This window comes from Pelobates fuscus, chromosome 12, assembly GCF_036172605.1.
Source record: "Pelobates fuscus isolate aPelFus1 chromosome 12, aPelFus1.pri, whole genome shotgun sequence".
In the NCBI taxonomy this organism is placed as follows: domain Eukaryota; kingdom Metazoa; phylum Chordata; class Amphibia; order Anura; family Pelobatidae; genus Pelobates; species Pelobates fuscus.
The window spans coordinates 100725162-100797250 of record NC_086328.1 but is presented as its reverse complement, the minus strand read 5'-3'; the positions used below and the strand labels follow the sequence as shown (position 1 = coordinate 100797250).

Sequence of the window (72089 nt, the reverse complement as noted above, 5' to 3'; positions counted from 1 at the left end):
GATGACTAATTTTTGCGCTCCAGACGGGTTTCAGCAAACCTGTTAAATGCGAACCGGCTGAATCCCACCACTGTACTTACTGTATGTAAAGCAAGCTTATTCCCACATAATGACATTATTTTATATTTGGGTGATATATTTAGGGATCTAAATATATAAGACATGCCAACAGGTTAATTACAATTAACCTACAAAGTAAAGATAGCGCTCCACAGGTGTGGATTAATACATGCAGCATGCAGCCATGAAAGTGCAGGGTTCTTAATGAGTAAAAAATAACCCGTGCCCCTCCGGGTCTATTCTTTTTATGTATTTTTTTTAGTATTTCTCCAATGGCTATTTAAGTGTAAGGTCTCCTGCCACGTCAAGGCAAAACCTCTTTGGTGAGTCTAACAATTCTAACAATTCACCTTAGTGTCTTCAGCTATAAGGTAAAATTCATAATGAGACATAAAGGGGTATTTTTCTAAACTCCTACACACTAGTTAACCCATATTAGGGAACACACGGGGTGGGCAGCAGGACCGTAACATGACTGTGCAATACAAAAGCAAATGCAAACATACAAAATTAAGCCCTGCGCTCAAATTCACACTACTCCTGGGCGGTAGCAATGACTATAGTACACACAAGCCCTGAACCAAAGAAAAAAAAAGTTACTTGCGCACTCTCACTTCCCTATGTACATTTAAATAACTGGAGTTTTTTTTTAGTATCACTCCAATGGCCATTTAAGCCTCACCTAAGAGGTTTTACCTTGAAGTGGCAGGTGAGCTCACACTCAAATGGCTATTGGAGTGATACTAAAATCCAGTTATTTAAATAAGCATTGGGATTTGGGATAGTGCACAAGAAACTTTTATCTTTGTTTTTTATCGTATGTATTGGGGCTGTTTGTATTATAGTTATTGCTGTCACCCAGGAATAGTCGGAGTTTGAACGCAGGTACTTAATTTTGTATACCGATATAGCTCCCCTACTGCAGACAAGAGGCATATGGGAGCTCAATGGTAATATTTGTGTGATATTTACAGATCATGTATACTTTTAAATGTGAACAAATGAAATTTGTATAATTGTTGCTTAAGAGTTTTACGCTGTTACACAGTGACGGTAGCATGCATGCTTCTGGGAAATAATCTAAACCCTAACAACGTTTACAAGGAAATGTTTGCTTCTGTATAGGGTGTGGTATGTGCACACAAAACCCTGTGGAACATATATGATTGCTAGTGATGGGAGAAAAGGCTTGCTTGATCTATGCAAACGGAAAATTCTGACCACAATTTCACAGGACGAAGTCTGACTTTAAGAAAATGATAGTCTATTGCCCAATTCTTCTTATATTTGAGTTATCCAAGCTGGTAAACCATCTATCCCTAAATCCGGAACAACATGTAAAAAGAAAAAACAATTCAAATATGTTATGAGCTAATGACCCGTATGTCTAATCAATCTCTAAAAATAACACTTCTTTAGCATTCTGTAAACGACTGTGTAATTTAAAAGAGAAGACTATATATATATATTGTGTTTTTTTTTTCTTTTTTTAAAGATTTGTACGCAGAATAAATATTTGGTTCTTTTGAATTGTTCTTTCTGAATTTTCCTTTTTTTTACTTGAAATTTTCCTTTTTTTTAACTTATCCTAAACTATTTGAAATTTCATTGGCTGGCCATGCTTGTTATTTTGATTTGTTTCATGAGAAAAAAATGAAAAATATTAATCTATCTGAGACTCAAGATTAATTAGGAGGGAGCTGCTACCAGTTTGTGGCATGGAAGTGAGTGAAATATGGGGTCTACCTTATACTCCTGCTTGCCTGCTCTATACTGCCAATGTCTGGGCTTTGATTTGTGGATATATAGGATAAAATATCTGCTCACTAGAAATGTTACATAACTGCTTGGGTTATTTACTTCTCACCATACACATTTTGGCTCCGGGTTATAGGAGTGAGTTTTAAATAGAAGGGATATGATTGTCCAAGTCTAGTTTTGGTCCATAGTAAGGGTGACCAAAATGCAGATACCCAGATTTAGAACTACTGTAAGTGATGCTTTGTTAACCTTAAGGCTGGCGAAGCATCATGTGTGGTACAGTTCTACAAAAGCTGGGGATCTATCTCTTGGATATTGCTGTTTTAGCCGATACTATTGATCAGTGATTGAAAAAAAAAAAAAGTGATTTGAAAACATTCTATGCACAAATCTATACTTCAGTTCACTTTGTTGGACTTTAGCCTTTATTCACATAAGTATGCTTTGTGAAACGTTATCATCCTGTTATTTGTCGAGGTCAACCAGTAATATATTAGATATATTTACTCAATCTAATTTATATAAGGTAAGTTAAGTTGCTAAAATATAAATTGCACAGAATTGGCCAGGTAATTGTAAATGATATGCCAAAATAGCTAAAATGGAAACTCGACTATTTTGGCCTACAAGGATATTTTATCACTTATCTGCCAGTTTAAAAAAAAAAAAAAAAAAGCAAATTTAATTACACGCTTCCACTGTTTTCTGGTGACATCGCAAGCCGAGTTCCCTAAATGAGCAACCATACAAAGGTCGTCCAAAAAATGTGTAGAAGTTACTTGTGGGATTGCATGTGTGGGATGCTGTTTGTGATGTTGTGTCCCTTTATATCAACGTTTTGTGTTAGAATGAACTGTTTGTCTTGATTTATCTTTGCACAGCACTGCAGAATATGTTGGTGCGATATATGCGCTTGTAATAATTGTGTGCATGTTTGTATGGAGGCTGTAGGCAGTATGATGATGCTGATTGTGGGATTGTGTTCATGCAGGGAGGCTCCTTGTGGGTTTGTGTGTGTGTGGATAGGGCTGTTTGCAGTGTAGTATGTAAGTGAAGATGGCTGGTTGCTTTGCAGTGTGTGAGAGAGGCTGTAGTAGGCATCTGGGGGATACTGGAACTAGTGTGTGTATACTTCTATGGATAATAGAGGCTCTACTACGTGTGAAGGATATAGAGGCTACACTATGTGTAGGTGCAGGGGCGGCATAGGGGATGCGGTGAGCACAGGGGGACATAGGGGCTGTAGTGAACGTAGGGGACATAGGGGCTGTAGCGGGTGCAAGGATGGGTTGTGGCTATAGTAGGTTAGGTGTTACAGGGAGAGATAGAGGCTGAGGTGGGTGCAGGGGCTAGGATGGGTACAGGGAGGGATGGGGACTGTAGTAGGTGCAGGAAGGTATAGGAACTGGTGTGGGTGCTTGGGAGGGGATGAGGGGTGAGGTTGGTACAGGAAAGGATAGAGTCTGAGGTGGGTGTTGGCAGGGCCAGATTAAGAGCCCAGCGCGCCTGGTGCTGACAATTATGATGGGCCTATTTACAGAATCTTATCGACCAAAAACACTAAAACAATCATACCTCCCAAGCATCATGTATCTGATGGAGATGGTGTTGGAGGGAAACTCAAAGGATGCAGCTATACGAAAACACATACTCTATGCTAATCTCTCTCTAATTTATGCTTTCATCTTTCAAGTAAATCCATAACCCCTAACAGCAGTGTCCAGTGAAGCAGGCAGTCAATGGGCGGGGTAAAAGGGTGGTCCACTGGTGCGAATCATGTGACCAGACCTACCAAAAGGGGTGAACATGCCCAAAAAGGGGGTATTGTTTGTCCAAAGAATTGGAAGGCCAGCCTGGCATGAATGCATGCCAAACTGCCTGCCAATCATGCAGGCTGTCCAGCTAAGGGCATACTATGCAGGCAGCACCCTGAGCTTGACATAAATGCATCAAATGATGCTCCTACACCACGCTTTCTAAGGACTGTCCCCTAGCACTCACATGTCCACTTGTCTCCTTATCATCTTACTAGCAGGCAGACGTCCCTGGTATATAGTCTGAGACAGAGAAAAGTTGTATGTAGTGAGTGTAGAAGAAAGGGGACATGCCACAGTGTTAGAGAGACCAAAGTCTGCATTATCTAAACTTATTTTATTGTCAGCCAGTCCACACAGATTTTGTTCTCATGCATCCCTCTTAAGCTTCCAAACTTAAAGGGACACTATAGTCACCAGAAAAACTACAGCTTATTGTATTTGTTCTGGTAAGTAGAATCATTCCCTCCAGGCTTTTTGCAGTAAACACTGTCTTTTCAGAGAAAATAACTCTGATGGCCACTCCTTAGATGGCTGCTAGAGGTGCCTCCTGGGGCAGTACTGCCTAGTGTGCATCACCGCCATTCAGTGTCTCCACCCTCTGCATGCAGACACTGAACTTTCCTCATAGAGATGCATTGAATCAGTTTATCTTCATGAGGAGATGCTGATTGGCCAGGGCTATGTTTGACTTGTGCTGGCTCTGCCCCTATGGGGGAGCAGTGTAATTTGCGCAGACCACCACTTCTGATGATGTCAGCAGACAGAGTCAGTTCAGAGGCAGACAGGGACAGAGCCAGCAGCTGCATACTTGAATACAAGTAAGAGTTTAATATATTTAGGAAGGCAAGAGGGGGTCAGGGGGGCTAAATTGTGGTTTTAACAAAATAAGGTCAGAAATACATGATTGTGTTCCTGACCCTCTAGTGTTCCTTTAAGCAAGAGTATGTGAAAAGTAGTTAGGGTTGCCACCTTTCTTGGAAAAAAATACCAGCCTTATACATTTGAATAATTAATTAGTTATGCGTGACATCACATGATGTAAATCACAAGGAGTGACATAAGAGAAAATTCTGTAAAATCACCAACAAACTACTCACAGTTTGATTCTGCTGTATAGATGGATTGCTCCCAGTGTCTCCCTGTGTCTCAGACTCGCAAGTCACCCCGTCTCTCAGTGTCCCTATGTATCACAGTGTCAGTGTCCCCATGTCGCCCAGTCTCCCAGTTTCTCAGTGTCCCCATGTCTCACTGTGTCCCCATGTCTCACTGTGTCCCCATGTCTCACTGTGTCCCCATGTCACTGAGAGACTCGGGGACACTGAGACACTTGGGGACACTGGGAGACATGGGGCACTGAGACAGTTGGGGACACTGGGAGACATGGAGACACTGAGTCACTAGGGACACTGGGAGACATGGGGGCAAAGACACTGGGAGACTAGGGGACACTGAGACACTAGGGACACTGAGACATGGGGACACAGACACTGGGAGACTAGGGGACATTGGGAGACATGGGAACACTGTGTCCCTAGTGTTTCCGTGTCCCAATGTCTCAGTGTATTACAGTGTCCCCATGTGTCTCAGTGTCCCCATGTGTCTCAGTGTCCCCATGTGTCTCAGTGTCCCCATTTCTCTCAGTGTCTCCAGGTCTTCCAGTATCCCCTAGTGTCTGTTTCCCCATTTGTTCCCTAGTTTCTCAGTGTCCCCTAGTGTCTCAGTGTCCCCTAGTGTCTCAGTGTCCCCATGTCTCCCTGCTGCCTTTCCCTCCATCCCTCACTTACCTGAGCTGTAGAGCTCCTGTCTGGACTCTGTGCTGTGTAGCTGCTCCCCCACGGATCAGTGAGTAGTAGAGAAAGGCAGGGGGGATATGCTGTAACTTCCTATCCCTGCCTCTCTCCACACACAGTGACCCCTACTGGCCGGTGCTGGTATTGCAGAGTAATTTCCGTTTATACTGAGAAAAATACCTGCATTTGTATTGCCTGTATAACTGCAATACTGGCACTGGCCAGGCAGCCTCAAATACCAGCTGTGCCAGTAAAATACCAGTCAGGTGGCAAACCTAAGAGTAGTGTGTAAAAAAAATATATATATTTAAAAAAAATATATAGATATTTTTTAAATGGGCCTATTCCATGGGCCTGGGCCTGGAGCTGCAGCTCCATCAGCCCCTATGTTAATCCAGCCCTGGGTGTTGGGGCACAAGGGCTTTGTTGGGTACATATGCCTGTGGTTGGTACAGGGGTTCATGAGGTAGTTACAGGGAGGGACAGGGAGGTGGGTACATGGGGGCTTTGGTGGGTGAAGGGGGCAGAGGTGGGTATAGGGAGGGATTTTTTTAGGTGGGTACGGGGAGGGATGGGGCTGAGGTGGGAACAGGGGGAGTGTGAACATGGGGTGTGTATATGGGCAGTAGACAATATCTACACGGAACACATCTGTACTGTCTTTGCCAGGCTGCTGCTTCTTATGTTCAAAGTGCTCACAGGCCTGGAGCATTCTGCAGGAGAGGACAGGAAGTGATGTCACTTCCCATGTCCTGGGTTCCTCATCTTCCCATCAGAGAGCATCTCATAGGAGAGTATGGAGGAGATCTGGCAAGAACTGAAGATAGGTTGCTGCCAGGTGTCACTGAGAAGGGAGGATTCCCTTAGAGTGCAATATGTTGCAGGGGTAACCTATCACTGTAATATGTGAGGAATTATGAGTTTTTGGAGATCTCCCCAGTCAGAGCACTGCTGTTCATCTGGGCACCGGACTTCCTCAAAGCCCTCGGTCCATGGCCAGTCTGCCCTAGTGGACAGTCCGCCCCTGGCTGTCTAGTTTTATATTTAATAGTTTTATCATTATTAATGATAGTTTTATTCTACCAATGGAAATACGCTGGTTCTGAACAGGAGCTTTGTCAAGGCTGGATTCCCTTTACAAAACACCACATGTGAATATATATTTCATTAAAGCATTATTTCATGTTTCATTGCGAAGAACTTTGCCCAAAAACATTAGCATAAATTGCAAATAACATTAAAGGCTTACTCCAACTAAAAAAATATGTTTTTATAAAACAATGTTTTTAGATAGAGTAATTCTTCTTATCTGGTACCTCCCATAAACGTTAATAAACAAAATAATAATTTACTCTTGTGCTAACGCTGAAGCCAAGCTCTCCCCTCAGCTCGATTATCCACTGCTGACATCACTCGCCCATGCTGGAGGGGTATGGATGTCAGGAATCATGGACTGAGGGGAGGACGTGGGCAGCATGAAGCAAGGGGAGGGAATGCTGTCAGAGAGTCTTCTCGCCAGCATGCTGTATATGCTGACTTCAGAAGTACAATATGCACAGAACTGATATGAAACTCTTGTTTTCGGCTGCTAATGACGCTCCAATAAAGTGCCAGGTGGTGGAGTTACAACTCCAGCATCAAAAAAGGTTTAAACTCACTACGTGCAGCAATTATCAAAATGCTGCACATACAGACTCCAAGCACCAGGATCACTGAAGTGGTTATGGTGCTTGTTGGAATATTTTAACCTGTTAATGTTTGCAAGTCTTGTACATATTTGCAAACACATGCATCGTAGGGCATTATGCTTATTTACAGACTTATAGGCTACGTAAAAAGTGTTAAAGACATAAAGGAAAGATAAAAACAAAACACAACTATTCCATTGCCTTTTAGAATATAATATATATTTTCATATTTTTAAGAATCATGTAGGTTGCTAATACTCTCAATGGAGTATCAGCAGGGGAAACATGTCTGTCTTTCTTTTTCTGTCTATCTTGCTTTCTGTCTGTGTATATACCGAAAGTGCTTCTCAGCTGAGTTGCAAGCGAGTACTATTAGCATTAACAAACACTGAGTCATTGTTATAAAAAATAAACTTTTTCGTATGTCAGAATGGATTTTCATATTATCCTGTGACTTTAGTTAATGATCAAAAAGTAAACGTGCATCTAGTTATATTGATAAATGTACTCTGAACATTGTATCCTCTCTTTCACTGAACAAATACTCATCTTGACAATGCCCTGACCATTTTATTTATCTATTTATTTTACCTTTTTTAAGGCAACAGAGAGAGGGGAATGTTTTTTGTTCTGTTATATAAGCGCTGCTTATCTGAGTAATAGGATTATTTGCTAAACTCTGAAAGATAGAGATTTAAAATCTGAATGCTGAGGCTGACTAATTGTCAATACAGAAAATCACTTAGACAGCAAGTAAAGAAGGCCCTGCTCAAATGAGCCTACAATCTATGAAATAGACATAGAGACACACTTTATTTTTAGTAGATTGACCTTTGGTGAGTTTGTTCTGTTCCTCCTAAATAATGACAGTTGATAGGTATAAAATTGCCATGACTGGTGTATCGTCACCATATGAGCATCCGGAACCTTGAACAAGCCCCCCACATACCTTTCCCAACAAGACACGGACACTAGGGTATATGGGTAAAGTTGTCCACAGCTTTATTAAATATATAAAAATATTAATAACTTAACATAGAAACTTTTAGGTCATTGCCCTATGCCCCGTCTTTGCTTCCGTATCCTTCCGTTAGGTATAAAAGGCAATGACCCCACTATAAATAACATGTATATAACATTATACCAACATAAACATCACTTAAAGTGCAAACAATTTTATTATAAATTAATTATGGATACCCCTACCCCACCAGGTTCTGAGCCAAAACCTACCAAACATACCAATAACCATATGCATAACCTTCCCAATGGGGAGCCTATTTCCTCTCCTTGAGCTCCCTATCCCGCCATGAGATCAGACCTCGAACCCTTAAGCCGTCTGAGCTCCCCCACCCCGAAGAAACAGTGCTTTTTGCAGCCCTTCCTGCCAACCCAGGTTCAGGAGGTCCCACCCCACTGCAGAGAGGTGAACTCCATCCAAGTGATAGTAACCGGGCAACCCCACCTCCAATTCCCGATGTCTTACTACCACACCCCCCACTTTCCTAACAAAACTAGCCATCAGGCTATTAACCTTCCCCCGGCAGCAATCGATAGCTGCAGTGTGATCAGCAAAGTGTGAGAACGTAGTGCAACATCCTACTCACCGTCCAAGCCCCCACTGCCGCGGATGGCCCAGGGGCTGCTCCGCCGACTCCAATCGGTCTAGGATGCGGCGCATCTGTAGCATGACCACCTGTCCACCTGATGACGAGACGGACCAGAAAAAAAACGACTCTGAAACCTGCAATGATAAGGAGAAGTCCTGGGCAGGGTGCACCGTTGCCGAGCAACTCCCCGCTCCGCCCCTGGGAGCGTCTACCTGACACCAAGGCCTCCCGCTGGGAATCGTCACCTCTCCTCCCCCTGGAGCTGCGGCTCCTGCCATCCCCCTTAGGAAATCTGCCCCTTCCCCCCCCAGCGGGTCACCGAACGGTCCCCCGCCAAACTACCGGAAGCTGACCAGTGTTGCTGTGCAGAACTGGGGGAGGAACTGGCACTCCTCGACCCCCTATGGGACCCAACCTTGAGGGACCTACCACGCGACCGGCACCTCCTGTGGCGCCGAGACCTGGGGGATGAACCCCTACCCGCCAAAGTACGACCCACATGATATACCTGCCCTCATCCTGGCTTCCTGCTCCCCCGTCCGAGACGTGGTCCTACCCTGGGCCGCCAGATGCCTAACCTCTAACCCTTATCCCCCCTGGTGGTGTTTTACCCCCTGTGGGCACCCCCGCCCTATCCCCCTCCTTCAGCTCAGAGAGGGGGCCCACAATGCACCCCCCCAGCCTCACTAACTAATCCAGCCGCCCCCCACCTACTGGAGGGGATTCTGAGAGCTGCCCCCTGGCTACTTGCCCCAGGCACCCCCCTGCTACCTCCCGACTCACCAAGGGGGCCCTGGAGGGACCTCCCGCCCCAGCACTCATCTGCCTTGTTGTAGGTCGTCCCCGGTCTTCCTGGTGCCGGAATCACCGCCATACTGGTCTTTACCACCAGGGACCACCCTCCCAGTCAATGGCCCTGTGCTGCGAGATGATCCAGGGGGCCCTCCGGCACCCACAGATGCCCCCACTCTGAGTGCCGGGAGATGGAGCCTTGACCATGTGGCCGCCTCGCCGGTGCCCATGTTCGCGGCCCACTCCCGCCGCCTCCTCACTGCTCTGGTCCATCACACCGGGGCCCGACCCCGGGCTCAAGTGGCGTGGGGGCCTCCTAGCCCTGGTAGGCTGACCGCTGCCGCCGTCCTGCCCCTCCGCTGCCACCAGCACCAATCCCAGCTGGGCCTGGATCCATTCAGCTCCACGGTTCCTCGCCGCTGTCCTGAGACCCTCCAGCATCTTCTCCATGACATCCATCCTGCAGGGGAAAGAAAAACCGACCAGGCCGAATGAGTGACAACACGAGGTGCACACAAACTCAGCCAGGTAGGAAAGTTAAAAGTGACTTTTCCAAGATGTCTGCCTATTTATATAGCCTAGCCCTTTACCCACCAGCAACCAATCCCAACTAGCTTCCTCCTATGCCCGCCTCCTAACCATGTCAAGGCCCCTTTCCACTAAGCTGCGCTTTTGCTACATGGGGCTTCAATTCTTGCAAATGAGCCATTTTAGAGTCAATTTTGCCAGGCAGTTTTTAATTTAGTGCCATAGTTCATAGTTTTCATCAGAAGCACCCATTAGAGATATACCTGTAGCTATAGGATGACTCCTCTGTAACCAGGAAGAAACATGTATCCCTTAAGCCCTTATCTAGAAGAAGTTTATATCCAATAAACTATTCTGCTCGATAAACAGTTCTACTCATTATTTATGTTCTGTAAGCTTACAGCCATACTGCAACTGCGATTAGTCTCACCATTTAGTGAACCAGGTTATATGTGCCAATTGGCAAATTCCCTGCCTTTGATGGTCAATGGTCCATCTCTTAGGGTGCCCACACTGCAAGCATAAAAGAAAGGGTGCAAGACAGTCCAAATATGGGCCATGTCAGCCTGGTGGGAATACTTGTTAGATTAACTGGAAGTGTCTCTGGCAGGACAAACGCAGGGTAGATCCTTCACAGAGTTCTGCTGGATCACTCTACAAATGGTCCTAGTGCCCGGACATCATTCAGCACGGGATGAGTGCTTCTGTCTCCAGGATGTAACCTTACTTAACGGGCAACTGTCTGTCACTTCCCAGTATTTTTAATATTATGTTTACTTATCACTATATTTAAGTGTGAAAAAAAGAATTAAACGTAGAATCTAGTTATCCTGCCATTAGAAGCGTCCATTTTAGCTTCATTCCAGTCATTCCTAGAAGCATAGAGAAACAATAAAGAAAAGCGAAACACAAAATTACTCAATGTTTATTTCTCCTCCTCATTTGAAATGCTTGTCCTGGCTTTGCCTTGTCTGAACCGGATTATGGTTTAATCTGCTAAATCTTTAATATAAATTTAAAAGAAAATGGAGCATCTCATAAACCTCTATTTTTTACTTTAATTAGGAGTTATTTTCATTGTTTTATGCCATGGTAAAAATATACAGAACAGCTCCCATTTAAATATACAGATTCAGCTGCTGGTTCTAAAGCTATGAAGCCTTGAACAATTAGTAGCAAACTAATCGTGGTTGCCTGTAACCTAAGCTTGTGTTAGTCACGTCTATACGCATAAGGATAGATGTTATTTTTTTTTTTTGAATAAGCTTGTATAAATTTGCAGATTATTGGCTAAAAAAAAAGAACCTGTTTCTTATTATAATTAATGGTTTTAAAATCTCCATCTCTTCTGTGATCTTTTTTAACCACCTGTCTGCTCCCAACCTGTATAAACATGTAGAAATGTAGTATATGTTGTGCAGTTTCGATCACAAAACAAAGCAAAATCTCTTATGCAGTCAAATTTACTCTGCTTGCTGAAGAGAAGGGGACATCACGCCAAGTATAAAGGTGTACACTCAAACTCTCAAAATGTACGTTATTTTATGTTATTCTACAATGTTAAAGTAATGCACAGAATTACCAGGTTTATCATTATTATTATTTATATTTTTTTTATAGCGCCAGGAAAATACCATTGCGCTGTACAATGTGTGGACTAACAGACACGTAATTGTAACCAGACAAATGGATGCACAGGAACAGAGGGGTTGAGGGCCCTGCTCAATGAGCTTACATGCTAGAGGGAAGCGGCAGGATTTGGCGATCGACTGGACATGAGGGGTGTAACAACACTTGAGGGAGGAAGGACCAAAAGTTCTGTTTTGGACAGGTTGAGTTTAAGGAAGTGAGCAGCCATCCAATTGGAAATCGCGGAGAGGTAGTCAGAGACACGAGTCAAGATGGGCGGAGAGAGATCAGGAAAGGACGGGCAGATTTGCGTGTCATTTGCATATAAATGATAATGGAAGCCAAAGGAGCTGATGAGTTTACCAAGGAAGGCAGTATAGATGGAGAACAGTAGGGGACTGAACCTTGGGGGACACCAACAGAGAGGGGTTGGGGAGAAGAGGCAGAGCCAGTGAAAGAAACACTGAAAAAGCGCTGGGAGAGGTAGGAGGAGCACCAGGAGAGAGCAGTATCTCATAGACCAATATTATGCAGAATGAGAAGAAGCTGTTTATGATCACAGTGTCAAAGGCAGCAGAAAGATCAAGGAGAATTAGAATAGAATAATGGATCTATCATCGTCGATCTATTACATTGTTGGATACTTTGGTCACAGCTGTTTCAACAGAGTGACGAGTGCGGAATCCAGACTGAAGCGGGTCAAGCAGAGAGTTGGATTCGAGGCAGTCTGTCAATCTCGCATACACAACTCTCTCAAGGATCTTGGAGGCAAACGGCAGTAGCGATATAGGGCGGCAGTTGGGGAGTTGGGGTCGAGGTTGGGCATGCTTGAAGGGTGAAGGAAATGTACTGGAGGAAAGGGAGATATTGAAAACTTTAGTGAGACGAAGAGCAATAGAGGGATACAGAGTGCGGATGAGATATGAGGGAATAGGATCAAGGGAACAGGTGGTGGGGTGGAGGACCGGAGCAGAGAGGAAATCTCTTCTGTTGTAGTAGGTGCGAATGAGCATAGAACAGCGGAGTGAGTGGGGTTGGGTGATGTATTGGAAGGGGGGGCTAGATATTAGAGGAATCTTCTCAGTGAAGTGAGTTGCAACAGGGCGAAGGAGAGCATTAAAAGTGTGAAATAGGCATTTAGGTTGGCGGGACAGTGTGCTTATGAGGGTGTTGAAGTAATTTACTTTTGCAGAGGAAAAAAAACAGAGTTTAGGAGCACAGCATAAATTTATAGTGGATGAAGTCAGGTGCAGAGTGAGACTTTCTCCAACAGAGTTCAGCAGTTCTGGAACATTTTTGGAGATATCGGGTCAGCTTGGTTTGCCAGGGTTATAATTGGGAACGCTTGCTGCATTTAAATGTAGGAGGTGCCATGATGTCTAGTTGAGAGAAGAGCGTGGAGTTGTAGAGTGAGGTTGCAGAGTTAGGGCAAGTGAGATATGAGATGGGTAAAAGGAGAGTTTGGAGTTTGGTGGAGAAATCCTGGAGATCAAGGCTGTGGAGGTTTCTGCGAGATTGGACAGTTGAAGGTGGTGAGATTTGGGTATGGGATATGCTGATGTCAAAGTTCAGCAGATGGTGGTCAGATAAAGGAAATGGAACAATGGAGAGATTAGAGGTGGTACAGAGATTGGTGAAGTTGAGGTAAAGAGTGTGGCCTGCTGTATGAGTTTCTGAAGTAGACCACTGTGTGAGGAGGTTACAGAGAGCAGATGGGAGGCATCAGGGCAGTTCTGGTTGTTGATTGGGTTGTTAAAGTCTTCAAGTATGAGGGAAGGAGTACTAAAGGAAGAAAAGTGTTCAATGAATAGCCTAGGATGACCGGAGGGGGACGATAGATAATGGCAATTCTTAAAGGACTGGGCTTAAGTATGCGAACAGTGTGAACTTCAAAAAAAAGTAAAGGATGGGGCAGGGAGGATAGGTTGAAAGGTACATTGAGGGGAGAGAAGGATGCCTACACCGCCGCCTTTACAGTTGAGTCTGGGAGTGTGGGAGAATTGTAGTCCACCGAAACATAAAGAAGCTGGAGTAGCGGTATCATGTCTCAGTTAGTGCTAGTAGTGTTAGGGAGTTAGAGATTAAGAGGTCGTGTATGGATGTTGATTTAATATTGCTTCAGATGAAACAGGCATTCCAGAGTGCACAGTGAATGTTGGTAGAGGAGGATAAACTGCAGGGTACTTGAATTAAGTTTGTGTGGTTTCTAGCTGTTTTAGTGTGAGCAGACGAGGTGAAGGGCCCTGGGTTGGGAGAGACGTCATCAGCTGCTAGAAGTAGGAGGAGAGATGGTGACGGAGGTGTGAATGAGTTTTAAATGGGCGGGGTCTAGCATGAGATTGGGTTGGAGCAGGAGAGAAAGAATAAAGAAATGAGTGCAGAGCATGAGATGAGAGAAGGGGGGAGTGTAGCAGAGATGGATTAATGTGGATGTAATTGTGTTGTTGAGGCAAGTGGGTGTAAGGAGATATTTTGATGCTGAGGGAGAGGAGAGAAAAAGAAAAGAGGAGAAGAGAGAGCATTGATTGGATGAGTAAGCAGAGTGGGCAGAAGTAAGGAGAATGAGGACTGAGTGTTAGGGGTTAAGGGAGTGTAGAAGTGTTCTAAATGCAGGTAGTGATTGTAGCTGTCATTTCTAATTATCTAAAATTGTGAGATTCTGTCTATAAATGGAATAAAAAGCTTGGGGTGGTGAAGGGAGGGGTGGGCGCGCAACTAAGAACTGTTCTGGTTTCCAGCACGGAAACTTTTAACTCAGACTGTGGAAGACAGAGATGATAGAGTCAAAAAGGGCTGCAATAAAACTATTGAATGGAGATGCACAGAGGAGGTGAGGATTGGTCAAACAAGACATTTGGGTGGGCTACCTGTTGCATATGACAGAAGAACAGCTGATAGAGCACTGCTTGCAAATCCTGGATACATTTTAAATCAGGCTGAGGAAAAGAGATATATTAGGGTCAGTTGGGCCTGCAATAAAACTAAGGAATGGGGAAGATGCATCTGGGGACATTTGAGGTAAGGGTCATTCAAGCAAAAACAAAAGGGAAAGATCAAAAATCACAGAGATAAGACAGAGCTAACCATGTAAGGAAATAAAGCCATTAAACAAATACCAAGAAAGATATATGGGCCTGAGCTGGTTTTAACATAATGGACAAGACATAAAGGTGATAAAATGTGCAATGTGCCAGGGAAATGCAAAGTATGACTAGCATAGGCTTACAAAGTCATGGAAATATATACATTTAAAGTAATACAATAAAATAATGATCACTAAATATAAAAACACACACAACAGCATAAATAACAGGGTATGTAAAATATAAGGAAATGCTGGTCCTCCAGAAGGCTACCTGTTGCATATGGCAGTAGAAAAGCTGATAGAGTACTTTGTTACTTGCAAGTGCTGGATAAATGTTAAATCAGGCTGTTGCACATGGCATATCATGATCAATGTCTGGGTAAAAAGTAGGTCTGGTCACCTGCAAACCATCTTGGCTATATAAATACGCCATATACAAAACTCCTCAAATTAGCTATCATGATCTCACCAAAATCCTGTCCCAGATAAAATAAACTCCTGTCTCATGGAGAGGCTTGCAATGTTTGTCTTGGGGGCTGGGGTTTTTTATTTGCTCACAAACATTACATATCTCTGTGTTGATGGTTAGATTCAAGAGCAGCATGCAATATATAGATATGACAGATGGTGGCTTCTGGAGGTGTGATGTGCAGCATCGGATATCTCTGGAAACTTCACCAGTATGTCCTGCAAAGCATGCCAAATAATTAACAGAGCTCTGTGCATGCCTAAAGGAATTGCAGGGAATTCAAAATTAACTCAAAATGAATTTCAAATTGAAGGACAACTTAGCCGAACTGAAAACAACTGAATGGAAGAATTTTTACAGTTCACCTTTTTGCACTTAAATTTAAAATTTATTTTGAATTTACTTTCCCTGCAAATCTCACTTCAGTGAATGATCCTGATAGTGGGATATTTACCAAAGCACCTTTACCTGAAAACTGGTGTAAAAAAGGAAAGTTGTAAAAGAGAAACAGTGACTAGTTTATTGTGCCTGTTGGTTCTACTGGTTTCCATGTTAATTACCGCATCTTTAGTAATTTGCATGCCAGGTGCACTGTCATTTTAACCTTTGTTTAGTTGTGGAACACCATATATACTCATAATTGTCTGGCAGCCTGGTCAACCCTGGCCACCAGCCCTTACGTTTACCCCTGGACAACTAGTGAAGGGGGGGGGGGGTCATGACTGCTGCCCATGGATTGTGGGCTGCATTTAATATTGATACTTTTGTGCAATTTGGTGGGTTTGAAGGGAATCCAAAGGAGGAGACTTACTAGTCTGTAGAATCAGTTGAGGGAACCTCTGGGAGGCATGTTGTTTGGTTTCTACACTATTGCTCCATTTTATCTTTTGAGTATTACACTGCTAAGACATCTGCAGAATGCACTTTCACCAGTATCCCACAAGACAGTGCGAACCACACCAGATCTTATATTAGCTCTATTAAATGTGAGTGTCAGGGTACCTGTAGTCTCTACCCCTGAGACGGGTAGAGACTTAGACGTTTTTTCATCCAGACGGCATGATTCTCCCGTTCCTCGCGGTCCCCTCGCGCATGTAAACGCCGGCCGCGAGAGAACTATGCCTTTTTGTAACGTGACGCTCAATAGTCGACGTTATGACGCTATTCTAGCCCGACCTGTCAGTCAAATCCCGGACACGAATCAGGTCTCGGCGGAGGCGTGATTAGTCTCTAGAACCAGGGTATTTAAGGGAGCTCTCAGCATTTGCTCATTGCCCTGTCGTGGTTCTAGCCAGCCTAGTCACACAGTGCTCTTGTATTCTCTTGTCTTTTGGTTCTGACCCGGCTTTGTTATTACTTACCTGTCTTCTCTGTTATCCTTGACCCGGCTTGTCTCTCGCTTACCTGTCTTCTCGTTTCCTTGACCTCGGCTTGTCCCTGACCATTCTATACGTAGTATTACGTTAAGTCCGGCCATTCTAAGGTCCGGTATACGTATCTGCTACTCTTTGTACTCTGCGTGTTGGATCCCTGTCCCGATCCTGACAGTGAGTAAGAACATATAAACTTGCATATTACATATTATCTCTCTGTGATAGGCTACACCATTGGAGTCCTCTCTCTATACTTCTTTTTATGTGGATACGGACCCAAAGTCACCCCTGACCCCTCTATTCTCTACAAGGAAAAAAAATCCTAAAATGTCCCTTGACGTTTTATCAGCTATATCTCAAAGTTTAAAATTTTAGCTAATTTTGGACTGTTTTACTGTTTCTGAGACGCAACCTATTTCTGTTTTTTGTCTATAAAGTTATAAGGGAGCCCCATCGATCTCAGGTGCGCTGCCTTAATTTACAATATTTTAGTTAAGTTTGGTTACTCAGCGCTGAACCTTTCGATGTTTTGCATAATGTTGCTTAACACGATCTACAACCCCTATATCACCCTACACACCCACTACAGCTCTTATCCCACTCCACACACATACTACTGCATTCATAAGCCCCAACATACACATACTATTGTCTTTCTGGACACCCCACACACACTACTGCCTTTATAGCTCCCCATGCACATACTACTGCCTTTATAGCTCCACACACATAATACTGCCTTTATAGCTTCCCACATATACATACTACAGCCTTTATAGCTCCCCACGCACATACTACTGCCGTTATAGCTCACCACACATAATACTGCCTTTATAGCTTCCCACATATATATACTACTGCATTTATAGCTCCCCATGCACATACTACTGCCTTTAGAGCCCCACACTATAAAACCCACTACCTTCTCATGCACTCTACAGCTCCTCCCCCACATACTTTAGCCCCTATCCACATTCACATCCCACAAGAAACATCCCCACAAACAAGAAACGCCCCACAGACACAATATTGTATGCAGCCTTCCTACACTCACAGCATCACAAGCAGCCTCCAAACACATACAGCACCACAGGCAGCTGCATGCGCCCAACGCCATGCTCCAGCCTTGTCCTCTGGTGTTTGACCTATTCAGACACTAGAAACAAGTAGGCCAGTAATCTCAGAGTAGGCTTATCATTAAATTCACTTGCACAGTGATTAACAAACACAGGACCATGTGAGAGCTCTTCAGCAGGGCTCTGTATACAAGCTGCCATGGAAGATTACTAGACTAACTTTGGGGGAGTTTGTGTGTCATCGGTGGTGACCTTTCACACCTCCTCGCGGCCCCACTCCTATTTTGTCCCAGTCAAGCCCTGGGCATAGCACACCTCTTGCTTTTTAAATAAATGCCCCCCCTAGCAAGCTCTTCTATGCTCTTGTCACTAAAAAGCCACAAAAAGTAAAAACACAATTTCCCATTTATTGGTTTAAAGAGTAATACACTACCCTAGAGAACTAACCGTTTTAGTGATGTAAAAATATATGTGTTAATATAGCCTTACATATATTCAGGACATAGTCTAATTTCAATGTTAAAAGCATCTATTGAATTTAGAACCTGCTTATTCTCTAAACTGGTAATATCAGCCCAAGAAATAGTTTCAATCCCATCACTAGATTAGCCACGAAAATAAAAACATTTCAGAATAAATATTAAATAAAATTATTAGTATGGGTGGAACTGTAGTATGGGTGGTACTGTAAATGTGTTAAATTAATGGTATAAAGATAATGAATCATTGTCTACAAGTAAATATTATCAGTTTATACAGAGTAAATTTTAAATTTCTTAAAATACATTTTGCTTGTCACTGATTCTTAATTGTGTTTGAAATGTCTTTCCTAAGTAAATCAAACCACCTCCCAAAATACAAACATCCTGGGTCAGACTAACCCTCCGCAATATGGATATGGTTTAGCATTTCTTGCATAGACTGTGCCAATCCCAAAGTCTCCACCCATAGCCTGTCTCAAGGTTGCAGTGGCACGTGTCCTGTGCCTACTCTATAAAAGAGCCATGTTAGTCTCTGAGCATCTGTTCCTCTATTGACAATCCCCAAATCGGTACCTAGTACCGCAGGCAAAATGGGGACAAATAGGGGGTTATGGATATGTATAGGGGGCCTCCTGATGATTCTTGCCTGTTTTCAAGGTGAGTACTAAGTGGTAAAAACAGACTATTTACGAGGGAAATTCTGGAGCAAGGAAACATCTAATAACCTATATAATAAGTATTGTTAGTATTGACCTACTTCTTTTTTTCTTTATAGCTTGTATTATAGTATTATAGCTGTCTTCTTGCTTGAGGGTAGATGTTTTCAGTGTAGTGATTCCGAACATAGTGGAAAACCCTTATCTTTATGTTTGACTCTAACGATCATGATGTGTCTGTGTACATTTTCCTTTTCAATAATTGCTTGCCGTGTTTATTTGTATCATATTTGTAGGTGGAATTCACCCAAACAATCCTAATTCTGGTGAAATTCCAGATTTCCCATATTCATCATTAGGGAAAATAAAAAATACTTAAATATATTTGGAGTAAAAAAATTACTTTAATTATTAAATATTTCTCTAGTCATTTAATATTCAATGGACTAGTATATGTGTTGGATGCCCCATGGTAATTATATTTTATTTAGTAAACCTGTAATTGTAGAGAATTGAGAAGGGGACTGCAAATATTAGGCCAAATTGGTAAAATAACTCAATTAATTTGTGTATGAGTGCAGGAGTGTCTTGACATCTTACTTTTCGTGGTTAAAACATTTTAAACTGTTTTAAACCCCAGAGCCAGACCTTCAGCACCTACTCCTGGCTCTCCTCTCAGCCTTTCTTGTTTTGCTAGTGATAGGCTGAGAGGAGAGGAAGAAAATTAGAGGGACACCTGTGTCAGTCAGAGAACCAACATCTGAGTTAAATCCATAACAACTTCAAAGCGCCTCCGTAACAACTTCAATAAGGGGAAATTGTTACTGAGTTGGGAGTTTTCCTGTAAGTTGCAGATTTTTTTCCACTTTGGTATTTTGTCCTAAAATTGGCAATTCTGTGGGCATTTTTCACAATTTCTGGTTCAGTGAATAAATTTGTATATTCCTTGTGTATTTTTAGTTTGAAATTATATTGTTTCTCTAACATTAACCTCTTAGTCATTAAGATGCAAAATAAAAAATTACAGAGATTCCAACATGACAAAAATTAGAATACTTTTTAGTGATGGACAATGCAGTAGAAATATGGAGATTAATGACTAAGGCATACTATAAAGATTGATGAAATAATTAGCTGATCCTTCTCAACCGCAGATGACAATGATATTTCTTGCTGCTCTATGCCATACGAGTATCCCAGATATAGATAATTACTTTATTACCCCCAATAATTTGGTTTAGAGGGTGCAAAGCTTTCCTTGGGGACTGTGGAACTGGGAGACACATTTTCTGACCATCTGTCCTTAGCCTGAAGTACTTTCTAACATGTTCCTTTTTTGTTTTGTTTTTTCATTTTAGTATCAGGACAATCACAACAGCATATGCAACATGAGCAAAATACAGGTAACATTTTGTGTTTGATGTCTTAGTTTAGTATTTTTCCCTTCCTGCCACAGTTTACACCAGTTAATTAAATATTCAATATAGCTTGTATGATATAAACATATTTATACATTCAACGGGTACCAGCATCCTCTGATTCCGTATATGCATACTGAATTAAAATAACAATAGTTTATAAAGTGGATACATTTAATATGCAACGTTAAGTATTATTTTATATACAGTTTTGTGGCATTATGAGACATGGGTCCTTTTCATGAAAGATGGAATTGATTAGATTAGGTGCTGTGTTGATCTTTATAGTAAAACAATTAATTTTAATAATTCTAAATTATGTATCTGAAAGGAGAAGACAAAAAAATTGAACCCTGCAAGTTAATGATTCAAGATGGATGACTCTGTTACGCTTGTATCAATATTTAAGCATAAAATGTAAATGATGCATGCATTTGGCATTTTTGCTAATGGAAGAAATATATCCCTCCTATGAGATTTAAGTAATTACACATACTTACTCAGAAGCATATAAAACATATTTTGAAGGGCAAAACAAATAACAAAGATATAAAAGGATTGGACTACAGCTATTAATCAAACAATTAAAGTCTTTGGTAACACTAAATTGATGTATGTCTGCCTGGGTACGCTTCATGTCTCTTTGACATGTTAATCCATATTGTAGATCTGGATGTACCAATCTGTTATTCAGTCTTTAGCTGCTAGAGTCAAATGTCCAATAATCCCCTGCTTAGTGAAAGATTAGTATATAGACCTTCAGTAAATACTGAAGATCTATATATACTACCCAACATTTTGCAAATATCTCTTAAATCCTGTATAGAAATAAGGCCCGATAACCACAGCTAGTTATAGAAATCATTGAATATGGTTTTATATGTGTTTTGCTAAAAAGTTAAAGAATTTTTTTTTTCTTGGGTAGGTAATACCTAATAAAAATGTGTAATACTTCCTAATCAAATAGAAAATCATATGTTTAATAATTAAGCTGTGGAGTTAATTATTTTATATTCAGCAGTGTTGAATGAAAAATATAACACTGGTTAAACATATCACATGAAAAAAAAATCTACTGTGTATTTTTGTATTTACATTATATGATTTTGACATAAGTTGTTGCAGATATTTAAAAATGAACTACAACAAGCAACCATTCCTCTGTTCAAAGGGTTGACAACCCAGGAGCAACTTTATGTTTCATATATTTAAAGTAAATTATATTCTATGTTTACATCCTGAAAAGGAGCCTGTTGTACAGAAAAATGGAAGCAGGAGGGTAAAAAATGAGCAGTGGGTTAAGAAGCAGTGGCAGAGGAAATTACTTGTTTAGCAGTCAAGTTTTTTTGCTTCAGTAATATTAGGGTCTTCTTTTTCTCTGATAGAATGACTGTAGGATAGCTTTTATGAAAATTGATCAGTTTTCTTTGGAGGAACATGACCTGCCAAGGAGCAAAATCTTTTATCTCCAAATAAAAATTAAGGTGCCCTTCTTTAGTTTTGATAGTTTGAGAGTGGACCCCTAGTAGAAAATATAGTTTCATAGTTACATAGGCTAGAAAAGAGACATGTGTCCATCAAGTTCAGCCTTCCTCACATTAGTTTGTTTGCTCTTGATCCAAAATAAGGCAAAAACATCCACTTTGAAGCACTTCCAATTTTGCAACAAACTAGAAAAAAATCCCCTCTTGACCCCAGAATGGCCGTCAGATTTACCTTTCCTTTACCTTAGACAAAATCTTCTTTCTTTCAGTCTAAACGTATGACCTTGTGTGCTATGTAAAGTCCGGTTTGTGGATAGATTTCCACACAATGGTTTGTATTGCCCCCTGATATATTTGTATAATATTATCATATCCCCTCTGAGGCAACGTTTTGCTAAACTAAAGAGGTTTTAATTGGTTAACCTTTCTTCATAGCTAAAATGTTCCATTCCTTTTATTAATCTTGCAGCCTGCCTTTGCACTTTTTCTAGTGCCGTAGTACCCTTCTTTAGAGCAAGTGCCCAAAATTTCACAGCATATTCAAGATGTGGTCTTACCAGTGATTTATAAAGAGGCAAAATGATATTCTCATCCTGAGAATGAATGTCCTGTTTCATGCATGACAATACCTTACTGGCCTTAGCCACTGCTGATTGACATTGCACATTGTAGCATAGTTTGTTGTCTATAACAATTCCCAAGTCCTTCTCATGTGTTGTTATCCCTAATTCACTTCCATTAAAGGTATAAGTTGCTTGTGCATTCTTTATGCCGAAATGCATAACTTTGCATTTTTCTACATTAAATTTGATCTGCCATTTGTGTGCCCAGTCTCCCAGCCTATCTAGACAGCCTCCTTTTGTGGGGAGATTATATAAGAAGAAACATGGTCTTTAGTTTCCTCCTGAAATTACAGAGGTGTTTCATTGCAATGATAACTTAATAGATGTACACTTGTGCAGATAATCAACTTGCTCTTTTGGGGGAGTGAGTTGTCTAGCAGTCAATTCCTGAGCAGCTAAAAGACGGGTGATTAGTTATTCCACGCAACCAATTATTGTGCTCTTGGGTGAGTACGTGTCTAGGAGTCAGGTCTCTTGTTTCTATCCTAAAGTGGGTTGATCAACCAATGCTCTGATAGATCAAGGGAAGGACATTGTCCGCCAATATCGAAGATCAATATTTTGGTTCTTCCTTAAAGTGGAATGATTTTTTGGTTTTCCGATAGATCCAGGGAGGTATGCAAAGTAAAGAGGATGTCAATTGCATACAGTCAGTGCAGGTGTTAATAGGTTGGTGTCCCTGGGGGATAATGGTATAGGAGGTTGTAGAATATTTTTTTTCCCATTGCACCTATAAAGCTGTCCATGAAAAAACAGTCTTTGCAAATGTAGATATGTTGTGGTATGCTATTTTACAACAAGGGTGGCAACTAAGAGTGTAGAAAATACATCCCAGTGTTCAATATGAAAGCTACAGATATAAAAATGGCATTAAATGTTGGCAATATAAGTAATCAGAATGAAAACATTGAGAACCTTAAAAAAATAAATACTGACAAAAAAGGCTTCAGTGAGATTAGAGATATGTCAGGCATATCCCAATTACATGTTAGAAAGCTTACACATTTCGTAATTGTGAATATGTTGACACAATGAATGATGCATTTATTTGCCACGTTAGTTGATTTTGGCAAAGTTAAAGTTTCAATGACTCACCTTACAATAGAGACATACATTTCCAAGTCTAAGTTAATATTGGTTTTAGGTTAAAATTGATATTCAAACAAATTACTGTATTAAATTTACTTATTATTGCAACTTGGGAGAAATGCATTAAAGTCCTATATAAATCATAATTTCGATACGATTTTAGCAAACTTCAAGCTAAAAATGATCATGTTTGACAAGGGGATTAACTGCTAAACAGCAAGCTGTATTGAACGGATGGCCATTTGCTAAATGTGGGCTAAAAATGCTGAGTCTGCCATTTTTTCGTATGCGTGGTCAGCTCTATATAGCTCACTGTTGTTCAAAAAACAAACTCCTTTCTTAGATGCACTTGATTTTCAACAAGCGGCATAGATGCTAGGGACATGAATATCATTCAGGTTAACAGGTGATAAAGTTATTGCTCTTAATATTTCCTTTTGATTCTAGTGTTCACTTATAGTGTAAGCACAAAAACAACTTCACATTTTTGAAGTTGTTATAGTGCCATCAGCATGTTCCCCTTGTCCAGTTTCCCATTTTTGTTCTCTTGAAAGTGTGGCTTCTAGCACTCAAGTCATCTGTATCAGTGAGCCGGGAATCATAGCTCTCATACCCAAACGCACCTTGATGTCAGCACGCATGGCATGATGATGTTATTTGATTTTAGCCTGTCTTTTCTGAGAATGTGTCCCTTAGAAATGCTTTGCACACACTGGCCCAACAAGCACAGCTATAGAGATCCTCTCGGGGCAGCCAGATTTTACAGCTGCATGATTTGAGCTACATGTGGTATTCACTTGAACCTGTAGGCACATTTTTTAGAATGAATTTATGTGCAGACTACATTCAAATAGTTGGACATATGATAGCAGTGAGCTGATCTGTAAATCAGCTTGCATCCTGAGAATGCCCACATTGCGTACATGCGTGATATAATATTCTTGGTTTCTCGTAGGGAATCATTGTAATTACTATGAGAAGCTTTTGATTAGTGGAATGCAGTGAGTGCTACGCATGCACCTATGGTCCACAATGCTTCTCTAGAAGAAGCATTGGATTGGAGCATAGTCATCAGACATAATGATGCAAAAGGGGGTGGTGCAGACTGCCACAAGGGGAGTTCTGACCGCACTTGAGTAAAGGTATGTAAAAGTTTAAATTTACAAAGTTATATTATTTCAGGGGATTATACTACTATTAATTGGTTATCTTAATACTAATGAAATTATTAAAAATACATATCTAACTACAGTACAGTCTTCCTTTGAAACATTCCACAACACTTTGCCATTATACAGTGGGGATATATAGTGGCACACAGCTCAAAGATGAAATGAAAGATGAAATGTTGACAGCTACAAGATGGCGTGCTCAATTGGGCTTACAATCAATATATTTGAATACAAGAGGAAGGAGCAGAGATGAAAGCAGGGGTTTTGTGTGAATGAATGGAAGGACTGTTGTAAAGAGATTTGTTACAAATGAAGATGATATTTTCCAAATAAGATTGAGGTGGGCATTCCATGGGAATGGTGGGGCCCTTGAGAAATTCTGTAGATAAGAATTAGCAATGTGAGAATGAATAGAGGACAAGAAAATGCCACTATCATAACATAGTGAATAAGAAAGGATGTATTTATGATTTAAACAGGACACACATAGAGGGTTGGATTAAAAATGATCTACCCTTCTGACCATACTTAATATTTACTTTCTACCAATAATCTTTGAATACAAATATTCTTCCATCATATTTTTTGATGCTATAATAAGAATTGTTATTAACCCACTCAAGCTGCAATCCATTACAGTACTGATAGTTAACCTTAGATGTTGGTGAACTGTATTTCCCTTGATTTCTCAAAAAATTATCAAAACCTCCATTATATCTCGATGGATTGACTTTAGATAAATAAGTATCCCTGAGGTAAAAAAATATATGAATGATAAAAAGTGATCATGTGATTTTTTTCACAATAATGCAAGATAAATCAGATTGTATATATATATATATATAGTGTATATGTAGTTCATTCTTGTTCCAAAATAATCATATTGCTGTCTATCAATCTATTAAGTGCATATCAGCCATGTTATCAATATTAATATTTTCAACTCTGTTGTTTACTATTTCTTTCAATCACATGTTCCTCTCCCCCCTTAGACTGGGATTCCTTTGAACAAGAATATGAAGATGTAGATGTAGAAAACCTTCAGTATGGTAAGAACATTGCATTTGAATAAAATATTGCTAAAATCTGTCTGTCTGTCTATCTATTATTCAATCTATCTATAAAAAAAAAATGTCCGTCTGTTGTCTATGAATTTCATTACATGCACACAAATCCACATCTTTATCTATGTTGTTTGTACAAACCTATATCTCTCCAGTAGTTGCTCGAATACAATCCCATTCAATAATACTTGTTTTACCAACTATTTTCTATGATTTTTTGTGTGGCATTGAAATTTTCCTATGGCAACATTGTTATGCTCACAGCATGGTTAAAGGGACACTCCAGGCACCCAGACCACTTCAGCTAATTGAAGTGCTCTGGTTGCTGTGCCCCTATTGCACTTAGTGCTGCAATGTAAAACATTGCAGTTCCAGAGAACTGCTATGTTTACATTGCAGCTCTAAGTCTGCCCTCTGTGGCTGTCTACCAGACAGCCACTAGAGGGCTTCCAAAATCCAAACCGACCTTTGGTCGGTTATCTGATGCTGGAAGTCCTCACGGACCTCCAGCGTCAGATTTTCCCCAAAGGAAAGCATTGAATAATGCTTTCCTATGGAAAGGTCTAATTTGCGTGTCTGGCCATTGCCGCACACGCGCATTAGGTCTCCCCCGTCGGCTGACGTTGGCAGGGGAGGAGAATGGGCAGAGCCTGACCCAGCGCCGAGGGACATCAACGCTGGATTTAGGTAAGTAGCTGAAGGGGTTTCAACCCCTTCAGTGACATGGGATGGGGGGGTGGGGTGAAGGAGGGGGGCACTGTAGGATCCTGCACTGCCAGGAAAACTGGTTTGTTTTCCCGACACTGGAGAGTGCCTTAAAATGTTAATACAATATCCAACCTTCTAGCATCCCTTACTGCCTACGTTGCAGTTTAGAATATCCAATGAATACTCCTTCATTGACTCATTATAAAGTAAAATGTGACGTCCCACATGCTGTTCAAATCAGATTGATCAACATTTTTGTTTTTATTTTCTAATTATCTTGTAGATCATCTTGTGTAGCATAAAATCAGATGCACTATTCAAGCCATACATTACTAATTTTAATTCTCTGATTTTACTACAGCTGATGAGCAACAATCAACGGATGATGAGGAAGATGGAGAAACCAATGAACCTTCAGGTATTGAGACCAAACAGAGTGATTAACAAGATCTAAAATTTCATTTGGAAGTACATTTTTAGTGTCTATTACACTCGTAGACCCATTAAATACCCTATGTAGATATCGTGGTTACAAAACTGCTCATGCCTAAAACATTTTTTAATGTATTTATATTTCTTCATTTTATTCACAGGAGGACATTCTGGGGTAAACTTTATTTCCCCATCACTTTCTCCTGTTTTTGTGGGTGAGTAACCTGCCATGTATAAAGAATGGTTAAATGGTTAGGAGGTTTGAGCTCAATTACCTTGTAAGTAACCAGGCTGCAACAATAATGATCTTGTTATAGCTTAAAAAAAATCAATTTTAAAAGCAGAGAAGAAGATGCCAGCAATAGAATGAATATTTTGAAGTCTATTACCTGGCTTTGTTTTTTTTGTGTGCTGACTTAATCACATCAGCTATGGTTTTATAAAGAACTACAGATATGTTCAGTCTTAAAAATATGTTCTCAAGAATTGTTTTGTTGCTTATGAAGCCAGGTGTGATGTACAATATTTGAATGATTAAATGTCATAGTGCTTTCATTCCGATATGATGTTTGAACATTAATAGACAATGGCAGATAGAAGTTTATTTACAGTATAACAGTGGCTTAAGCATATTTATGGACATTTATGAAAGAATGATAATTACTTTTTCACTCTTTTGAATACAAAGGTTAAACTCACCAGGAAGACAAATCAGTTAAATATGTTATAGCATCTTTCACAATTAGGACTGTGGTCCCATTTGGGAATACACATAGTGTCCTTGGGAAGTTTGTAACAGGGTCTGACAGGAGCCTGTTATTTGTGACAGATGGGACAACTCAAACGGTGTCAAAATTGATTATATAGGACAACTAGTGTCCAGTGTTTTATTTAGTATTTGGAGGGTATTGTAATATTTGTCATAAAATTATGTTAAGAGAAGTCATAATTGACCATATTTTCTTCACACCAATAGCCCAAAACCCTTCACATAATCCAAGGATTTGCAGCACCTTTGGATATTATCATTTCAAAACCTTTGATGGAGACATCTTTCATTTTAATGGACACTGCAATTATGTTTTTGCTTCACACTGCAAGACCAACTATGAAGACTTTAACATCCAGATTAGACGTGCTGTTACGAAAAATGTCCCGGTAATCCTGACCATTAAAATACGAATTGAAGGAGTTGATGTTGAAATAACAAAAAAGCATTTAAAAGTCAATGGAGTGGAGTGAGTATTTACTTTTTATTTTAATATGTATTTCTGCCGACACCTGACAAGTTCTGCTACATGGTTCTATGAAATACTTGAATGTCAGAAATATTCGTCATCTTTAAATCATCTTAATGTTCAAAATGCTATTGAATTAAATTTTAAAATATCTTTTTTTTTATATTCACAATGTATTTTAATGGATATCTTTAAGCATATTTAAAAAGTTTGGATATTTGCTAAGAGTGACAAGAAAAATAAACAACTCTATATCCACTACCAGTTAAAAATAAAATAAATTAAATTAAATTGAAGAAAGGCTTTCAATATTAATGTACTTATCGATTTCTTTCTTTCTTTCTTTCTTTCTTTCCAGGCTAGATACAATGTCGCATAGTTTTGGAGCAGTTCAGATTTCAAAGACTGGCACATATGTAAGAACTACTGTCAAAGCTAGTTTTGAGTTGGTGTGGAATGAAGAAGATTCTCTTACGGTTAGTACAAGTAAATAAAAAAAATAAAAAAATCTGTATAAATATCACATCTTCAAGATAACTTAGATTTAACAAAGAATGTGGTGGAAGATATTGAGTAAATGATGCATTGTCAGGAATTAACAAGGGAATTAAACATTTTAGTCCAAAATGAATGAACTCGATTTTTTTCTATATAGGTAAATATTTTCTGCTTAATTTGTTGATATAAAATTTGCAATTTACTTCAATCTATAACTAGTAATATACATATAAAAGATGTAAAGTGAGTGCTCTACTCCAGTCGGTAAACCAGTGCATTCTTAACATGCACTATCAGAAACAGGGTTCTACAAAGTGGGGAATTAAATATTGTTACCTTATCAAGATGACATACTACAATACTACAATAATATAGTACACCCAGAATACACACCTAATACCATATTAATAAAGTGCACCAAGGTTACCTTTAAGTATATGACCAACTCTACTGACCCAGGGCAGGAGACCAAAATTCCCCAACATTTTGACTACTGCCTTTGTCAAAGGAGTCTCTAGGTCAGTATAGTTGGTCATATACCCGAAGTGCACTTGGTGCACTTTATTAATATGATATGAGGTGTATATACTTGGGATACTTTTGCACTGTACTTCCACTTTGCACTTTATGTTGTATATTGACTATATATGATGTATTATACTTTTATATTGCAATCTATAACTAGTTATGGGCAGGGTTGCCATTAGAACTCTTCAGGCTCCTTACGACCTCAATGGATGACACACACCCTGACACTCAGGTACTCACTCTTAATTACAAAGATACTACACTCACAGGGACACTAATGGATACATACATACTCACAGACACAAAGACAATGATACCAGATGGGATCCTGCTGCAAATGTCAATGAACAATTTTTTCCCTCCTGTGCGGCTTCTTTACATGCAGTGAAAAGGGATAAGTTATCACTTCGTCCAAGCACTACCCTACAAGAAGATAAACGTGGCAGTTAGCAAACTCTGGTAAGGGGTCCACACTTAAGTTCCACAATGTGCTCTGGTTATGGGAGTTAGTTATATTAGCTGCAGGCAAGTCCCAGGGCTCGGCCAGGACCCTTAACAGGGTACTAGCTGTACCCCCAGATGGCAACCCTGGTCATGGGTAAACCTAATAGTAAAAATACACTCTCAAGGGCAGGATAAGGGAGATTGCTCTGTGTGAAAATGCAGTAGCAGGCAAGTTAGGTTGAGAAGGAGTTGGTCAGATAACAGTGGAGTATGACCAAGCATGGCTTCTGAGCTTGATAAAAAAAAAGTACATTTAAAAAAAAAACAATATACACAATTTACAAACAAGATTAAGTTTCATAAAATGTAATAAACTTCTTAAAAAAAATGAGAAGTGAAAATGTGGCAGTTGTCCTTTAATGCATTTAACTTGTAAATATTAACAATGTATATTTTCCCATTAGTTTCTAACACACCTTACTGTGCTTTAATGATATGGTGAAACGTCATAGAGAATGCATTATCATTAATAAAATGTGCTAGCCAAATTGTTAACAAATGTGTATCTTATATTTACTTTAATACTGACGCTACTACTTGTTATATGCCATCACCATGCACACAGCTATGCTGGACATGAGACTTGGAACATGGACTGGGAAAATGATATTCCAGAATGCTTGCTGAAAAACCCCAGAATGCTAATATTATAAAATACATTTGTGAATGACAAGACTATTTTAACAAGCTGACTCATTGATTCCTAGTTTGTTTTTTCACATTGAATACATATCTTTTATTAGTTTCTATATTGTCACTCATTTTCACACTTGTTGCTGAAATTTCCTTTCTCTAGTTGGAACTGAGCCCAAAATATGCCAATCAGACATGTGGACTTTGTGGAGACTATAATGGAATGCCAATATACAATGAGTTTATTGAAAATGGTAAGGAAAGATCAAATGTGTGTAATAAACTAACATGCACGTCAATATTACCTTAATATATAAAACCATCGATTTATTCCTTACAGGTATCACAATATTTATAAAACCAATAATTTATCTCTTATAGATGTCGTATTGAATGAATACCAATATGCTAGTTTGAATAAGTACGATGGACCAGAAGAAAGATGTGATGATTCAAGAGATGAAAAATCAGATGACAACTGTACCATCAACGTAAGTTCTGATAGACACAAAATAAGTCAGACTGTTCCACTCCAACCCACTACCTTTAACACATAAATGTTGCCATTCTGCTACTATGTCGTGTCTAACTAACAACGTTTTTTAAGCCTTATCGATGTCATTTTGCTCTGTGGACCATTGATGTTTCTGTATGCTGTAGGTTTCTACATGGTTAGTAAATTCTCCAGACTTTCCCAGTACATATACATTGCATAATTTGGTCTCAAACATTGTGTTTTAATGATGTCTAGTTTGTTTTTAAAGGGCCCCTATGCACTAGATTGCTGAAACACTTGATATGCGAAGAATGTGCCCTTTTTTTTCAAGTGAAATATAAATTAACCTTGTTATTCCCCTTGTCTTTCAAGCAAACAACAAGTCAAGCTAATTTTTTAATACATATCTAAATATAATCTTTTTAACAGACAAGTTTATGCAAAACGGTTCTGACTGGCTCGGCTTTCCACCAATGTAACAGACTAGTGGATCCTACAAGATACATTGAGCTTTGTGAGAAAGATGCTTGCAGATGTAAAGGCAATTCAACTGGATTCTGCCTTTGCAATATTTTCACTGAGTATTCCCGGCAATGTGCTCATGCTGGAGGAAAGCCAAAGAACTGGAGAACAGCTAAGCTATGCCGTGAGTCTCCCTTTTTACTTTGAGATCAGACATATGTAAAATCATTTATTCAAGCAATATATGCATACCATTTTAAAATGACAATTTTTTCAGTAATCGGAGGGTTCTATGATTTTAAGGTAAATTGATGTAGGATTTTTTCTAATCAAGGAATATTCCAATTTTTTACTGACATTGAATTTATCTGGAAGTTTCAAATTACCATTTTGTATGGACAAAATGAATAAAGAATCTTGCACCAATATTAGTTTTTGGAAATTGCAGTCTTAAGAGGAGGTGACATATTTTTTTTAAATTACAGCCTTGAAATGTGCTTTCAATCTGGAGTTCCGTGAATGTGGCAGTGCTTGCCAAGACACCTGTACTAATCCAGAACGCTCATTAGTATGTGATGAACACTGTACAGATGGATGCTTCTGTCCAGCAGGTAACTATTTTTTCACAATCTTTATTAATATGTTTGTATACATTAGAATAGATAGACTCCACAAAACAGAGACCAGATAGAATCAACAAAACATGCATCATGTTTTGACTGCTTAGATTGAATTTAAGCCTAGGCTTGTCATCCTTCCACAAATAAAGCAAAGGAACAAAATTCAGAGAGAATAAAACGGCTTGGGGCAATTAAATAGGGATCATCTGAAAAAGATACAGGAGCCTTTGTTGTATGGCCAAAAGGAACATTTGGAAACTGTACTAAAATTGTTAAACACTAGGATTCCACGCACTATAACAGAGATGAACTGGTTATAGTATCCATGGTGTATCTTTAAGGTAAAGATTGCTCAATTCGCCATACTTTCAAAACCACTCCAGAATATTAGGTTACACATGGTTCAACTGAAAACCCCTCAAAGCCTGTTTTTGCCTGATGGCTAAAAGAAACAGTTCTAAGGTGATTACAGAATTCTTTGTAAGTCACTCTGCAAGCTATACACCTGAAATGTCTTATGATGTGTGCAAATGGATATTTGGCAGACTCTGACCATGCATTTGTAAACCCCGGTCAGCAGTTGTCTGTAAAATATTGGGTGAAAGACAATTTAATCTAAGTATTCTACATTTTCATATCTCTATATATTTTAATGTAATGAAATTCATCATTCCTTCAATATTTTATTTTTGTAATTGTAAGGCATGGTTTTTGATGACATCAACAAATCTGGATGTGTACCTAAAGAGAAGTGCCCTTGCACATTCAATGGAGATGTCTATCCCATTGGAACAGGATATTCCGAAACCTGCAAAGAATGGTAACTTTTATTTCTGGACTTTTATTGTTTTAAGAATTTTTAAAACTTGATTTTGTTATCTGGGAGTAATTTAGTCAACTTGCTACTGTTTGCAAAAACAAATAAAAGACAACCTACATAAGAGAGTTTTAAGTTGCTACCATTTGACACATGTACTGGCTGCATTATCTACATTGTATGCTCTTTCCTTCCTTAATTGGATTATGGTCGATTCAAATAGTATTTTTTTTATGTATCCTTTTACATCAGACCAGGAATTGAGGTGGTTCTAGTTTAAAAGTGTTTTCTATACTTCTATAACGTTTTTGCTATTTAAATTTTGATAATTGTACATATTTAAAAATAACAAAAAAATTACCATTGTATGCCAACGCTATTGCTCTGAACTTATTGGTGTTTTGTTATATCAGCACATGTGTTGGAGGGAAGTGGAGCTGTGACAAAAAGCCCTGCACAGGTATCTGCTCTCTTGAAGGAGGTTCACACGTCACCACCTTTGACCTTTCCCGTTACAAATTCCACGGAGACTGTAATTATGTGTTGTCAAAGGTACGCACCATATCATTTTTTGTGTATAACATCAGGGACTTCCCAGATAACACACTATAACAATAAAAAAATGCCAGGATCCACAAAACAGTGGAACAGGTGCCACAAGTAGACATTTTTTAAATTGCATTTTTTTTTTATAACAAACTAAAATATATATATTTTTAATCATACACAGACATGTGATAACCTCCTCTTCACTATATTGGCTGAAATTCGCACATGTGGAAACACTGACACTGAAACATGCTTGAAGAGCATCTCTCTCAGCCTCAATGGAGGAAAAGATGTATGTATTTCCCCCCAAAAATCAACATTGTTAATAACAGCAATCAACTTAATAATAATTTTAAAAAAACTAAACTATTTTCTGCATTTTATCTTTGATTTGGTGAAGTTTCTATATTGCTGTTATGTTCTAACCATTGATTATATTCTCTCTCACCAGTTCATCTTGGTGAAACATTGTGGCAGTGTTTACGTCAACTCACTGTACACACCGTTACCAATGACATCTTGTAAGTCAAAAGTTTATATAAGCTTAATTCATTGTAAAAATATCCAGTTGATTGGAACATAAGTTTATCTATTTAATCAATATGTTTGCTTATGTATTTAATTTTCATAATAGTTTATTGTAAAAGTGAAGCAGAAAAGAGTCAATGTGCACATGAAAACATTTGTGAAAGCCTTGGTTTGTTAAAGAAAAAAACAAAAATGTTGATGTTAACAACAGAGAGATAGCAGATGGACAGGGTATAAAAAGTCGGTGCTAAGGTTAGTAGTGACTTAGTGCTGTACATGGGGTGTCTACCACAACCCTTTTTTTATTCCACCATTCTTAGACATGATAGAGTCTGTTACAGGCAAACACACAAAAAAGAAAATCGATTCCTTACAAGAAGAGAAATGGGTGGAATTTTTGGAAATGTATTGGACGATTGTATCAGATTTGAAGAACTATTCAGTGGTTTCATGCAGCTTGGCTATCGCATGTTCCCTAGAATGAATATACCATATATTTTTTATACATATACAATGAATATTCCAATTTCTGTTCCATATTTCTGGTTTTGAAAGGTTTACACAGAATTTATATTTTCCATGTATCAATAAACGACATCAATTGTAGGATCAATACATATTTAAATATATATACTTCCTATATATTTTTGTTAACTTATACATATATAAATATATGTACTTTATATATATATATATATATATATGTTAACTTGCTTGATGGCTAATGTATTAGTCCTAAAATCTCATTCTAGTTGTGATGCTGCACAGGATGGTCTGAGTTGAACTTATATAGACCAAATCTTTATAAATCTCTTATTTTGTACCATGTTATAATGTCTTATGTATCTTATTGATACATCAATTATCAACTTTTGAATATCAACTTTCTTTCTTATCGTTACAGCCAGTTTCACCATGTTCAAACCAACATCCTTTTTTATCATCATAGAAGCTAAAATGGGCATACAGATGCATATCCAATTGAAACCCACCATGCAGGCCCACATTGTAAGCGATCAAAGGCATATGAATGGAACCTGCGGTGAGTTGCTCTCTTGTTACAGTTATATGTGAAATCAAAATAGGAGGTATAAATAGAATTCTAAATTGCTCATCCAAATACTTGCTAACATTTGGGTTTTTTTTATTTTCCCACGGTCATTATGTAAAATTGCCTCTAATGCAAAATGTGCCACCCTATCTTGACATACAAATAATATTCATTTATAAATGTAACATGTGCCAATACTATTCCTCAGGTCTCTGTGGTAACTTCAACAACATTCAAGCTGATGACTTTAAATCACCCAGTGGATTGATTGAAGGGACTGGGGCATCATTCGGCAACCAGTGGAAAACACAAGCAGATTGTCCCAGTGTCAAAAACAGCAAGGAGAATCCTTGTTCTCTCAGCTCTGAATCAGGTGAGTATTCAAAAGTTATTTAATTAATGGAATTATACATAAACAAAAGTGGAATTCTCAACTTATTTAATTGAAACAGGTTCTGCAGAGGTTTAATAAATAAAAACATAACATGGAAGACATAATATAGATTTCTTATTTCACATATTTTGTTGTCATTAAGTTTGGTAAAATTACCTTTGTTCTCACCCTTTCTCTTATTTTTTTCTAAGCAATATGTATACACACACTAACATTAATCAAACGCTTGTTTTTTTAGAAACTTATGCCAACCACTGGTGCTCGTTCCTAACAGACAGCAATGGACCATTCTCTCAATGTCACAAAACCATTGATCCAGAAGACTATTATAAGGTAAAATAAAAATAATGCGATGCTAACCTCAGCTACATTCTCTTTGTTGAGGAAATTTAAAAAAAGATAGTAATGGACGAGTAATATATAATATATAATGATATATAATAATTGTAATGTATTTTTTTGTGCCTGAGAAATCAGTCTTTCTGGGTATGAAAATATTTCTAAAATGATAAGTAATTAAATACAAACAATTAGTAGAAATAATTTGCAGAAGTGCGCGTTCTGGGAATTTAAACTAGGCATAGCCAATAAGTATCCATTCGACTGGTGCCATGCTGCAAACTTTGGGAGGCTAAGCTTTGCAGTCCCATTTTGATGTGTGGAAGATCTGTTGTTTTGCCAGAGTCATAGCATTAGCTAAGAGCTCACAAATGTCAGGAATTCAGGGGATAGAACCCCTAATTACAGTGTAGAACAATGATAGAAAGAAGCATTACCAGGCCATAAACCAGAGAGCACCTTAGTCAGACTGGCCAAGGTCAAAGACAAGCAGCAAATAGTGGGAATTTATGGACAAGCAGGGCCAAAAAAAGTAAATCTGTAAAGGAACACTAAAGAATCACACGCATTGAGAACCAGGCAAGGACCACAAACTGGCAGCACACTAATGTAGCACTGAAGTTTAAATAGGTCATCCTTGATACGGAGTATGAAGTTGCATGAGATGTGAGGATGCTTGCCAGGAATGATGTGAATAAGCAAAAATAAATGCTTGCTGAAGACATCGGACATGGAGTTCCTGACAAACTATCTCAAACAGTTAGCCTTCTACACTAGTAGATGATATTTTTCTTAAGTTGCAATCAATATAAACTTTTTTTATTCTCCTTCAGAGATGCTTGTACGATACCTGTAACAGTGAAAAAAGTGAAGACGCCATGTGTGCAGTTATGTCGTCATATTTCTATGCCTGCTCTAGAAAAGAAGTCGATTTGAGGGGGTGGAGAACACATGTCTGCAGTAAGTTGATAAACATCTGCCATTACGTACATACCAATTGTTTTGGGTATTAGGAAATCTGCTGGCAATGTTATTTTCTGATTGTTAAAGAAGAGACTGCTCATATAAATGTGATGAAAGGATTTATTAATGTGCTAATCTATTTAATCCCTAGGCTCATACACCCTGGACTGCCCAAAGACTCAAACATACTCTCCGCTTGTCAGTACATGTGAGCCCACCTGTCGCTCTCTCAGTGAGCCTGATGCCTTGTGTGCCATAAACATGCCCATTATTGATGGATGCCGTTGTGAGGATGGAACCTATAAGGATGATAGTGACAAATGTGTGCTTCCAGCTTTTTGTTCCTGTTATTACAAGGGGACACCCGTGTCACCAGGAGAGGTTTTCCATGAAAATGGGGTAAAATGGTAAGCTATTATTAAGTGATAAAGAACAGACTTTGACATATTTCTTGATTTACTATGGTCACTGCTTCTACTCACAACTGCATTTCTGAACTTCAAATCACTGTACAATGCTAAAACTTTGTTGTTTTCCAACATTGCAGCACCTGTAAGAATGGAAAACTGGAATGTATTGGACAAGATACTAAAGAAATAGGTATATATTTTAAAATTGCACGTTTTTTGTCATACTTTACATTAAAGCCCTTCAATCCACTGCCATCAAATAAAGAAATAGATCAAGCCTAGTAGGCAGCTATTTGGATCATTGTTTTTCTAATAATTACATTTATCAAGTTGTTTCTTTACCTCAAATATTTTATTTTTTAAATGTTTTGATATCTTAATCTTCTTATCTTTTGCAGTTCTCTTGTCTTATATCATTTTGTTTTGTCTGTTTCACATAGTGTGTAAGAGCCCAATGGTCTATTTTGACTGTGACAAAGCCCCAGCAGACACCAAGGGATCTGAATGTCAAAAAAGTTGTTCGAAATTTGACACAGAATGTGTACGTATTTTTATGAGCACAATACGTTGTAGAATTGTTTTTGAATTTAGAGGGACACTATAGTCACAAAACAACCTGAGAGTGCATATGCATGATCTATTCACTTGATCTGCTGTTTTGAGCAGTTTTTAAGTTGTTTTTGTGAGTACTGTGTCCCGTTAACATTTTGGTTTCCTCTTACAACATGTTTGAAAGAAACAAAAACATAATACACAATGTAACACCAAACAAATATATACTTTTTATTGGCTATAACCTCTGAAATGTGCTAACTCAAAGTTAAAAAACTATTTGTGACACCCTAAGATTAAACATTTAAGGATACCTAGACAGACATATATATTAAAATGTGTTTCAATCAATAGTAATTAATTTTGTATAAGTACAATAGGAATTGTCTACTAAGTCGATATTCTAAATTATATTCACACTTTTTGTTTGTTTGTGGTTCTCTATTGACACTGTTACTAACTAAACGTCTGCCAATATATATTACAGTACAGCACACAGTGTATTTCTGGCTGCATGTGCCCTGAGGGATTAGTGACTGATGATGATGGGGACTGCGTGCGTGAAGAAGATTGTCCTTGCATGTTAGATGATGATTTCTATGAACCAGGGGAAGAAGTTCAAGTAAAATGCAACACCTGGTGAGCCACTAAACTATCGCATTTATTCAGGAGAAACATGTCTGAGAATAAAGCTTGTGTGCAACTATTGTTATAGTGTGTTTCTTAAATTTAAATTAGCATTAAATTAGCATTTTTTAGAAAAACATACATTTAATTAGAGGTGTTGTGAATTTTACACGATGCTCAGAGATAGTCTACTGACAGTTTCTTCCATAAATAATTTTGTGTTTTCTTCATGAAGCACTTGCAAAAATAGAAAGTGGGACTGCACAACCAACACATGTCTGGCGACATGTGCTATATATGGAGATGGGAACTACATTACTTTTGATAACAAGAGATACAATTTCAATGGACAATGCCAGTACTCCTTGGCTCAGGTACATTCTATTTCTTCCCTTTTACATCTCTGATGTGTGTGTGTGTGTGTGTGTGTACTTGTAGTCATTCTTGATATCTATAATCTTTAAAATATATATATATATTTTTTTTTCAATTTGACAATTTTTATTATTTTTTTGTCGATAAGTCAATAAGTGCAGTTTAGGGGGTACAGAAAGAAAGAGGGGAAAGGGTAAACAGTACGTCTTTACATATGGGGAGCTTTCGGCCCCCAATCATTTGCGGTATACAATGTGCATTATACATTACATAACAGAGGTATGCGAGCATAGGAGGAACACAATGTAGACTATATTTCCCACATGTTACAGGTTACCTTTAGGTCATGGTACAAGACGGTGAGCTTCCGTGTCTTGTGTTATTCTCCAGTCGTGGTAATGTGGAGTTCTCTAAAGTCGGTACTGGAGGTTATAAAGAAACTGTAGGTGGTAGGGGAGGCGAGGGGAAGCTAGGCGAGTAGGTAGGTGGCTAGGGGGAGAGGGGGGGAGGGTTTTTTTGGCCAGCTAATCTTTTATGAATGGCTTGTAAGGCTTTCGGTATCAGCGCCCCTTTCTGGACGCGTAAGTTGCGGGTGTATCCCAGCGTATTTGTGTGGGGTTGGTATAACCGTCTATATGTCTTGATATGGGTTGCTGAAAGCTTTTGTGTGAACCGATGTCGGGTGTTTAAAATATATTTCAAGTGCTTCATATTAGTGTTATTTTGATGTAGCTTGAAATCTGAGTAGGGACCCACTAAAAGGCCAGCTGCTTGAGCTGTTGTCTGATCTCAGTACTCTCTTGCACATTGTTTGTTTTTTCTCTTCCCAAGTTTAATGGGTATGCCACACATGGACCCATTACTCATGGTGCCTAGAAGGGCATTGGCTATAACTCACTGAAAAGGCCTAACAGGTCTAAAAAGATCATCTTGGGTTGCTGTATCATGCAGAGAGAGCTGGCATGCATTTCACCTTTTGGTTGGGATCCGTCTGGCATATAAATGGCATAAGTTCTCTTTGAAATTACACAATATGAGCTGCAACTAGCTTACATAGAAACATAGAAACATAGAATGTGACGGCAGATAAGAACCATTCGGCCCATCTAGTCTGCCCAGTTTTCTAAATACTTTCATTAGTCCCATGGCTTATCTTATAGTTAGGATAGTTAGATTAAGATTTGAGTGGGCAAGCTACTTGAACTGTTGCCCCTTTTCAGTATCCTCTGGAACATTGATTTTTTTGTTTATTACAGGGAATACTATTTTTAAAACAATGGTTGTAAATAATAATAATAATAATAATAATAATAATAATAATAATACTGTCAATGTCAAACTCCCCATATATACATAATGATTGACCAAGAATAAAAAAAAGAAAGTATTAAAAGTAACCTAAACTATTTTTTTTTATTCCATAAGCAGTAAGATTTTATGATTAAAATAATATATTTATAAATAATAACATAATAATAATAATAATAATAATAATAATAATAATTAAATGTTATGTTAATGTATGGTGACCTTTTTGAGATCTTGGGTTTTTAACTGTGTAGAAAAAAATAGCCTTGTCAAGGTAATGCACCTTTTAAATTTACTGTGTGCTATAAAATATGTAATTGATGGTATTTTTTTTTACATTACTAATGATATTTGTTTATGGAAAGTGCTTGCAAAAATAAATTACATACTTGTAAAGTGCTTGTAAAAATCAATCTTCAGGATCATTGTTCTGAGGAGCCCGGTACATTCTACATCATCTCAGAGAATATTCCATGTGGCACGACAGGAACCACCTGCTCCAAATCTATCAAGCTCTTCCTAGGGGTGAGAAATTGCTGATTTGTTCATCTTAATATATATGTAACATAAACTTATATGAAAAACAAATTCAACAGTCTTGTTCATTTCCACAGAAACGATTTACCATAATATATCATTCTACCACGGTGCATTAAATTCATTTGAACTGGTAATAATGACATAACCCTTTACTCAATAAATGTATGACATTTTTTTTCTCTTTTCCAGAACTATGAGTTGATTCTTGGTGACCAGAAATTTGATGTAGTGAAGAAAAATTATGGGCAATATGTGCCTTTCAAAGTTCGACAGATGGGCATATACATGATAGTTGAGGCTTTAAATGGCTTGATTTTGGTGTGGGACAAGAAAACAACTATCTTTGTGAAACTCCACCCCAATTTTCAGGTATAGATCTATTGAACAATATGTACCTCAAATGAGATCAAGTTAATCTTTGTTAAAGTGAACAATTATATCTTTCAAAAACGTGTTTCATAAATCATTCAAGCATTGATGTTTTCGTTTTACACTGATTAAAATGCTGTTGGAAATATTCTGTTTGCATAACTTGTTATGTATTGCATTACATAAAATATTCCAATGTTTTCTTTTAATCCTTTGATAGGGCAAGGTTTGTGGTCTTTGTGGTAATTACGATGGGAATGCTGTTAATGACTTTATCACCAGAAGTCGCTCTGAGGTTGGAGACGTTTTTGAATTTGGAAATAGCTGGAAATTGTCGCAAAGCTGCCCGAATGCTATTGAAGCAAAAGATCCTTGTTTGTCCAACCCATATAGGAAAGCATGGTCACAGAAGAAGTGTAGTATCATCACAGGTCCTGTCTTCCATGCCTGTCATGCCAAGGTGAGAACTATATTTTGAAATTCTGGCCCTCTTGCTTTAGATTGCCACTTATTCCAGTTATTCTATACGTTACTTGTGATGTAATCTTTAAATTCTGCTATTTCCATAAATTAATTGTACAGAAAACACTAGCCAATCTGGTCTTTCCAGAATTTCAATGTACTCAATTCTCATACCACAAATTAGTGATGTATAATTAATTGATTTTCTGACATTATCGTGCGCTCCAACAATTTTCCATTGTGTTACATTATCCTGAGCTATGTGCATTTTTCTAATATTGGAGACAATAACATGGAGATTCATGATCACGTAGGAATAGGAAATGACTGAAGCTGTTCTTCTCTACCCATAGATTGACCCAATGGAATATTATGAGTCTTGTGTTCATGATGCCTGTGCTTGTGACACTGGTGGAGACTGTGAATGTCTCTGTACAGCTGTAGCCTCATATGCCCAAGCTTGCAGTGAAGCTGGAATATGTGTGAACTGGAGAACTCCATCCATATGTCGTAAGTCTTAAATGACCAAATATGTTAATGGTTGGTTTAGTTGTAGACTGCCATTTTCCAGTAGATACAAATTTTCAATTTTCATGCTACGTCTATCCTAGGTTATTAAATAACCAGTTATTGTTCACATGCTAGTTAATAGTGTTTACAGAAATTTAGTTCCCCATTATGTGATAATTTTCAGGGTATTCTAGACTGCACTTTTGTACAAGATTTCACAAACGTAGACTATTGATACTATATATCAAACAGGACCTTTTACCATACCCATGTAACACATGTCAAGTCTTTTAACAAACACATTTATCTTTCTGAGCTTCCTACTAAATACAAACCCAACCTTTCCAATAGGTATTTTCACTACATAACATTAGGTGGTTCTACTGGTGTAAACTCATTAATTCGTGTCCACTTATCAACAGCTATATATTGTGATTTCTACAATCTGAAAGGACATTGTGAGTGGCATTACCAAGCTTGTGGAGCTCCATGCATGAAGACATGCATGAATCCTACTGGAGTTTGCTTTAACAATCTGACTGGTTTAGAAGGTAAGAAAGACTCATGCACATTTTATGATTCACATGTGTCACAAATAATACAAGACGAGTGAAATGCAAACTGTGATGTTCAGATGGTTTTACAGTTCATTATTGATTATTGTTGTGTTTTCTGCCATACGAGAGGATTTGTATGAAGAACAATGAGACAACGAAAAACCTAGTTTAATTTATGTTATACTGTTTACATTGTATTGTATTAATTGTTCTAACTTTATAAAATGAACAAATAGCAAGTGCACACATTTCTGATTATTTTAAAAATCTTTTTATTATTTTGCTAATCTTCACTGATGCACTACGTTTATCAGTTTTACTGGTCACCAGTATCACATGGCTAGCATTTGGCTAACCACTCAGTGATGGCTAGTGTAATTTTACTGGCAAATATAACTCTAACATGGTTACTTACTAAAGTGAGAATTCTAATTGAATTTGTTTATAATGCCCATACAATCAGCTCTAAAGCATGATCCTTGATTCTGTTATTGATATGATCTTCAGAAATTCACATGCTTCCATATATCCTCAGGTTGTTACCCAAAATGTCCACCAGACAGTCCTTATTTTGACGAGGAGAGCATGCGTTGCATTTCATCGTGTCACTGTTATGATGAATATGGAGATGAATATAAACCGGGACAGAAAATGCCAAGTGTGGAAAGATGCTCAATCTGGTATGAATCCTAGACATTGTTGTGTGTGCATGCGTTCGTGAATGTGGCTCGATAGGAAGTAAAGATTATGACCTTATTTAGAAATATGTGCAAGCACTTCTTCATTTTAAATAACCTTAACATCCACACTGCAAAAATACATCCATAATTGTGGAGGGTAAGTTTAATATATAAAAAAAATAATAGTAGACAGATGACCGGAATATGCAGTGATTAGATTACATTTTTTTAGGTTTAACCCCTTAAGGACCAAGCTTCTGGAATAAAAGGGAATCATGACATGTCATGTGTCCTTAAGGGGTTAAAGCACATTTTGGTTTATGTGTGCCTTTCTCAAACCTGTATGTGATCTACAAGTATGCCTTAAACCTGTTAGAACAAATTCAGTTTTACCCCACCCTGTATGCCCAGTCGTCTGTCCTATTACCTTTGTGGATGTTTGGGTTCTACGGAATTATGGAGCTTCATGCCATGCCAGAGAACCAAACATTCAACATTTCAATTGAACAGTATTTTTATTGTGATGCACGTGTTTCAAACAGAGATGCTTAGTTGTGTGTCATTTAAACATGGAATTTGACAGATAATGTATATAATACTCTAATTATGGCTTTCTGTATAGAATGCATACATGAAGCTATAGCCTGTTATTTTCATTCCTATGCCTGTATACATATGTAGTACTAAGACTTAGATTTTAGAATTGTTTTCACATAATTAACTACTTATTAATAACCATGTAATTTAGAGATGCTAACATATTGATACTAACTGAATGTAATAATTATTGTATGTGAAACATGATTCACAAAAGTACCTTTTTCATATGTAATCAAAATTCTAAACATACTAAAGGTCCATTAAAAATACTGCCATTCTCCATGACAAATGATATTGCTGCTTAATTATGGAAAGGAGTATTGTATATCATTTTACATGTAAAATCATATCATTTTAAATATCAACTTTTTCATGTTTTATTTCTTTCAGCCAGTGCACAAACAATGGCAAAGAATGTGATAAAGCAAGTGGTAAGAAAATACTGTAATATTTTAAATAAATTTGTTCAGTGCACCCTGAACAAAGTGTTATTTTTTTTTAATTTATTTTTTTTACAAATCGAAGTTTCTAAGGTTTGCAGTGCTAAATTTAGAAAAAAAAGTAGATCACAATATGTTCTGTTTCTGTTATATACTACTGACTTTTTTTACATTATGCATATAATACACATTTGCAGCAGATGTCTCATAAACAGCTGCCCTAAACATTACATATATTAGTTTACATTTTAATAATTAGTTCAGCATTTCAATTATAATTAAGTTTGCTTTTCTCTTGTCATCTGCAGCCTGCTGCTACTATGAAAATAAGGAATTTTTGCCAGGTGATATAGTTTACTACACTGGAGATGGCATTGGAGGTTGTATGCATGCAGTCTGCACAGATAATTCAACTTTAGAAAGAAGCATTGGACCATGTCCGACCACAGTGAGCCCCTCCACTGTATTCGACTTTGATACTTCTTCAACACCATCTGGTTCATCTACAGAACCTCCACAGTCTACATCACCTGGTTTTTCAACTAGATACCCCAGTTCTCAAGCACCAACTGACTCATCAGTGAGTCCTACAGACAATACTTCACCTGGATATTCCAGTATTGAAACAAATACTCCAACATCTTCAAAACCTAGCAGTTCATCCTCTTCCAGCCTTGAATCTACAATAACTCCATCAGGTAAAATGTATTTTTTTTTCTTTTTTAATTTAAATTATTTTCATAGATTTATTCAATTCAATAGTGAGAGGTAATTTGTAAAGAAAAAAACACATTTTCAAACAGGTGTTTAGTATATTACAAAAGTGTGAAAATAATTTGAAGATACAATAAATAATACAATATTTAATATTTCAGCAATCCCCACTGTCTGTGCCGAAGCTTATGATTGCAGTTGGTCTGAATGGTATGATGTGAGCAATCCTGATGATGGAAGTGGAGATTTTGAAACATTTGACAACATAAGAGCCAAGGGCCATGACGTTTGTAAAAATCCCAGAAACGTGAAATGCAGAGCAACACAATATCCTGATCAGGATATAGAAGATTTAGAAGAAGACATCACATGCAGCAAGAAAGATGGTCTTATATGTCTAAATAGCAAGAACTCACCTATATGCCATAATTTTGAAATTAAGATTGAATGTTGTAAATATAGACAGTGTACTTCCACGGTGGAGCCGACAAGCTCTACAACACCTTCTCCTGGCATTGAAGTAACCACACCTTCACATCTTACCACTAAATATTTTTCTCCATCCACATCTGTAACCTCATCTACTGAAGTGGGAACCAGGGAACCACAAACATCAACTTCTGAAACACCTGTCACTACAAAAGCAGTGCCAAGTAGTCTATCAACTGAGTCAACATCTGGAGTCACAAGTGCAATTTCACCAACTTGCGTTTTAAAGATGAAATGCCGATGGACTCCTTGGTATGATGATAATAAACCAAATGCAAAAAGTGATGGTGGAGAAGTTGAAAGTATTACTGATTTAAAAGACAGAGGATATCAGATTTGTAGACAGCGAGAACTTGAAAACAAAGTAGAATGTGAAGCAATAGATAACACGGGCTTACCAGTTGCTAACAACGACCAAGTATTTAACTGTGATCTTGAAAATGGATTGGTTTGCAGGAATAGAGATCAAAATAAAAAAGAAAAATGTAACAATTACAGAATAAGAATTGAATGCTGTGAAGAGTATTGTGAAGGAATAGAAACAACTGTTACATCTATTCCTTCCTCTACTAAATCAACACCTGCAGTTGGTGAAACTTCATCACAAGGGACAACAAAATCCCCATCTCCGAGTTCAATAGCCCCAAGCCCGTCATCTGAAATATATACCTCCCCTTCTGTTGTGACTGAAAGTACATCTTCTCCATCAACTGCATCATCGGAAACAACTTGTGTACGTAAGATGGAATGTCGCTGGACTCCTTGGTATGATCTCAACACACCAAATAAGAAAAGTGATGGTGGGGATAGTGAAAGTATTGAGCAGATAAAAGAAAAAGGTCTTGTAGTTTGCAAAAGTGAAGAACATGAAAACAAAATACAATGTGAAGCCATAGATAATAATGGTATAACAATTGCTGATAATCAACAAATAATGACTTGCGTCCTTAAAGGTGGATTGAATTGCAGAAACAGAGACCAAAAGAAGAAAGAGAAATGTTACAATTACAGAATAAGAGTTGAATGTTGTTCTGAGTATTGTGAAAAAGTGGAGGCACCTACTACATCTTCACCCTTGACTTCTGGATCAAAAACTACTGTAGGAACTATAGGAACTTCTGTGGGTCCCAGCACAACTCCTGGAGGTGACGTTTCATCATCAGAAAAACCTGGAACCTCAACTTCATCATCTACACCTACAGAAAAGCCATCAACAGGTGCTGTAACTGAATCCAAACATACATCCACGGAAAATTGTGAGAAGTTTAGAGCATCAGAATGTCGTTGGACCGATTGGTTTAATGAACAACAACCTTCTTCAGGAGAGAGTGGGAAAGATAATGAGAATTCAGATAAGCTAAGGTCAAAAGGATTAGAGGTATGTAAGCAAGAGGAAATTGAAAACCAAATTGAGTGCAGAGCTGAGCAATATCCAGATGTTGCTTACAAAGACATTAAACAAGTGTTCACATGTAATTTGAAAGAAGGATTAATCTGTCAGAATAAGGACCAAGCTGGTGATGACAAAACGTGCCATGATTATGAAATACGGTTTGAATGCTGTTCTAAAAAATTTGTTGAATCTTGTGGAAGCATAATTTCATCTTCAACTCCACCCTCATCTACCGAAGTGACTACGATTTCTACAACAACTGCAGTATCTCAAACGTCTTCATCTGGCGATGAAACTACTCCACCATACTCTTCAACTCCTGGAACTTCAACTTCCAAAACTCCTGGAATTTCACTTGGTACAACATCAGGAACATCTTCAACTTCTGGTCCTGAAACATCTCCTTCGGGTAGTCAGACTACTCCCTCTGTCAGCAAACCTTCTTCAACTGGCTCTGTAACTGAAACACCAGGCAAATCCCCAGGAACATCCCCTTCTCCTGGCCATGGAACATCTACTTCTGTAGGTCCCACCACAACTCCTGTAGGTAAAACTTCACCATCAGAAAAACCTGGAATCTCAACTTCATCATCTACACCTACAGAAAAGCCATCAACAGGTGCTGTAACTGAATCCAAACATACACCCACGGAAAATTGTGAGAAGTTTAGAGCATCAGAATGTCGTTGGACCGATTGGTTTAATGAACAACAACCTTCTTCAGGAGAGAGTGGCGAAGATAATGAGAATTCAGATAAGGTGAGGTCAAAAGGATTAGAGGTATGTAAGCAAGAGGAAATTGAAAACCAAATTGAGTGCAGAGCTGAGCAATATCCTGATGTTGCTTACAAAGACATTAAACAAGTGTTCAAATGTAATTTGAAAGAAGGATTAATCTGTCAGAACAAGGACCAAGCTGGTGATGACAAAACGTGCCATGATTACGAGATAAGGTTTGAATGCTGTTCTAAAAAATTTGTTGAATCTTGTGGAAGCATAATTTCATCTTCAACTCCACCCTCATCTACCGAATTGACTACGATTACTACAACAACTGCAGTATCTCAAACATCTTCATCTAGTGATGAAACTACTCCACCATACTCTTCAACTCCTGGAACTTCAACTTCCAAAACTCCTGGAATTTCAACTGGTGCAACTTCAGAAACATCTTCAACTTCTGGTCCTGAAACATCTCCTTCAGGTAGTCAGACTACTCCCTCTGTCAGCAAACCTTCTTCAACTGGCTCTGTAACTGAAACACCAGGCAAATCCCCAGGAACATCCCCTTCTCCTGGCCATGGAACATCTACTTCTGTAGGTCCCACCACAACTCCTGTAGGTAAAACTTCACCATCAGAAAAACCTGGAACCTCAACTTCATCATCTACACCTACAGAAAAGCCATCAACAGGTGCTGTAACTGAATCCAATCATACACCCACGGAAAATTGTGAGAAGTTTAGAGCATCAGAATGTCGCTGGACCAATTGGTTTAATGAACAACAACCTTCTTCAGGAGAGAGTGGTGAAGATAATGAGAATTCAGATAAGCTGAGGTCAAAAGGATTAGAGGTATGTAAGCAAGATGAAATTGAAAACCAAATTGAGTGCAGAGCTGAGCAATATCCTGATGTTGCTTACAAAGACATTAAACAAGTGTTCACATGTAATTTGAAAGAAGGCTTAATCTGTCAGAATAAGGAACAAGCTGGTGATGACAAAATGTGCCATGATTATGAGATAAGGTTTGAATGCTGTTCTAAAAAATTTGTTGAATCTTGTGGCAGCATAATTTCATCTTCAACTCCACCCTCATCTACCGAAGTGACAACGATTTCTACAACAACTGCAGTATCTCAAACGTCTTCATCTGGCGATGAAACCACGCCACCAAACACTTCAACTCCTGGAACTTCAACTTCCAAAACTCCTGGAATTTCAACTGGTACAACTTCAGGTACTTCTGGCTCTGAAACATCTCCTTCAGGTAGTTACCCTTCTCCCTCGGTCAATGAACCTCCTTCCACTGGGTATGGGACTGAAACACCAGGCACTTCAACTTCCAAACCTACTGGTGAATCTTTAACTTCCAAACCTCCTGGTGAATCTTCACCTTCTGGTTCTGAAACACCTAGTTCTGAGAGTCCTATTACGTCTGCAACTTCTTCACCATCATCAACTTCATCTAGTAGACCATCAACAGAATCTGGTGTCACATCACCAAATATATACTCTACGGTAACTTGTATACATAAGATGGAATGTCGCTGGACCCCCTGGTATGACAACAATGCACCCTCAACAAAAAGTGATGGGGGAGACAATGAGAGTATTGAAGACATACAATCTAAGGGAGCTGATATATGTTCTAAAGAAGAAAAAGAAAACAAAATAGAGTGTGAAGCTTTAGATAAAGATGGTTCAATCATTTATGATAATAAACAAGTAATGACCTGTGATTTAGAAAGTGGACTTACTTGCAAGAACAGAGATCAGAAGAAAAAAGAAAAATGCTACAACTACAAAATAAGGTTTGAATGCTGTGCAGAGTATTGTGAGCAAGTGCAAACACCTAGCACATCCCCCTCTATAACAACTAAATCAACAACTTCAGTAGGTGAAACTTCACCATCAGAAAAGCCTGGAACCTCAATTTCATCATCTACACCTACAGAAAAGCCATCAACAGGTGCTGTAACTGAATCAAAACATACACCCACGGAAAATTGTGAGAAGTTTAGAGCATCAGAATGTCGTTGGACCGATTGGTTTAATGAACAACAACCTTCTTCAGGAGAGAGTGGTGAAGACAATGAGAATTCAGATAAGCTAAGGTCAAAAGGATTAGAGGTATGTAAGCAAGAGGAAATTGAAAACCAAATTCAGTGCAGAGCTGAGCAATATCCTGATGTTGCTTACAAAGACATTAAACAAGTGTTCAAATGTAATTTGAAAGAAGGATTAATCTGTCAGAACAAGGACCAAGCAGGTGATGACAAAACGTGCCATGATTACGAGATAAGGTTTGAATGCTGTTCTAAAAAATTTGTTGAATCTTGTGGAAGCATAATTTCATCTTCAACTCCACCCTCATCTACCGAATTGACTACGATTACTACAACAACTGCAGTATCTCAAACGTCTTCATCTGGCGATGAAACTACTCCACCATACTCTTCAACTCCTGGAACTTCAACTTCCAAAACTCCTGGAATTTCAACTGGTACAAATTCAGAAACATCTTCAACTTCTGGTCCTGAAACATCTCCTTCGGGTAGTCAGACTACTCCCTCTGTCAGCAAACCTTCTTCAACTGGCTCTGTAACTGAAACACCAGGAAAATCCCCAGGAACATCCCCTTCTCCTGGCCATGGAACATCTACTTCTGTAGGTCCCACCACAACTCCTGTAGGTAAAACTTCACCATCAGAAAAACCTGGAACCTCAACTTCATCATCTACACCTACAGAAAAGCCATCAACAGGTGCTGTAACTGAATCCAAACATACACCCACGGAAAATTGTGAGAAGTTTAGAGCATCAGAATGTCGCTGGACCGATTGGTTTAATGAACAACAACCTTCTTCAGAAGAGAGTGGCGAAGATAATGAGAATTCAGATAAGCTAAGGTCAAAAGGATTAGAGGTATGTAAGCAAGAGGAAATTGAAAACCAAATTCAGTGCAGAGCTGAGCAATATCCTGATGTTGCTTACAACGACATTAAACAAGTGTTCAAATGTAATTTGAAAGAAGGATTAATCTGTCAGAATAAGGACCAAGCTGATGATGACAAAACGTGCCATGATTACGAGATAAGGTTTGAATGCTGTTCTAAAAAATTTGTTGAATCTTGTGGCAGCATAATTTCATCTTCAACTCCACCCTCATCTACCGAAGTGACTACGATTCCTACAACAACTGCAGTATCTCAAACGTCTTCATCTGGCGATGAAACTACTCCACCATACTCTTCAACTCCTGGAACTTCAACTTCCAAAACTCCTGGAATTTCAACTGGTACAACTTCAGAAACATCTTCAACTTCTGGTCCTGAAACATCTCCTTCGGGTAGTCAGACTACTCCCTCTGTCAGCAAACCTTCTTCAACTGGCTCTGTAACTGAAACACCAGGCAAACCCCCAGGAACATCCCCTTCTCCTGGCCATGGGACATCTACTTCTGTAGGTCCCACCACAACTCATGTAGGTAAAACTTCACCATCAGAAAAACCTGGAACCTCAACTTCATCATCTACACCTACAGAAAAGCCATCAACAGGTGCTGTAACTGAATCCAAACATACACCCACGGAAAATTGTGAGAAGTTTAGAGCATCAGAATGTCGTTGGACCGATTGGTTTAATGAACAACAACCTTCTTCAGGAGAGAGTGGCGAAGATAATGAGAATTCAGATAAGGTGAGGTCAAAAGGATTAGAGGTATGTAAGCAAGAGGAAATTGAAAACCAAATTGAGTGCAGAGCTGAGCAATATCCTGATGTTGCTTACAAAGACATTAAACAAGTGTTCAAATGTAATTTGAAAGAAGGATTAATCTGTCAGAATAAGGACCAAGCTGATGATGACAAAACGTGCCATGATTACGAGATAAGGTTTGAATGCTGTTCTAAAAAATTTGTTGAATCTTGTGGCAGCATAATTTCATCTTCAACTCCACCCTCATCTACCGAAGTGACTACGATTCCTACAACAACTGCAGTATCTCAAACGTCTTCATCTGGCGATGAAACTACTCCACCATACTCTTCAACTCCTGGAACTTCAACTTCCAAAACTCCTGGAATTTCAACTGGTACAACTTCAGAAACATCTTCAACTTCTGGTCCTGAAACATCTCCTTCGGGTAGTCAGACTACTCCCTCTGTCAGCAAACCTTCTTCAACTGGCTCTGTAACTGAAACACCAGGCAAACCCCCAGGAACATCCCCTTCTCCTGGCCATGGGACATCTACTTCTGTAGGTCCCACCACAACTCATGTAGGTAAAACTTCACCATCAGAAAAACCTGGAACCTCAACTTCATCATCTACACCTACAGAAAAGCCATCAACAGGTGCTGTAACTGAATCCAAACATACACCCACGGAAAATTGTGAGAAGTTTAGAGCATCAGAATGTCGTTGGACCGATTGGTTTAATGAACAACAACCTTCTTCAGGAGAGAGTGGCGAAGATAATGAGAATTCAGATAAGGTGAGGTCAAAAGGATTAGAGGTATGTAAGCAAGAGGAAATTGAAAACCAAATTGAGTGCAGAGCTGAGCAATATCCTGATGTTGCTTACAAAGACATTAAACAAGTGTTCAAATGTAATTTGAAAGAAGGATTAATCTGTCAGAACAAGGACCAAGCTGGTGATGACAAAACGTGCCATGATTACGAGATAAGGTTTGAATGCTGTTCTAAAAAATTTGTTGAATCTTGTGGAAGCATAATTTCATCTTCAACTCCACCCTCATCTACCGAAGTGACTACGATTACTACAACAACTGCAGTATCTCAAACATCTTCATCTAGTGATGAAACTACTCCACCATACTCTTCAACTCCTGGAACTTCAACTTCCAAAACTCCTGGAATTTCAACTGGTGCTACTTCAGAAACATCTTCAACTTCTGGTCCTGAAACATCTCCTTCAGGTAGTCAGACTACTCCCTCTGTCAGCAAACCTTCTTCAACTGGCTCTGTAACTGAAACACCAGGCAAATCCCCAGGAACATCCCCTTCTCCTGGCCATGGAACATCTACTTCTGTAGGTCCCACCACAACTCCTGTAGGTAAAACTTCACCATCAGAAAAACCTGGAACCTCAACTTCATCATCTACACCTACAGAAAAGCCATCAACAGGTGCTGTAACTGAATCCAATCATACACCCACGGAAAATTGTGAGAAGTTTAGAGCATCAGAATGTCGCTGGACCAATTGGTTTAATGAACAACAACCTTCTTCAGGACAGAGTGGTGAAGATAATGAGAATTCAGATAAGCTGAGGTCAAAAGGATTAGAGGTATGTAAGCAAGATGAAATTGAAAACCAAATTGAGTGCAGAGCTGAGCAATATCCTGATGTTGCTTACAAAGACATTAAACAAGTGTCCACATGTAATTTGAAAGAAGGATTAATCTGTCAGAACAAGGACCAAGCTGGTGATGACAAAACGTGCCATGATTACGAGATAAGGTTTGAATGCTGTTCTAAAAAATTTGTTGAATCTTGTGGCAGCATCATTTCATCTTCAACTCCACCGTCATCTAACGAAGTGACTACGATTTCTACAACAACTGCAGTATCTCAAACGTCTTCATCTGGCGATGAAACTACTCCACCAAACACTTCAACTCCTGGAACTTCAACTTCCAAAACTCCTGGAATTTCAACTGGTACAACTTCAGGTACTTCTGGCTCTGAAACATCTCCTTCAGGTAGTTACACTTCTCCCTCTGTCAATGAACCTTCTTCCACTGGGTATGGGACTGAAACACCAGGCACTTCAACTTCCAAACCTACCGGTGAATCTTTAACTTCCAAACCTCCTGGTGAATCTTCACCTTCTGGTTCTGAAACACCTAGTTCTGAGAGTCCTATTACGTCTGCAACTTCTTCACCATCATCAACTTCATCTAGTAGACCATCAACAGAATCTGGTGTCACATCACCAAATATATACTCTACGGTAACTTGTATACATAAGATGGAATGTCGCTGGACCCCCTGGTATGACAACAATGCACCCTCCACAAAAAGTGATGGGGGAGACAATGAGAGTATTGAAGACATACAATCTAAGGGAGCTGATATATGTTCTAAAGAAGAAAAAGAAAACAAAATAGAGTGTGAAGCTTTAGATAAAGATGGTTCAATCATTTATGATAATAAACAAGTAATGACCTGTGATTTGGAAAGTGGACTTACTTGCAAGAACAGAGATCAGAAGAAAAAAGAAAAATGCTACAACTACAAAATAAGGTTTGAATGCTGTGCAGAGTATTGTGAGCAAGTGCAAACACCTAGCACATCCCCGTCTATAACAACTAAATCAACAACTTCAGTAGGTGAAACTTCACCATCAGAAAAGCCTGGAACCTCAATTTCATCATCTACACCTACAGAAAAGCCATCAACAGGTGCTGTAACTGAATCCAAACATACACCCACGGAAAATTGTGAGAAGTTTAGAGCATCAGAATGTCGTTGGACCAATTGGTTTAATGAACAACAACCTTCTTCAGGAGAGAGTGGTGAAGACAATGAGAATTCAGATAAGCTAAGGTCAAAAGGATTAGAGGTATGTAAGCAAGAGGAAATTGAAAACCAAATTGAGTGCAGAGCTGAGCAATATCCTGATGTTGCTTACAAAGACATTAAACAAGTGTTCACATGTAACTTGAAAGAAGGATTAATCTGTCAGAATAAGGACCAAGCTGGGGATGACAAAACGTGCCATGATTATGAGATAAGGTTTGAATGCTGTTCTAAAAAATTTGTTGAATCTTGTGGCAGCATAATTTCATCTTCAACTCCACCCTCATCTACCGAAGTGACTACGATTCCTACAACAACTGCAGTATCTCAAACGTCTTCATCTGGCGATGAAACTACTCCACCATACTCTTCAACTCCTGGAACTTCAACTTCCAAAACTCCTGGAATTTCAACTGGTACAACTTCGGAAACATCTTCAACTTCTGGTCCTGAAACATCTCCTTCGGGTAGTCAGACTACTCCCTCTGTCAGCAAACCTTCTTCAACTGGCTCTGTAACTGAAACACCAGGCAAATCCCCAGGAACATCCCCTTCTCCTGGCCATGGAACATCTACTTCTGTAGGTCCCACCACAATTCCTGTAGGTAAAACTTCACCATCAGAAAAACCTGGAACCTCAACTTCATCATCTACACCTACAGAAAAGCCATCAACAGGTGCTGTAACTGAATCCAAACATACACCCACGGAAAATTGTGAGAAGTTTAGAGCATCAGAATGTCGTTGGACCGATTGGTTTAATGAACAACAACCTTCTTCAGGAGAGAGTGGCGAAGATAATGAGAATTCAGATAAGCTGAGGTCAAAAGGATTAGAGATATGTAAGCAAGAGGAAATTGAAAACCAAATTGAGTGCAGAGCTGAGCAATATCCTGATGTTGCTTACAAAGACATTAAACAAGTGTTCAAATGTAATTTGAAAGAAGGATTAATCTGTCAGAACAAGGACCAAGCTGGTAATGACAAAACGTGCCATGATTACGAGATAAGGTTTGAATGCTGTTCTAAAAAATTTGTTGAATCTTGTGGAAGCATAATTTCATCTTCAACTCCACCCTCATCTACCGAAGTGACTACGATTCCTACAACAACTGCAGTATCTCAAACGTCTTCATCTGGCGATGAAACTACTCCACCATACTCTTCAACTCCTGGAACTTCAACTTCCAAAACTCCTGGAATTTCAACTGGTACAACTTCAGAAACATCTTCAACTTCTGGTCCTGAAACATCTCCTTCGGGTAGTCAGACTACTCCCTCTGTCAGCAAACCTTCTTCAACTGGCTCTGTAACTGAAACACCAGGCAAATCCCCAGGAACATCCCCTTCTCCTGGCCATGGAACATCTACTTCTGTAGGTCCCACCACAACTCCTGTAGGTAAAACTTCACCATCAGAAAAACCTGGAACCTTAACTTCATCATCTACACCTACAGAAAAGCCATCAACAGGTGCTGTAACTGAATCCAAACAAACACCCACGGAAAATTGTGAGAAGTTTAGAGCATCAGAATGTCGCTGGACCGATTGGTTTAATGAACAACAACCTTCTTCAGGAGACAGTGGTGAAGATAATGAGAATTCAGATAAGCTGAGGTCAAAAGGATTAGAGGTATGTAAGCAAGAGGAGATTGAAAACCAAATTGAGTGCAGAGCTGAGCAATATCCAGATGTTGCTTACAAAGACATTAAACAAGTGTTCACATGTAATTTGAAAGAAGGATTAATCTGTCAAAATAAGGACCAAGCTGATGATGACAAAATGTGCCATGATTATGAGATAAGGTTTGAATGCTGTTCTAAAAAATTTGTTGAATCTTGTGGCAGCATAATTTCATCTTCAACTCCACCCTCATCTACCGAAGTGACTACGATTCCTACAACAACTTCAGTATCTCAAACGTCTTCATCTGACGGTGAAACTACTCTACCATACTCTTCAACTCCTGGAACTTCAACGTCCAGAACTCCAGGTGCATCTTCTGAAACGTCCTCAACTTCTGGTCCTGAAACTTCTTCTACTGGTAGTCCCACTTCTTCGCCTACATCATCCCAAACCACCACTTCTATTTCCAGTTCTTCAACAAGCACAATAACAGTGACTTCTACTTCAGGGACAACTTCATATCCAACTTCATCTTCACCTGATACTTCATCCTCTACGTCTTCCTCTGGTACTACTGCAATATTATATACAACAAGCTCACCCTCTCCAAAGAACACATCTCCAAGTGCATCTTCTGGGCATCCCTCAACTGACACCAGCACACCGCCTTGCTCATGCATTGTTCAAGAAAAGTTCTTCTCTCCAGGTAAGACATAGTAGGAGAAGTATTGCTTAGTTTCTTAAAGACCTGCGATTAGATCCCAATGAAACATTTATCAGATCTATTTTCATTCTTAAAATCTGCAACCACGTAACATTTTAATCTAAACTTACAAATGTTGCACCTCACCTCATGTGATAAAAACTTCAATATGTTAGGGTGAAGCACACACAAAATTAATCACCGCTCTTGTTTTACCTAGTCTATAACAGAAACAAAAGTTTTCTCAAAATCTTCAACAAAATATGACACAAGTTCTACAGATAAAGTATTCACATTTGTATATTTTGTGCACTTTAGCATAAAACAAATAATATTTTATAGAATGGGGCACCATCTTGCATCCTCCCACCAGAAAAAATACTTCCATACTAAATGTATGTTCACAGCTCAGCTCAATGATCAAAACTACAAAGCAGCTTGCAATAGAATTTGAGGACCCACAGGGAAACATATATTAAGAATTTCACTACCTGCTGTCTACTATCTGCAGACAGGTTGTGAATTAAAAACAGATCACCCAATGCAATTAGTGGCTGATCGGTGTGCATCTACTGATAGGGAAGTCTTTCAGACAAGAGGGGAGTAGCTAAGCTAAAAAAAACACTGGCCCAGCATTTTGCAAAAAAAAAAAAAAATCACTTTTTGCATGCAAAATTTATGAAGATTTGAACACACAAAAAATACAGTAAGCCAAAATAAAAAAATGCATTACGGTAGCATTCCAGAGTTTCACTTTAATTAGATTTGAGTGGCTGTGCATGCAACCATCCACTTCCATGTGACACACAAGGCATTCCACAATTCCTGACACATGTGTCATCTGGGTTGTGCTTGTATTTATTTCCCTTGACTATATTTCAAATGTTGTACTTAGTTACCTATACACACACAAAGAAGAATAACTTTGTATTAAGTAATTTGCTGTTTTGCTTGTACTATATATCCCTGCCCATAAATTGGTCCTCTGCCATGTTTGTCTTGAAAATAATAATACCGTTTATAGGCTGTACTATTCCATTTATTGCTTTCTAAAGCATACATAAGTAGTGTTTGTTTCTTAAAATTAAGCCATTCTTTATAATGGCCCATTGAAGGATTAAGATCCCATAAGACTAAGCACTTTACTGGTTTGCTCCCCCCCCCTTCATTCTTTATATGGGGATGGTAAAAGGGGCCAAGCCAATGTATGGTTCCAGGGTCTTTGTCTACCACCCAGCCATCCAGGGCCACCTTATGGTTTCCTCTCTCCAATGGCCTTGTGTGAACTGTGCTATTCCTCGAGTGCTGAACACAAACCTGGAATTATCCAAATTCATCATTAAACACAAGCGGATCAATCTTAAAAATACATATATGATTTTTAAGCAGGAGTTTTCCAAAATGAATGTCTTTGTTAGTTGCTTGTAACCTCACACAAAATATATGCACTCTCCACCCTCGTAGTGATTGTCGGCTTGGAAAGCAGCAAGGAAGTGATAAAATAATAAGCAGATTTTCAGGTCTACCATTTTATACTTATTTCCAGTTATACTTATTGTTGTTCAAAGTGGATTGGGAGAATGTTCAGAGGCACTAGGAAGATTTTAATTTAAAAGGCTTTCATTAGGCTGGTGGATGACAAAAATTATGCAAAATAGTGTGATTAAAGAGCTAGTGTTCTTGTATGAAAAGCTGTGAAACTCATGCTAAGGGCATGGTAAAATAGTGCAATAATGTAGTGGGGTAGTATCCCCATGTACAATAACAAAATAATCATTTGCAACAATATCTTACTGAAAACAAGTAAAAACAGTGCAAATGTTACATTAACAATTTATATTCTAAATAGTAAAGAATGACATCCATCCTACCATGCAGGCAAATAGTAGTATATTTTATGATATTTTAATTAAATAATATATTAAAATAAAAAAACAATAAAAAATGTGCCCATCGGGTAGGTTTCATTGAGTATCAAATAAAACAATGTATTTGTTTTCATATTGCTTTTCTCAATTTTGCTTCTGTTAAATTTAAGATGATCTTGTTAAATTTAGAATTATTATTCATATATTCCAGGTGATATAATCTATGCCCAAGCAGATAAGGATGGCTGTGAATATCGTGCAATATGCAGCAAGACATGCACAGTAGAATACCAAAAAGGGCCATGTTCCACAACAGGAGACACACCTGTCACCATTACATCAGGAGAGGCTACACATGTAATGAGCGTTACTTCCAAATATTCAACATTGATCCGTCCAACCAAACGACCTCGACCTTCTGGTTCACCAGGCACATCAAGTACAGAATATTCAACAGAAAATTCAACAGAAGTTAGCACAGAGAGTCCCGTTATCTCATATCCCACTGGCTCACCCCCTGTATCGGAAAAATGTAAGTGACCTGTATGGATAAAATATATGCATATTTATATATTGATTTGTACTTTAAAAATTAAACATTTAGATAGGTTTTACCTAAATAATTCATTTAAAATATTTTCACATAAAAAATAAATACTTTTTTTGTAATTAGAATTAGCAGAATGATACTGATCATTTTCCAGTGAACACAGTAGAAAACAAATGCATAAAATATACTAAAATATACTATAGTAAAAATGTTTCCTTTTACATTTATAGAAATTAAATCTTGTCGTGGACATTAATTTCCTTATTTCAAGAGTTAGTGGATATTACTTTTATTGTATAGTTTATAAAAATAATACGTAACATGGACCTTTCAATTATATATTTGCTTTTTTTTTTTAAATTAAAGAGCATTAATTCTCAAGCTACCAACTGTCAAGCAGTATAGTATATTTTAGATGCAGGATGGCACATAATTCCACAAATTCCACACTTTTTCATATTTTTTGTTGTTGTAAATTCTTTATTTTTGTTGTGCATGAACTAACAAAATAGCTTAACACACTATAAGCAAGCACAATAGTATCAAAATATTACACATATATGGCATGAAAGTAGTGGCACAATGTTTAAAAGTGTAGAGATAAGCAAGCTAAATATACTCGTTTATTTGTAAGGTACAAAAGTTAAAAGAATACAAAACATGCAAGACGTGGTGGATACGATAGGTAGAGTAATGTAAGAAAAAAAAACAGCATGACTGTTGAATTGCTGAAATTATCAAACATGTTGGACATAAATCCCAGTGAGCCCTGCTATGCAGCACAGCTCAACCGATGCCCTCGAGGGTTAGGCATTATGAAGAGGTGCACAAGGACACACAGGATAGGTGCTTACAGACAGTACAGGAGGCGAGTCAATGTTGGAAATCCTGCAGACATCGCCGCCCTCCACGTGGACCTCATGTTGGGCCTTGGCAGCTTAGTAATAGACGTGGACGTAGTGCGCTTGGAAATAGTGTGCCACCTGTGCTTCCATGTGGGAACTCTTACCACATGTGGAGCCACAGGGTCTTGAATAGGACCCTGAAGAGAGGTAAATGGTGGACACCGTTGGGCAGGTGGATGGATGCTGTGTTCAAGCTGTTGCCAGAAGTTATAGAAATGCTTGTCCAGCCGTGTAAGTATATCGCCAGAGTCCTCGTGTAGAGTCGGCAGCCATGCAGCCTCCACCATTTTGGGTAGGCGCAACATGATGTGCTCGCAGTTCAAGCCACAGCTGTCTGAGTTGGGCCTCTACCCAGGGAAGGACGGGGATCACCCTCACTGGTCCAAAGGCATAATCAGCAATAAAATTCCTAAGCATGGAATTATAAAAAGGGTTTGACAGCATCGTTGAACAACCCTCACTTGGAAATCGTAACCCTTAATGCTGAACATACAGAATTATGCTGAAACATGAGAAATGGGCCAATGTGAGGGAAACACAACCATACATTTTGGCAAATAGATTTCCCTTAGACAAAATCACTGTCTGAAACACATTTTTCCTGAAATCAGACCTTTGTAACTCTTATCCAATAAGCACTCAGCTGTGATTTTAAATTCAGTATATATGCAATGTTTTATTGGTTTTTTTTTTAGTGTGTGGACCCTGTGAATGCATAATGCCAAAATGTGAAACTGGATATCGTGTGGTGTCTATCACACCACCTGGTGCCTGCTGTGCAAACATCACATGTGGTAAGTACATGTTTCTGATAACTACCACTGTTGATTGACTGTGCTGAACAGGAGGGTCATTGATTCAACTACTGCTATGATGTATTTTTGATGTTGCTTAACACATCTTAATAAGGTGTTTATCATAAACTATCCCTCACTTACATTTCTTAAAACTACAACACTGCATTTTCCGCGAACGAAGACAAAACAATCTGATATATTTTGCAATTAAGTGGTGTTACAATTCTATATTACCTAATTAATATCATGTAAGTAACTAAGTGAATATTCTTCTAATATTGCATATTATGTTGGTTATAACTGCATAACCCCGTTAAAAGAATAACTACAACAACTTAACTTTGAATTGGTTATAGTGCCTGGAGTCCCCACAGACTGTCCCCCCATTCTGTGATAAACCACTTTAGAGCAGTTTAACATTAAGTAAGGGTCTATGGCCACCCAAAGTCTGGCTCCTTCAGGAGGTGTGGCTAAGGCAGAGATTACACACTTCCTTGTCGTCATACCCTTTATACCATCAGTTGGAGCTCTGATAGGTTTAAAGCAGTCAGCTCACACGCTCGGCCAATCACAACTGCCCATTTCTGCTCAGGCTAATACTTCCTCTTTAGCCAAAGCAGCACAGACTCACATTTAGCATTAAAACATAAACAAATTGTTTCATGTTGAAATAAATGACAGTACCAGGGGACTCCAGACATTATAACCAGTTTAATGAGACACGGTGCCTATAGTGTCACTTTAAGGACATGATGGAATTTTTCCATCATGCTGGCCTTTTACTTCTGAAGCTGTGTACTTGTTGATACCACTAATTTGAAGGGAGAGCAAAAGAGGAGGATCAGTATTAGGAGGAGGAAAGACAAGGAGCTCCGTTTTAGAGAGATTTAGTTTCAGAAAGTGGGAGGACATCCAGTCAGAGATGGAAGAAAGGCAAGCAGTGACACGTTGCAGGACAGCAGGACAGAGGTCCAGGGAGGAAAGATATTGCTGGGATTGCGGAAGCATGAACTAATGAGAGAGGAAAAGTATTTCTGTTTGGCGAGTGCAAGGGCTGCGCTGTATGGGCCTAATATAAATCTATAATGTAGAAAGTCTGACTGGGTGCGAAACTTCCTTCAGGAGCGTTCAGCACAATGGGAGCATCTTTGCAGGTAGCATGTTGATTTAGTATGTCATGTTGGGGACGTGTCCTCCTCGAGGTTCATGTTTGGAGCAGGACTGCAGTGTTCAAGGCAGAGGTGAGGGTAGTGTTATATGTGGAGATGGCCAGTAAAGGACAGGAGAGGGAAGGGATGGATAGGAGTTGTGAATCAATATCAGCTGACTGCTGCTGCAGTGAGGCGAGAGTAGAAACCCTACACCACCACATTTACATTCAGAGTGCCACCAAAAGATAAAGATGCAGGGGTAGCAGTGTCCGAGAGGGAGAGCCATGTTTCTGTTAAGGCTAGTAAGTCTAGGGAATGAGAGATGAAGAGGTCGTGGGCAGCAGTGGATTTTGTAATATTGCAAACAGAGCGTGCATTCCAGAGGGCAGTATTGAAGGAGGATTTAGAGGAAGAGTAACATGAAAGGGTTATGAGATTGGTGAGGTTCCTTGAGTTAGTACGTGGTGGGTTTGCTGAGGTGGGACCCGGGTTTGTAGAGCCATCACCAGCTGCTAGGAGCAGAAGGATAGAAAGGAAGTGACGGTGGGAGTGGGATTTGAAGGTTTTGTAAGAGAGTATGTATATAAAGGATTTAGGAGGAGTTGGTGGAGATAGGCTGGAAAGGTATAGATAGAGAGGGAAGGGGAGTAAAGTGGGGGCAATGAAGATAGTGTCACCAGGGACAGGTGAGCAGAAGGATAGGGATATTTTGGTATTGAGAGACGTTAGAGTGAAAGAGAAAAATAGAAGGGAGAACATTTAGAGAAAATGTGTTTTGTTGTATAAATATGAAGATTATATATATATATATATATACACACACATATACCTATGAGTGTTTAAATCATGGTTAAGGATGCAGTTTGTTAACAGAGGGATTTCAGGTGAGGAGAGATTTAGTGAATTTATTGGTGTGTTTTAATTAATTCATTAATTTAACCGCTGCATTTTTACATTTAAATATTTATCCAGATTTGCTCTCTTTCAGGCACATATTATGTTTAATGTGCCTCTAGGTCATTGGATGATTAGGGATAAAGACTACTGGAGCTGGAAACATAGTTTCTAATTTATCAGAATTTTAATAATATTGTTTATTTTAGCCAGAAATTGTAAGTTCGTTTTCAAGTCCCCACAATTTTCTATAAATAATATAATGATAATCCCTAATGTGTTGACTGAGAAAAGTCAATAGAAATGATGCCCAATAAAAAAGAGCTCCCCAAAAACTTTATCAACAAAACATTTCCAAAACATTTTTAAGATATGAAGTATATAATTTAGCAGGGACTTTCCACATGAAAACTTCCCTAGTAAAATAAAAAAAAATTAAAAAGTGTCTACGTGAACAAAAATAGCAGTAAAATAATCATGTATAAAATTGTGCTAAGACTAAGCATTGAATAATTAATCTACTTAAAGCAGGTAAATAACCTATTGATCATTCATTAACAGAACCTGATTCCGTATGTGTGGCAGGAAATACGATATACCAGGTAAATACATTATTCATTAAACTATTTCTGCATTGTGACGATGCACTGGACCTGGAAAATGATTTTGCTAATTATTGTGTCTAACACTATTGTGATTTAATATATGTAAAAAAAAAAAAAAAAAAGATTTATGACTGTAGAATATTTTATTTTTAGGGAATTCTACTAAAGCCAGTAAATGCTTATTACATTATATTTTTATGTGACACAGCAGACTATACATATATACATATAAATCATTATCAAGTATTATTATTTTAATTTTTTTTAACAATCATTTTTTTTCAACTACTAAATCTGGCAAATGCTTACATTCACACATAATTGCTAATTGTTTCGCCCTCTATCTAGCGTGGATCCACAATCCCACAAGAAAAGGATGTATGCCAAAAGTGTGAATGTTCTGAAGAAGACAAAGATGAGAAATCAGGGCTCTATGCTGTAAAATGTGAACCAATTGTGTGTAAGGAAACCTGTGATGAGGTATGTACTTCTTTATGAGTGGAGCCATTTTGGTTTTCCTACTATTTTTTTTAAAATGTAAGGAATTTCAATTAACTAAATCAAAGTGATGCCAATGTTCTTTATCTATCTATCTATCTATCTATCTATCTATATATATATATATATATATATATATATGGATATATATACTACAACTTGGATTGTATTTGTATTAATTTTCTATCCTTACTATAAATAAATGTAATAACAATTATATACAGTTATAAACAAGAAAAAATGTAGTCTGTACTAACGATGAATTTTTAGATTGATACATTGGGTAATAAGAAAACAAATAATGTTGACCGAGTGTGGGCCGTATAGCGGGGATGGAGATTCTATATCCTTTAGCGTAGGGTGCCTGTTAGTGGTGAGACAATGAGCCCAACCTCAGCTGACTCAGATTTTATTTATTATTTTTATAAGTTGTTTTTATTGCGCATGTTTTCAGGTTTAGCCCTCATGTAATGATCACATAAGGGGCAAGACGTGACACATGTAGGCTAGGTTTGGCATGATGGATACCTCTAGAGTACCTCTAGAGTTTATACTGACTTTTTGACTTTATAATTTAGACACTTGCCAAGTAGACGACTTCCTAGGGGGTGAGGAGATGGGGGTCTGTTCAAAATGTAATGTGTAATGCTGTCCGGCAAATGACATAGTTACTCTAGAGCACACACTGTTATTATATCTTCTCTCACCTCACCCATTTTGACTTTGGAATTGCCTGTTTTTTGTTCTGCAGTTGATAACGTATAACTATTAATCATGTTTATTTTTTTTTATTATTTATAAAACAAAATGGTGCTGCATTAGATATGCATATCTAAGTCCTGAAAGCTGATAACTTCACCCAGCACTGTCTATATTCCTCTCTGATCCTGATGCTTATTGGCATATTATTTCTGGAATCTTTATACCAACGTTACCTATTTTTCTATTTTTTCTATCACTGCCCTACAAAAATAAAGAATATATATATATTTTTTTTAAAAAATCATATTTTTTTTAAAACTTACATATAAAAAGCTAATTGATTTGTCGTAAAAAAATAATAATAATCAAATAAAGAAAATACATTTATAGTATAGCATCTAAAGAAAGTTACAAAAATCAAGGATAATTGAAATATATTTTTTCAATTTCCAGATGGATTGCAGTTTATTTTTTTTTGTTGACTGCATACTCCCCTCTTAAAAAGATAAGCATTTACACTGGTTTTAGATGTCTGAATTTGTTTAGAAATATTAGGCTGTGAGTGGTGGGAAGGAATCTTGGCCCCACTTTAGATGGCCCCACTCCCATTCAAATTGCAACAGATATATATAAGTAATGAGGAAGTGAAACTTTTACATTATCTCCACTGTAGCAGAAGAATCAGGCTTTGAATATGAGGAGATCTATAGTTGTTATTTTTATCAACCTGCTTGGATTTTTTTTTGACAAATAATGGAAGGAATGCTCCGAAAGACTTGGTGTAATGCTTATGGTGTTTAGAGTGTTATGTAAAAGCTTCCCCAACAACTTGCTTTGCAAGAGTATGGTAGCTCATTTCCATTTTACCTGGGTTTTTTGTTAGAGAGAAATAATCAACATCCCCATGCATCGTATTTATGTGTTTTTTTTTTTTATACAGCTGAGGATTTAGTGTACAGGCTAATAATAAGTAAACATCTTGAAGTCATATAATAATTTCTTGTTTTACTATTTTTTTTGTTTTCAGGGCTTTGCTTACATTGTGAAGGAAGGAAAATGCTGTGGTGACTGTGTGCCAAAACAATGCACAGTCAAGGGAGAGAATGATGAACAAGTTGTATTTAAGGTAAACACAAAGGCTTGATATACCTTTAAATAATTACCAAGTGATACCGCGCTCGAAACCAAAAGTATATCTGAATATAAATTTATTGACACAACGTAATAGAATTAGATATAGTTCTCATCTATCTTATGTAAAGAAACACAAGGTATACATATAGATAGCACAATACATTGGTTTCCCACCATTGTTAAATGGCAAGGAAGAATATAAAGTGCTGAGTATGAATTCACCATGTGTACTATCTACTTATACACAATTAAATCCCGAAGATGAAGCTATAGATCTCTTACAAAAAAAAGAATGGCCCATTCCAGGGCTGCACGCTCGGGAGTTAATCCCTTCAAATGGCCCATTTGTTGGGATAAACTGCCAAGTGCACAGCCCCGGATTTACCTGCCTCTATCCAGCTGGTCCAAAGAGATCTCCCAAGGGCATCTGTGTTCCGGATTTATCTGCTTCTACCCCGCTGGTCCAGAAAGATTCTTTAAGAATACACACACACGTAAAATACATTGAAATGTTTGGTTCCTTTCCCTGCTCTCTAAGGAGTTTACACTATATCTAAAACTCACCATGGGGCCTCCTAGGCTATCTATGGGTGAGATCAAACCATGACTATATTTCAGAAACTCTTTTTTTTGTATAGAGTTTTGCACAATTTTTTTCTTTTTTGTATCATACTTTGCTCTTTATTTTTATATTCTCACATCCTTTCTTTTTTCTTTTTTATTATTATTTTTTTCCTTGTTTCTTTTTTTTGTATGGGATCTATAGCCTCATATTCGGGATTAAGGACAAGCTAATAGATTTCCAGACAATGTCTCAGGAACTTTTTCCCTAAAGATGCCCCTTATTTTTACAGTATTCTACTATATGCAGAGGATTGTTGTCAGGCAGTATTGCATATAGGTTGTATATAGTCTGTATTGTACAGGCAAACAGTACAAATTGCACTTTAGACTTATTGTACAGGCAAACAGTACTTATGGTGGTCAGACACTCGGCACTTTATATTTTTTTTTTGCACTTTAATTGTGTATAAGTAGATAATACTCATGGTGAATTCATACTCAGCACTTTATATTCTTGCTTGCACTTTAACAGTGGTGAGCAAACCAATGTATTGTGCTATCTATATGTATACAGTGTGTTTCTTTACATAAGATATATGAGAACTATATTTAATTCTATTAAGTTGTGTCAATAAATTTATATTCAGATATACTTTTGCTTTTGAGTGCCGTATCACTTGGAAATTTTTTTATTATGCGATTTTGGATTTCTAGAGGTGACCCAGATACCTGCACCTTCTGTTTTGATAGAGTGCAAGTACTATTTGGATTTTTTCATACTTTATATATGTTAGAGAGGAAGATATAGGGGGATTCATTTGGATATGATCATTCTGTTCTTGCTACTCTATATGCACTCAAGGATACATGCGTAATTCAGCTTTTCATACTTCTTAGGTAGATAAAACAAGCGCTATTAGCAGGCTAATAAAACACATATGCCAAACGAGGACACATCGGGACAAAACTTTAAAACTAGCTAAAACTGAATATATTCTTCCTGATTAAATAATTTTATGTTATCATTACTATTAATATTTGGTGCGATTACTTCAATCAATGTGAAGTCTTTCTCCTTGGCATACTTACATGTTTTGTTTATTTTTGCATATAATTTATAATATTTCTAACCTTGTCGAAAATAAATAACTCAGATATGTGTCATGTGATAATATGATGGCTTTAAGCAATGTCCCCATCTTCAGATTCAATGATTCTGCTCATTTATAGGTTGGGGAAACGCATCGCCCTGAAGGCAGCACATGCAATTACTATGAATGCGATGAAGAAGATGGTAAACCAATCCTGACCAAAGTGAAAAAGATTTGCCAGGAATTAGATGACTCTAAATGTGAAAAGGTAATTAAAAATATTATCTAATTCAATTCTATACCTGAGCTATTTGGATCTATCTCCATACAGGAATTAATTTTTAGATGATTATAATTGCTCAAGCACCAAAAGATATTTCATTCTACTTTCAACCTTTATTTGCATGTAATGCACGGTGATGTAATTACACAATCAGTAAAATGAATGTTTTGTTTAACACTGAAAGAAGAAAAACTGAAACTACACATTTTTCATAACTCATAAAAACATGTTGCCGTTGGCAGTAGAAGATGTTCACAAAAGCTATTTTTAATGTCTATTGACACTAAAACAGTTACACTCTCAATGTTAATTTGTGGCTTTGTGGGCCTGAAAATTACAGTGGGCTTAATTACAAGATTTAATTTAGTTTTTTTTTCTGAATTCTGTCTGTAGCTAGAGTTTACAACCAAATATAAAATAATCTCCATACATTTATAAACTAAAGAATTTCAAGCATAAAAATAAATCTTCACAAGTAGGATGTGGCACAGAGGCATCCACTAGGAGAACTATAGGGCATAAGACACAAATAATCCATCTTTTGGATTACGGAGTACAGAGAGCCCATTTGTAATTAGTCTAGGGCACATTTGAACCTCTCCATTTGTAAATCAGAGCGGGCAGTGCCAGAGATACCTATGTCACTTTAGGATTTACAAACAGAGCTTGTTATGATAATCAGCCAAACCTGGAAAAAGTTCCTAAAATAGTCCACATTGTTTAGTATTTGATGGAGAATATGTTAATGATTGGATGGTGGTGTTTATTTTTATTTTTTTTTACAGGATACAATCAAATATGATGAAGATGGTTGCTGTCAGACATGTACTCTGAAGACAGGTAACATATATTTGAGCAGTGCATGCATAAAATAATGTTACATCCCAAATGTTCAATATATAACTTATTATGTATTATTTTGACTATGACTATTTTAAGGTATGTACAACAATATTAACATTAGGAGTACGTGATCAATATTTACTTTTGGGTCAGTTTATATATTTGATATATTTGCGTGCACACAGTTGTTTAAAAGGAGCTTGCAAATAAACCACTATTTTCATTTTCAGAAGTCATAGTGGAAGAAAAACCTGTGGCAGGTGGAGACTGTAGTTCTCGCAAGAACTTGACTGTTCTAAAGGAAGATGACTGTGAAATTGAGCTGGAACTCACATACTGTGGAGGACCTTGCATGGGGTCATCTATGTAAGTCACTTTCTTGAAAACTATGTAGATTAGATTATTGATTATATCATCATGTACCCCTGGAAAGTTTTATAAATCTTGTTTATGTCAAATGAACCACAAAAGTTACCTATTTAAGGCCGGAGACCATTATTTCCATAACTGTGGACAGCATAGTCAATATCTACATTTGTGGAGTGTGCTTCAGTGTTTCAGTGAAAGCACTACGCTTAGATTCCAAAACTTTCAGAATGTATGATTTATTCCATGTACCACGGATCCTCTCGCCAATTATCACCATAAATGGATGGATAGAGCCAGTGCTGTTGTATTTTTTTATGATTGCTTAGCGTTCTAACCACTACAACTCAATGTAATGGGTCTGGTGCAAAGAGGCTGTTCTGTCGGCTGACAATTGTAAACACTGCCGTTGTGAGGAAAGGCCTATAGGCCTTTTCTAGTGCGGTCCTGAAATCTTTGCTCATGTTCAGCATTTTCATGCTACGCATGAAGATACCACACGCTCTCCATTGAGATAAATTGATCTAATGAATCTCTATAATGCTACACATGTGCACTAGCTCTCCAATGCTTCCAGTTTTGGATTGTCTCAATTCATCTGTAATGATGATCTCAGCTAGGGTAGGAGTTGTGACTGCGGCAAGAGCTGGCATGCTTGGGGACTAACGGTAAGTAAAACTGCTTTATTTTACTTGTTAAGAGTGGCCCTGAATCTTATAGAGAGGAAGCACTCTAATGTTGTGTTAAAGGACCACTCTAGGCACCCAGACGACTTCAGCTTAATGAAGTGGTCTGGGTGCCAGGTCCAGCTAGGGTTAACCCATTTTTTTTATAAACATAGCAGTTTCAGAGAAACTGCTATGTTTATTAATGGGTTAAGCCTTCCCCCAAATCCTCTAGTGGCTGTCTCATTGACAGCCGCTAGAGGCGCTTGCGTGATTCTCACTGTGAAAATCACAGTGAGAGCACGCAAGCGTCCATAGGAAAGCATTGTAAATGCTTTCCTATGCGACCGGCTGAATGCGCGCGCAGCTTTTGCCGCGCGTGCGCATTCAGCCGACGAAGCGGAACGGAGGAGGATCGGAGGCAAAGATCTCCCCGCTCAGCGCTGGAAAAAGGTAAGTTTTACCCCTTTTCCCCTTTCCAGAGCCGGGCAGGAGGGGGACCCTGAGGGTGGGGGCACCCTCAGGGCACTCTAGTGCCAGGAAAACAAGTATGTTTTCCTGGCACTAGAGTGGTCCTTTAACATGTTTGCACTCCTAATGTTAGCTTGCACCTTTAATTTTGGAAGGGACTCATACCCAATATACATCAATATAATTGGAATATTACTAATTATCTACATTTAATTTAGAACGCTTTAGATGTAATTATTTATGAAACCAAGGGTGTTTTACAAATATTATTGATTTTGCACTGATGATGGGATACAGACAGAGCACTATACAATTAGATATATAAGTATGAAAGAAACAGACTCTGTCCTTTTGGCTTGTAATCATGCAACAATTCTCACATTCCTTCAAACTTTGCAATTGTGCTTAAATAATGCTAGGACACAAACTATGGGATTGGCTACTTAACTGCATGACCATTTTTGAGATCACTTAGGAGGTTTACATACCTCTCATGCTTCATACTTTTCCCATTTTGTTTGCCATACTAACATCACTAATTGCAAGTTTTAATTTTTAAACACATTATTTATTTTGTTATTTATTATTGTTATTTTGAGTGCTTTGTACTCAATCCCCCCCCCCCCAAAAAAAAAACAAAAAACAAAAAAAACCAAACAGAAAAACAGAAAGTTCTGAAAGAAAGCCTGAAAAGTGTTTTTTTTTTGCATGGTCAGGAATCCTGCAGTGAAAGCAGTAATATTTTAAAATTAATTTTCTTTTTTCTTTTTCAAGGTATACCATGGAAGCTCAAGATATAGATCATCAATGCTCCTGTTGTACAGAACAAGAGGTGGTAGAAAGGCAGGTTGAACTCTTGTGTGCAAACGGTAAACGAAGGAGCCACACCTATAAAGACGTGGTGAAATGTGGCTGTGCTGGGGCAATTTGTACACCCTTCTCTGAATCTTCAGAGCTAGCACAAAACCAATATCAAACTCCATCGTAAATGAAGGAAAAAAGAGCAAGGCAAATAACACCTGTTTGAATGAAGAAAGAAGGGATATCTTATGTATATGTTCTTAAAATCTTCCCAAATGTCTATTTTTATTGCAACCACCATAGTCTAGTCAAAAGACGCACACATGGGCCATCTCACAGCTATATCTGGCTCTACCGTAAAAACCATAAAGAACCATTTCCAAAGAGCAAATACACTATTATCAAGACTATTGTGATCCACTGCCTTGCTGTCATTACTATGTTTGTTTTAAATTCTGTTAAATCTTCCACAACATTGTTGGAGATGCTATTATTCAGAAATGCTTTTTGCTCTTGTTTCTTTAACCTTGTCCATTCTTTTTATAGTCCATGTCAATAAATGACAAATGTCGTAGCAATGATGTGATTTGAAGCATTTTCTTTAACCTATATTGCATGAATTTTGGGGAAGAGTGTCCATTCCTAAGGTTTGGGAATCAAAGAATTAATTTGAATAAATGTAAGAGTTGCATTCACATTTTAAGTAGGATAACAGATTCTTAAGGGTTCTTGATCTGTGGGCATGAAGTGTATTTCTGCTTCTACAAATAGGTACATTCCCAGAATTGCCCAAAATATATCTTGTGGCGAAGTACCATATATTTTATTAAAAAAAACAATACAATTTTATTTTCATTGTAAAATAACATGGTATAAAAAAGCAACACAAACATACTGTACACGCAAATCAATCATAGATCATAACAACTTCACCTTTGATTCCGGTTTGTTCCAGGATGAAATAGTAATTTGCAATAAACATATCATATATCAAATTAGATCTATGAGTGCATTCAGAGAGGTTCAAATTTTATTATATTGAATACAATCACTTTGAAAAACGATGTAATGACAAATAGAGGGTTGGTTGTAAATAATAACGTGATAATTGTACCTGACTCACATTATCCAGATGTAAGGTATAGTAAGGCAGGTATAAGCAATTTGCTATATGACTATAGGAAATCACTTTTTTCAGAGATCTGACTAGGATGACTCAGAAAATACACCAAGGTCAGACCCTAGAAATCATGTCTGGTGCTCCTGATGTGTAAAATATATATTAAAAATAAATAAATAAGTAAAAGAGTTAAAAGATGAAGAGAAATGATTTGAGGTCCTCAGAATACCTGGGCAGAGCAAGTGTGGGTTCCTATCCACCACACACATCATTCATTGTAGTGTTGAGGTTTGAAAACATTAGCAGCAGAGCTTTTGCGCAAAGAGAAACACACATCTGTGCAATTGCATACATACAGCGGCAGTCATGCACAATAACATGTATTCCTATATTTAACCCCTTAACCCCCCAAACTTCTGGAATAAAAGTTAATCATGACATGTCACACATGTCATGTGTCCTTAAGGGGTTAAAAAGGTTTCAAAATCCTTGCCTGAAAATTATAGACCTGTGAGCTAAACTTCTGTAACTGTGAAAATATTTGTAGGGCTATTAAGGGATAATATTCCGGAATTCATTGGGAAGAACTTTGTTATTTGCAATAATCAGCATGGTTTTATGAAACATAGGTCATGTCAAACTAACCTAATTGCATTCTACGAAGAAGTAAGTAGAAGTATAGATCAGAGTTTTGCAGTGGATGTGATCTACTTGGATTTTGCCAAGGCATT

The 72089-nt window shown here is 38.1% G+C and overlaps 1 protein-coding gene across 1 annotated transcript; it reads left to right on the top strand.

Annotated features, from left to right (window-relative positions):
* The first annotated feature begins 18726 nt into the window (after positions 1-18726).
* LOC134578531 (mucin-5AC-like) lies at positions 18727-70810 on the top strand. The gene is made up of 42 exons (XM_063437512.1): positions 18727-18817; positions 20175-20219; positions 25595-25651; positions 26736-26792; positions 26968-27021; positions 27783-28044; positions 28403-28520; positions 30371-30461; positions 30589-30698; positions 31133-31349; positions 31651-31776; positions 32488-32605; positions 33016-33154; positions 33333-33443; positions 33603-33672; positions 34584-34721; positions 34939-35103; positions 35363-35457; positions 36297-36423; positions 36578-36833; positions 36974-37026; positions 37277-37377; positions 37876-38027; positions 38251-38389; positions 40119-40223; positions 40428-40607; positions 40828-41067; positions 41423-41579; positions 42002-42130; positions 42672-42816; positions 43807-43847; positions 44165-44554; positions 44732-56053; positions 58130-58450; positions 60069-60167; positions 62777-62817; positions 63169-63300; positions 65048-65146; positions 66949-67077; positions 67878-67932; positions 68166-68301; positions 70212-70810. The coding sequence occupies exons 1-42, from the start codon at positions 18751-18753 to the stop codon at positions 70423-70425; spliced, it is 16803 nt and encodes a 5600-aa protein (XP_063293582.1). The 5' UTR covers positions 18727-18750; the 3' UTR covers positions 70426-70810.
* Positions 70811-72089: the final 1279 nt, after the last annotated feature.

Coding starts and splice junctions, on each gene's coding strand:
- LOC134578531 (XM_063437512.1), top strand. CDS start 18,751: ATGGGGACAAATAGGGGGTTATGGATATGTATAGGGGGCCTCCTGATG. Junction 33,673..34,583: donor ACCGTTACCAATGACATCTT/GTAAGTCAAAAG, acceptor TTATCGTTACAG/CCAGTTTCACCATGTTCAAA. Junction 41,580..42,001: donor GAGAACTCCATCCATATGTC/GTAAGTCTTAAA, acceptor ACTTATCAACAG/CTATATATTGTGATTTCTAC.